Here is a 72,089-nt window from a genome sequence, read left to right on the forward strand (position 1 = left end):
TACTGCTCTCAGGTGCCTGCCCTTTCCTCTCTTCCTTCCTTCTTTCCTTCCTTCCTCTTGTGTCTTTCTGTCCTTCATTCATTCCTTTTCCTTCTGTCTACGGGTGTCCCCACACTGAGTGACAATCTAAATGGTTTTCTTAACACTGGGAGACAATTTACAACGCTGGGTGGTAACCATATAACCAAATTATGGCGCCTGGTGGTTTAGTGGGTAATTAAGTGCTCCAGTTGGATTGAGCCTTTGTAGGTTTATATCAAAGGGATAGTTGGAGTTTATTGCCCACATAATGCAACTCAGGGATGAGAGAGACTGGTCACTCTCATCTTACACGTCAGGACGAACTTGCTTAGCTCCGGGTTGCTACACTCCTCTTGGGGGAACGCCGGATTGGATGATGATGAATTTCCTTTTTCCAGGACATCATCCTATCCCTTATTTACATTTACAATTACTCTTCAGCCAATCATCAGGAGCAACACACTCATATATAGTAAAATTTATCAAATCAGTAACTAAACCCGCTAGCATACATCCTGAAGCCTTCCACATTTCAGCAGTCACAGACACATCTGCTGCCTTCCCCATCTGCATCCTGCCTATTGCCCAGGTCACAGTAGCAGCATCAATCAAAGGCCAAGGACCAAACACTGGACTTGCTGACTCCAAATCTTCTGTGTTCCAGTCAAACTCCTCATTTAGCACCCATTTATAATACTTTCTCCAAGACTCTCAAATATCCTCACTTCCACCCCTACCTTTCCTTCACCATTCTTCCCGCACTCTTCACCTATGATATCTTTTTCACTCTTCATCTGTTTTGCTGCCATAAATTCCACATTCTTCCTTTTGACTCTATTAAGGCTTTCAAGAAAAAAGTCTCTTAGACTCGGATTATGCCATGTGTACCTTCTTTCTGTCCTTCTGGCCCTGCACTTGACAGTCAAGTATTCTTCTTACCACCCCTATTCCATTCCCAGAAAAGCCTTTTCTCCCAAACTGCAGCTTCCACACTATTCCACCACCATGTTACCATTTGTTATGTAGGACCCCTTGTCCATCCACAAGTAACTGTCAAGAGATTGTTCTTAAGAGCTTTGAACTGTTGATGAACACTTTGGTCTACAACTCCTTGTTCAGCCACCACTCTTCTCTTCTTACTCTAAAATACATCACTTACTGCTTGGTTTTTCAACTTCCATATTTTCCTCCTGGGTGCATAGGTCCCTTTGTTCAGTACCTGCTCCTCTGGCACCATGCCACAGATCGGTAATTTGTGTTGCTGTACATACTCTTCACTCCCTATAACTTTGACATCCTTCACTAGCCTCCTGTCAGCCCACCTAACCAAGAAATTGTCAGTCTGGCTACTATTACTCCCAGACTCATGTGTAATCAGCCTACTCTTTCTTATCTTAAAATGCACATTGCACACAGTCATGTTCAGTGCCTCCCCAAATTCTAGCATCATTTCCTCGTCTACGTTCTTCATGGCATATTCGCATCCCTTGTGCACCCCTCCATTTCCTTGAGCTGCACACACACGACCATTTAAATCCTCACCCAAAACTACAATCTCATCATCCGTCATTCCCCGTACCACCAACCACACATATTTGATTCTTCATCCAAACTAAGATAAGGGTTGTTACTGAGCCAGGATAAGTATAGTACAGCACTTTATGAGTAGGTATTCTTCCCCCCTGCCCCCCCCCCTCTTTTTTAAATTTTTATTTATTTATTTATTTATTTTTTTTCATCATCTGTATCCCACACAGGAGCTGCAGAGGATGCCAGACAGTGGACAGAAGATGAAGAAAATGATGGTCAGAGATGGAACCAGCACTGAAGATCAAGAAAACGAGGGTCATGGATGGAACTAGTACAGATGAAGATGATGGTCTTAAATGACTAGTACAGATGATGAAATTTTTACTCAGGGATTTGGTTGAGGGATCAGGTGCCTGTAGTGGACTGTTTCTGTCATCATCCCTTCACCCACTAAGGCAGCTGGGGATTTGGATGAAAGTTTGATTGTTGTGGGTTGTGTTTAAGGGGAATGCCCGGGCTCCTACGCTCCTCATGGGGCAACGTAGGATTGGATGATGGATGGATGGATGGTTATGATGTAGAAAAAAATGGTGACCTGGACGTGAATTTGAATTGCAGGTTGTGTTGTAGGGGAAGATTGTGACTCAGGGAAGAACAATTCAGCTAAGATATAAATTTCATTGTTACTGGTAATTTTCTAAGGTAGTATTGTGGGTTGGGAAAAATTGAGTGTACAATGTATTTTAATGAGCTTCATGCAGTTCATAGGGATTACTGTATTGTAACCTTTCTTGTTATTAACCCTTTCACTAGGATGATATCTTTATAAAATTTATTCTGCTGCTTCCAAATCGTTTTATGCAGTTTAGGAAAGGTAGTGTAGAGATTTGGAAAGGCCAGATGTAACTGCTGCAGTTCAGAAAGTCTGTCGTAGACTGAATAATTTGTCAACAGATGTCAAGATTGGAATAGAAATTATGTTGTCTGTCTTAAGGAATCAGAATGAAGGAGGATGTCCTTTTTAGTCTTGCTACCACCAGGCTGTTTTATTGGTATCATGAGAAGATGTTTGAATGGTCAGCATTAACCGCTTCACAACTAGAAAGGTCTCGTGAGCTGAATATAATTGTCAGAGAGCAGCCTTTGGTTCCTTCTTCCTTGTATTTAAAAAAAAAAAAAAAAAAAATATGAATGTTGTCCCCTTGTTGAAGGTATGTAAGGGAGGTTTATATGGTGGGTAACACCTTCAGTACTCTGTCAGTCGGATATTCTTGCTTTCACCGGACCAATTAATTCAGCATAGAAGGGTCTCTAGTAGTGATGTGGTTAATGAAGGCTATATCTAACCTCCACCCCACTGCCCCCCCCTTTTTTTTTTACACATTTTTTTTTCTTCTTGCTGTCTTCATTTCTTTTTTCTTCTTACTGTGATGAAGTCCTACATTGAAACCTGTGGGCTAGGGGTCGATTAGAGTAATGGCTAAGGTTCTTGATGTGTGGAGGGCTGCCATCAAGTAACAAAAGCTGCAGTATATTTGTTAGCATGGTCAGTGGTCTATGGTGAATGAGTAGAAAATAATGAAACAAGCACCAGGTAGTTTGATTAAGGAGAGAGAAAGTTGTAGGTGATTAATTTGTCTTCATTAACCCCCTCATTGTCAGGAACACTCTAGTTTTGTATTCTGTTACAGCTGTTAATATCATGGTGTATATTCAGCTGAGAGTGTGTCATAGGAGTCTGAGTTTTCACACCTCATTTTGGTGACATCATTTAAATTATGTTCATGCCATCTTGAGGGGATTTTATCAAGTTTATTTTCAACTGGAGGGATTAGATACAGCCTCAGTTGATCCATGAATATTCTCTTCCAAGCTTAGTGAAATGTCTGGTAGTAGCAGGAGCTATAAAAACTACTACATGAAAGAGGTTTATAAAATTTGCAGGAATGTTATTGGGAAAAAAATTGCCCTAAAGGTTTTTAATATTTAGAATTACCTGTGTGTACAGTAAACCCTTGATATACTGAACCATGTTTAAACTAATTTAAGTTTTATCAACCACCTGGAGCTGGCCAAACGTTATGTTCATTTAATGAATTTTGTTCAGTAAAAGAATGGTTGCATGGGAAACACCGACTGATGTGGCGTCCCTACACGCACGCACGCACGCACGCACACTGAAGTGATGTACTGTGCAGTAGGTTACTGTAATGTAAAGGCAGTGTATAGTGCAGGATTGTGGTGATCCTTTTCTATGCTAGTGGTGGAATGCAATTTTTTGTATGTTTAACATACATGCAGCTGTTCTGTACTGTTTGCTTTGCTATTCTTTAATGTTTGTTCATTTGTTCAGTTTTGAAGGCTCCAACATGCTTGCATGTGTAGGCCTTGGTCACCTAATGACGGCTTTCCATGCTGCTCGCTCGATCTCTGGCAACTTACCAATTCAGTCTCTTATCCCTGAGGTCACACTCAGTGACCTCGTCCCAGGTCTTTTATGGTCTACCCTAACATTAACACTTCTCACTTTCTGCACCCAATTATCATCCCTCATCCTCTTCACATGCCCAACCCATCTCAGTCTACCCTTCCTCATCACAACACCAATTCACTTCAGTCCCATCCTGCTCCTCAACTCTTCCAATGTAAATCTAGCCCCCCCCCCCCCCAGGCCTTGCACTGTAGGATGCACTGCACATTGACCTAATCGTTGTCATTCCTGTACGTTTGAGCCTGTGAATATCCTCTTTCTTTACAGCCCAGGTCTCACTTCCATACAGCTTTACACTCCTAACACATGCTGCATGCAAAGATCCCTTAGCACGGAGGGAGAGACCTCTCGTTGTCAGGAGAGGCAACAGCTCCCTGAACTTCTTCCAACCACTCCTCACTCTAGCCACAGAGCTAGCCCCTGCCCCACCTCCAGCACATGTCTCTCAAATAACAAAACTCTTCCACACACTCTCTCTCTCCAGCAAGTTCAATCCTTTCATGCCTGGCAATATCCACATGCTCTCCCTGACACACCCCATACATGAAATCAGCATGATCTCGCACCCTACCTCAAATACCACTATATCTCTTATGCATCCACTTATCACAAACACTGCACTGTGTAGTACAGTAACTGTAATGCAACAGTTAAGGTACAGTGAGTTTTCTTTACCAACATTTTCCTTGTAAATACTGAACAACGAATGTACAGTAGTGTTTAGGCAGTGTACAGTATAGTGCAGAATTATGGTGGTTATTGACTATGTGTGCGAGTGGTGCAGTGCAGTTTTTTTTATGTGTAATTTACATGCAGCTATTCTGTACTGTTTGCTTTGCTATTCTCTAATATGTAGTAGGAATTCCTGTAATGTAACAGTTAATGTAGTGTGCTAGTTTTCTTTACCTACAATGAACAAACATAGTAGATTTATCCAAGACCTACTTGCAGTCTTTATTTGCAGTGCAAGTACTTCCTGAAAGTTAAGAGTAAACACGTAAGTTATTAAATAAGCATTTATTGAGAAAAAGAGCCATTTAGACCTAGCTATATGTTACTGTGCATTAGTGTACGGCTGACCTACGCTCTGTATTTAGTGATCTTTGTTCGGTATAGCCACAAAGCCTGAGAAACTGCTGAACAGCATGGTGTTCAGCTTTAACGTGGAGGGTCTGGTACCAATTTGTTCATTATATCGAGGGTTTACTGTATATTTATCTTGTTGTTTCTCAGTAGTTGTAGGAGGACTGGGTGTTGAATAACCATGTAGAAAAAACTCCCCAGTAAATCTAACTGCATCTTTCATAGGTTTATTCTGGCCACTTCCAGATGCATTTCCTCAGCTTATAAGAAATTCTGAACACCTTTGCCACTGGTGGTTCTTCCTAAGATGAATAAAACTGCCCAATTAAAATGAATAGGATGTCACTCGAGTGAAAGGGTTTATTACAGCGGAAATCTTTACCTCTCATATCAGGTGATACGTTTTTCTTAGTTTATTCTACTTCCAACAATTTTGATTCAGCTCAGGACAGACCTGTTGCACAGAAGAGATTAATGGAAGCTGTGATTTAAATTTTAGGTCAAAAAGTTTACCCCAGAATCATATGGTGGCAGCAAGACTTTGACAGAAAAGTAATCAAACTAGATAACCTGTGGAACTGATTGATATCCTTTATCGGTGTATTCTTGCCATTTCCAGGCAGTTTTATTTAGGTTGGGAAAGATGCCTTATACTGAAGAGGTAAATGAAGGCTGTATTTGACTTTTTCAGTTTAATAAGTTGCCAGAGAGGGACTTTGTATGTGATGGCATAGATTCAACCAGATAACTCAGCTGCCTGGTCATACAAACTTCTGTCACCTGCTTTACTATCTCTCAAAAGGAGGTTGGTGAGCTGCCAGAATAGGGTAATTTAAGCCAGCAGTCCACCACATTCATGATTCTAATGAACCTGGTGCCACAACTGCTACCAGTTCAAGAATTCTCACCTAAGCCTGGAAGTGAATGTCCCAATTAGTTTCCCCAAGAGATCACTTGAGTTTTTTTTATGTATCATGCAGTGCCATGCCACAAAGGGAAGTAGGCTGGTCATCTACCCTTAAATACACTGGATTGTGGTAGCCTAGCCTCAGGCCTACACCTCATATGGGGTAATATGGGAGTTTTTATACCAGTGAAGGCTGGGTCTAATCTATGCAGTTCAGAGGGTGATGGGCTGAGTAAAATTGTCGAGGTATCGAAGTAAAAACCACTTCCTGTCCAATGTTCTAGGTCAGTGAATTTGGTTGTGGATTGGTGTAGGTAGATATGAGAATATGTAGTGATTGTAGAGGGTCCAGGTAAGTGTGGAAGGGTGTAGGGTAGGATGGGTTTAGAGGAGCGTGGGTGGGTGTAAGTGGTCGTGGGAGGGCCCAGCACTTTGGAAAAGGAAGGGTGGGGGTGTAATTCTTTGCAGAATTGTCAGTTAATTTAAATAATTGAAATGTACTCGCTTCAGTCAAAGGAATATGATAAAATAGATGAGTGCCAGTGCAATAAGATTCAGTAATATATCTACTGCATATATTTTGGCAAATAACATTAGTTTATGCAATAATTGGTCTGCCAGAATTAAGGGGGCATATTATGACCCCTCTCCTCTAAATCTGTACCTGGAGAGTGTACTTGGGTATGGCTGAATGTTAGTGGGTGTAGGTGGGTAGGGTGGTTGTAGATGAGTTTGAGTATGGAAGAGTGTAGGTGGGTGTAAGTGAATATGGGTGACTGACAGTGGGTGTGGGTGGTTGGAAGTGAGTGTGGAAGGATGTGGGTGGGATTTGATGGGTGAGTAGGGTGTTGGTGGGTTTAAGTGGTCGTGGTAGGGTGTAGGTGGGTAGGAGTGGGTATGTAAGGGTATGGGTGGATGGGGAAGGGTGTGTGTGAAGGTGAATATGGATGGGTGTAGGTGGTTCAGTGGTTTTGAGTCGATGGATATAGGTGGGTGTGGAAAGGTGTGTGTAGATGAAGAAGGTGGGTGTGAAAGGTGAGCGGATGTACTCGTAGGTGGGTGTGGAAGGAGGTGATTGAGTTTTGGTTAAATACAGCTCATCCGTGGGCAATACAATAAGTATTGTTATCCCACACACACACCCCTGACGTTACGTAGCTTGTACATGAACTTATTAAAACCTTGAATTGTGCACAGGTGTAAGATAATTTTATACATTTATAACCCCCATGACCTATGCAAGAAGTGTAATAAAAATATTAAATAAAGATTAAAAGAAACTGCATTTGGTAACTCATGTTACGAGCTTTTATTAGCCTAACCATAATTTCAAGCTTTCTTAACCTAAGATGGCTGTAAGACAGCCGATTCTATTATAGCAGCTCATACTACTCAAAATTAGTTCACATATTTCCCACTAGATGGCAGCACCAGCTTTCAAGGGGACCTGAAGAATACCGGTGGCGCCATCTACCAGGATTTTTATCAGAGGGCTCCTCAAACAGCAAATCATAAGGCCCTTTCCCTGAGCAACGAACTGTAGTTCCTATGTTTCCCACTAGATGGCAGCACCAGTCTTCAAGGGTGTCTCAAAAGAACCGGTGCTGCCATCTAGTGGGAAATCTGTGAACTACAGTTTGTTGCTCAGGGTAGGGGTCTTATGTTCTGCTGTTTGAGGAGCCCCCTGATAAAAATCCTGGTAGATGGCGCCACCGGTATTCTTCAGGTCCCCTTGAAAACTGGTGCTGCCATCTGGTGGGAAATCTATGAACTACAGATCGTTGCTCGGGGAAGGGGTCTTATGTTTTGCTGTTTGAGGAGCCCTCTGATATAAAAAGCCTGGTAGATGGCGCCACCAGTACCCTTGTAGCTGATGCGCTCTGCTCAGGGAAGTAAAACCCTGCTTATTTTTTTCTTTTTTATTGTTTCTATGATAATTTACACTAGTTATTATAGGCAGGGGGAAGGGGGTGGTGTACTTGTGTACCGGTACTACCCACACCACAATCACCCTACACACACCTACCTACACCAACCCCACACACGTCATCTACACCCATCCACCCCACCCACATTCTTCCACAACTACCTACACAATCCACATCCACCTACATTCTTCCACAACTACCTACACAACCCACATCCACCTACATCCACCCACACCCTTTCACACCCATGTATATCCACCTACCTGCTCCCACTTACACCCTTTCACATTCATCTGCATCTATGTAACACCCACTTTCATCCATGACCACCCATACCTTTCCCACGCCCTTCTCCACCTACCAACAAACACTACCTTGCTTTCCACACCAACCCAGGCTCATCTACGCCCACCCATACCTACTTATATTCTCCCGCACCTACCCAGACTCCAGCACGAGCAATTATGCCCACACACCTACATCAACACCTACCCAAGAGTATGTACACCCTCCCACACCTATCTACACTCACCCACACCCTCCCACACCAACCTACACCCACCCATGACCACATGCACGCTCCCACACCTACCTACACCCACCCATAACCACATGCACGCTCCCACACCTACCTACACCCACCCATGACCACATGCACGCTCCCACACCTACCTACACCCACCCATGACCACCTACACCCTCCCATACCTACCTACACCTATCCATGACCACATACACCCTCCCACATCTACCTACACCCACCCATGACCACATACACCCTCTCATACCTACCAACACCCTCCCACACCTACCTACACCCTCCCACACCTACCTACACTCACCCACGACCACCTACACCCTCCCACACCCACCCATGACCACATGCACCCTCCCATACCTACCTACACCCACCTATGACCACATACACCCTCCCACACCTACCTACACCCACTCATGACCACCTACACTCTTCCATACCTACCTACACCCTCCCACACCCACCTACACCCATCCACGACCACCTACACCCTCCCATACCTACTTACACCCACCAATGACCACTACACCCACCCACGACCACCTACACCCTCCCATACCTACCTACACCCTCCCACACCTACCTACACCCACCCATGACCACCTACACCCTCCCACACCTACCTACACCCACCCACAACCACCTACACCCTCCCACACCTACTTACACCCTCCCACACCTACCTACACCCTCCCACACCTACCTACACCCACCCACAACCACCTACACCCTCCCATACCTACCTACACCCACCCACGACTACCTACACCCTTCCATGAACACCTACACTCTCCCATACCTACCTACCCCAACCCATGATCACTACACCCTCCCATACCTACCTACACCCACCCATGACCACCTACACCCTCCCATGTCTACCTACACCCTCCCATCCCTACCTACATCTTCTCACACTTATCTACACCCTTCCACAACCACTTACACCCTCCCACACATACCAGCAGCCTCCCAAACCTATCTACACCCTCCCACACCTACCTGCACCCTTCTACACCTACCTTCAGCCTCCCTGTTTGGTGGTGTAATCATACCAGAGAACATATGCATATTAAGGGCACACCAGAATACAGTACTAAAATAATTCCACCAAAAGCTGGGGTTATATTCATAAATATTCCTCATCTGATGCTGTTTAACCCTGCTGAGGTAAACCTACAGTTTCACTTACAACTTTGGTACACCTGGGTTTGTCAGACCCAGCTTTAAAAAAATGCTGTAGTGTCACACATGTTTTATATAATGAATTCCAGAATATCATACAAGTGTTAGGTCTTATCAGTTACAAAACCATGTGAATAAGTTTTAATTCATTGAACTCCACATATTTTTAAAAAAATTATGATAAAAATGTTTTTTTTTTTTCCAGTCACCATACACAAAAACAAAGAACACTATGAGCCTTGCACTTGTCACAACTTGAGGGATGGAGGACCTTCATTATGGGCATAGTGGATCCCACACAACATAAAATCAACTTGCAAACCCATTGTGAAAAATTCTCCCCCCTTCTCAGGTACACCTGGGTCTCACAGACCTGACATGCAATCCTGAGTGATATATTGCAAAAGCATGGAGTAATGAAAGTAACCCCCCTACACCCTGCATAGGCACAAAAAGTTAGGAAGCTATTGAGGACAGGGATCCCAGGCATCTATGTTACTGAACTATACCATCAAAAAAATTGCTTGGGTCTGTCAGACCCAAGTGTACCTGAGGAGGGTTAAGGTGGTTGGTTCATCATGTTCCCATTCAGAATTGACTGGGGTACAGCATCAACATCCTGCATATATCCACATTTGAATCTTCAAGCAACTGCACCGTCTCCCTCTCCTTTACCTCATGAGTCATGCCTTACACTCCAGGTCACCCTTTGTGGACACTCCTTAGTCTGGTCTGAAGTCATTAATTGTTGGTCTGTCCAGGTCCCCAAGGACAATTCTTTTTTTTCTCTTCTTGCTGGGTGGGTCAGTAGCTTGCCACATGCCCTTTTAGTTGCTTCTTACAACACACAGTGGGGTATGCAAGTAGTAATGCATTCTCTCTTCCCTGTCTTCTGGTGAACCAGAGTTCCCAAGGGAGATCCTCCTATCTGAGGGATTATAAGATAATATAACAGCCAAACCCATGTTATCCTGTTTGAGATGTAGGGACCCAAGGCTAGGATACTGTAGTTTACCACATTTAACGCTAGATAATCGGCCTACTTCCTTTAATAACATTACTGGTGCATGACCCAAAAACCTACAGACGCCTCCTGGGATGGATGGAACTACAATATGAAGTAAGAGCACCATGCCACAAAATGGCTATATGTCACTGGTCACCTCTTGGAGATCTAACAAGCACAAGGCTGTCATTTCAACTGAGGTTTTCTAACCACTACACAAGTGTAGGCAATTAGAATAAAATAAAACCTATATTCCTTGACTGAAGAGGTTAATTACCCCCCCCCCAACAATATGGCATCCATCCATATGATCCAAAATCAACTCAGGTTAAGAACACACATACAAAGGAAAAAAGATTTTACATAAGTAACCACAATAATCTGTCAAACAATCAAACAGTACATCAAAAGCACTTCATATATAAAAGCTTGAGGGTTCAGATAGTCTCAAGTCTTACATGATTACTCCGTCCTTTTCTGCACCATGAAAGAAAATCACATCCTTTGAGGTATCCCACAGTCAAGCAAAGAGACAATAGGAATTTCTCTGTCACTATAATTATCATCTTGTATAAAGTGAGGTTGTTAAGACGGTGAAAAATTAAAATATTTCAGGATACAATCTGCAACTGGCTGACATTATCACATCCTTTAGTCATTAAGAAACTTGAAAAAATCATAGCTAATCTTTTTCTTACAATTACTGTCGTACAATGATAATGTTAAAGGGCACTTCTCTTTTCCCTTGTACAGATTGTAACCTTCCTGATGTAGCCAGAATTTGAAATAAAGTGATTCATACGAAAGCTGACAATTCAACATTTAAAAAAAAAAAAATAATAAAAAAAAAAAAAAAAAAAAATGTACTGTACAGTCAGTACTGTAACTGTAGGTTGCAAAGAGGCAGGTCAACAGATATGTACAGCTCAAGGGCACTAAAATCCCTCTTAAAATTTTAAGAAGAACAATTAGATTAACTGTATACTGTATATACAGTAACAGCCTATACTGTATATTGAAAGATCTGAATTCAGAGGAATAGTGTGGAAATTTCACATCATTTGACATTCTATACAACAAAAGTCTTGGGATGGCTTTGATTGGAAGTCTCCCATATTTTTATATAACTTTTAAATAATTATACATATTTGTCTTCATGTAATGCAATATGAATGGCAGAACTGAATACAAGATAGGGCAGTTGAAGATAAAAAATGATGCAGTTATGGCAATTTTGAAAAATATCTTGTACAAGCTCTTTCAGAATGCATGAATGTTACTGATAAAAATGCTCAATAGTAATTCAATATAATCAACATTTTAAACAGCACTTTGAATAATTAATGAATATCAGTACCTGCTTCATCTAATTGCATCTTGAGGTATGAAGAGTAAACTAGCATGAAAGAACTTGGTCATGTTTTTAAAATTATCTACCATTATTCTATTTCCTGAAAATGCAACAACTTAACAGCCTCTGAGGTGCCTGAACAAAGTCAACATACTTAAGTTGATATATTAAGGCAATAGTGAAACCCCAGTCGATGATTTCGGAGAATCATAAAATTCTAATAAAACTCGTCAAAAATGCTTATTATAAGTACAGGATCCATGTGAGAAATATAAATATATATATATGTATACAGTAAATATCAACATGAAATACTGAACTTTTACACATTAATCACTTTCCTATAAAATCTACACTCTTACTGCTTACCTGTGCTACCACAATCATTCACTCTTAAATTTTACAACAAACACTGCAAAATGCCATACGACTGTCCCTGTGTAACCGTAATACTGAAAGAAAACTTTACAGCAACAAAGGTTTAACTGAATTTTCACTTCATCCCATATATGTAAGTTACAGGACGACAGGCAAAATATGACCCAAACAATAAGTGCAAAAAGATTCATAAAGTATCACACACACACACACACACACATTATTATCCTCTATGGCTTGACTATTAGTATGCAGATGAAATATTTAATTTAGAATTCAGTTTAAAAAAGGAATGCACCTTTCATCCATCCATCCATCATCCAATTCTACGTTGCTCCATGAGGAGCATAGAAGCCCGGGGCTAGGCAGTTGGTCCTGACATTTAAGATGAGAGTGACCAGCCTTACTCATCCCTGAGTGGCATTACATGAGCAATAACCCCAACCACCCCTTGGATATAAACCTTCACCGGCTCAATCACACTGGAGCGCTGTAATTACCCACTAAACCACCAGGTGCCATAAATTGGTTACTGTATATGGTTACCACCCAGCATAGTAAAATGGTTTCCTGGTGTACAGGAAACCATTAGGCTTGTCACTCAGTGTAGAGTCACCCATAGGCACAAGGAAGAGGAAAGAATGAAGGAAAGAAAGACAAAAGAGGGAGTGTAAAGTCACCCGTAGGCAGAAGGACGAAGAAAGAATGAAGTAAAGAAAGACAGAAGAGGACGGAAGGAATGGAGAGAGGAGAGGAAAGGGCAGACACCCGAGAGCAGCACTACATTTTCACTTTAGCAAATTCTATTTTAAGTGTCAAACAATTTTTTTTTATGACTGTAAAAAAAGTTTTAAGAAATAAGTACAGGCTTCTATAATGTAGACTGCTACCAGACAGATTTATTATATAAATGTTAGAAAAAAAGGGTACCTGGTAAATCTCAATTTTAAAATAACAGACTGAACAATGATGGACTATACTGCAAATACTGAAACATTTACTACCCTATATACTGTGATTCATATTAGAGCCAAATTAATGTGCTCCTTAGTTTTCATATAATCTGCAGTATCTTATTTATCATGCAAGAATTAAATACCTAAAAAGAAATCTGATGGTACATCAATAATGAATACTGTGCTCTCACATGAAGCAGTCATGTACCAGTAGTCAAACCCAACCAAAACTCATGAACATTTTCCATACATGTATACCTTCACCTCAAAGACACTATCTACAACTTTCAATTCAACTATTATGTATGATAAAAATGTAAGTACATCAGTTGCAAAGACTCATCAAAATTCAAAATGTAAAGTAGCAGTGTATACAAAGAGTGGTATGTTGGCTAAGCTCTGCACTAGCAAAGAGCAACTAGAGGAAGTTCCATCAGAGCAGAGGCTGTGTTTCTCTTCATCAACATGACCATTTACAATACCACCAAGTACATCTGTTATTTCCCTTCCTGCTATGTCCTTCTACACTATAGTCACTCTTCTATGCCCTCAGGCATCTCATAACAAACACTCCTGCTCTATCATGTGGCACCTTAAACATTCTGTACATGCCGTTGGAGCCACAAGGTTAAATCCTGTACACTCATTCAAAACGTTATCAGTGCACACTTGGCTCCTAATAACTGGGCACCACAGACAATGGCTATAACAAAATTCTGGCTGAGACCTGCTTTTATGAAGATGCCATATAATTACTTGATTGTGATATTTCCTAACACCGATGTTATCATATGGGCATAAAATGATAATTCAATAAATTTCTTGCAACACCAAGCCCTACACTAATCACTTACGACATTATTGAACTTGCGACACCAAGCCCTATACTAATCACTTACGACATTATTGAACTCCTCCTGCGTGATACTGGTACTTTTTTTTGTGTACAGTACATTATCCCTCTCCCTTTTTAACATACATATACCACTTCTTCCAGTTTCTAACCAATCTTTCCACCTTCACTGATACTTTGTACATCTACTTCAGTTTTCCTACAAACTCGGTTGCCCTCTAGCAGCAGAATATCTGGTGCTGGAGGGTGAAACCTTTACATGGTGTCATTGATACAACTAAAAAGCTTTACTTCCCAGTTACAGGGATTATGTCAATTTCTTTACTATCCCCTGAAAGGAGGATTTTACACTGTAGGAAATGGGCTGCTTCAGCTGCAGTCCATAGGGTTTACATCCACATTAACCCGGAGCCACATCAACTAAAATATCCCTACATACCCCAGTCCTCTCCTTGCTATACTCAACAGACCTCCAGCTCCTGTCTCTTTCTACTGCTCCTACCAACCAATATTATAATTAGAAGTTTTGTCCTGCCAGGATTGATTTAAAAGTGCACTTTGATCACAGGTGAATTATGTCAAAGAAATGAAAATATTTAAGAATTGTATTAAATGTGTAAAAAAATATTCTGATAATTTAATCAGGGTACAGAATTGTACAATAAAGTTGGAATCTGCTGTTATAAAGCTATACAAGAAGATAATCTCTATGCAGAATCTGTAAGTATATGACAAAAAGAAAAATTTCACAGCTGTAATACAATTATTTGCATCTTGGGTGATGAAAGCAAGGCAGATTTTAGTAGGCTACAACAGGGTTAGCAATATATCAATAAATAAATAGCTGAGGTGACTGTAGTGACGGGACACTTGTGCGCACAACCCAGAAACAACACAACTCCATGGCTTTGAGATGCTGGACACCTCCACTACCTCAGTTCTAGATCAACTTGATTACCAGAGGTTTGAACGTAACCCCTTCAATCCACTGACATCATTTACTGTATATTCCTTCTACCTTCAGATGAGCTTGTTAGGTAATGGACAGACTCTCTGTAGTGACAGGACTGGGTACAGTCTCCATCAACCCTTTCACAATGTGATTTCTTTTCTTCCAGATATATCAAGTTATTTCTAAGCAGGAAAAAAAAAAGTCACTGGATTGAAGAAGTTAACAATAATGTACAAACTTAAAACTTCAGTTGGAGTATGCTACTGAGGGAAACAATATTATCATACTATCAGTAACTTCCTGAAACTAGAGTACTCTGGATCTGCAGCAAGTCAAATGAATCTAGATAACAGTTGGCCGAGGTATCCAGTTTCTTCTACAAGAGGGTATCTATCTTAAGAAACACGTGTCATGAGGCAAACAGTGAGATGACCCACCCACAGCTGAATAAATGGAGATGTTTGATGTGATAAAAATGTACTTCATGAAAGGTGAATTGAAGAAACATTGGCATATTAGAGTAAAAGAGGCATATCGATGTAATTGTGACTGCATCACATCCATGTACATTAAAAGAGCTATATTTACATTAACAATATTAAAATGACCTGAAAATTGAAAGCCTGGGGTTCAGTAGACTACCACCAGTAGGTAAAAAATGTAAAATCTATCTAACACTTCCTAGAAAATTCTGCATATCTACCTACACTAAAACTGATGACTAATGGAAGATTTTTTCCAGATAGATCATTTAAATGCATTAATATTAATTTTGTGGTCCCCAAACCACCCAGGCATCATTTGAGGATTCTTTAACTACAGTACTATATTTTAATTTATAATCAGGCAGCAAAAAGTGGCATTATCCTCTATATTTATATATATTTATATATATATATTTATATTTATATTGTATACATAGCAAAAAATAAGCATGCCATTTGGATTATAGAGCATCAGGCTGTTTGAGGAATGAAGCTCATACAAATTAACCAGCAAGCTTTCATCTTTGTGCCAAATTATGAATTCTTCACATTCAGACTCATATATCTTTTACCAATGGTACACTCTAATAGCATTTCTAGACAATGAGCTTTCTTCAGAGGACAATACTGTAATTACTTGTATGAAATCAAGAGACAAGAGTATAAATCTGTACAAACAGCCCATACATACCTAAAACTCAAATAACATCCTTGAATGTAGAGTATAATAATGTAGGCATTTTCTAGAATATATACTGATAAGAATGGATGGATTTGAGAGACATGAGAGTATTTTCATACCACACAGACATGAGCTTTGACAGTAAAGTACCATTTTAAGGCAGATACCTACAGTACAGTATTTCAGAGTACGAAAGTATTACACCAACATAAAAAGCATGATAAAATATTGCCAAACTAAAGAAATTCTGAAAAAAAAAAACTCTTTAAAGTCAAGCAATAAATAAATTATATGAAAATTTCTTTACCACATCACACTGAACTGTCATAAACTACAGCAAAACCAAAATTTACAAATACATATAACTAATACATTATCAGTCCAGTAACATGCTACAATTACTGAGGAAACCACAGAAACTGATAACACGGGCATTTTAAAAATATTTTAAATTATAAGCATAAACTCGTAGCTCTGGACTGTTGACAAAGAGAGACCAATGAAAATGGGCTGTATTCTAGATGGCATAAAAGGCTTCACAGTACATATTCCTTACTTATTTATTTTGCACATTCCACCCTAGCCTTGTCTTGAATGCTATTTATAGCTTTTAAACTTAATATAACCTGCATCAATAGCTTAAAGGGTGATAATGTGGTGTAATGCCCAGAATAAACTGCTAAGCAGGAGGTGTTATGAAATCATAACCACTTAGAATACAGCCTAAACCAAGACTTGTCAGCCCTGACGGAGTGCGGTGGTGAGAAAATATCTCTTACTGTCTCGCTGCCCTTCAGAAAAGGGGCAAGTAGCACATGCATTAACTGACTTTACTGTACCTTACAAGTAGTGATCAACTCGTCATAAATATTGTTACAATACGAACGTGAACTTTTGACTCTGTTCCAACTACACTTGCAGATTGGCACACTGAAGCTCACGTCATATCACTGATACCAGTGGTTACACAAACTTCAAACAGGCTTAGGAATTTAATTAAAAAAAAAAAATAATAATAATACTAAATGTTAACCAAGTCAGTAAGACTGATAAGATTTAAAAAAAAAAATTCTGTTCTCCAATTTTCATTACTGGGTATTCTTGTTTTTCAGCATAAGTGTCAATGATGATACTATTTGCTGTACTAGTAACTTCCTTTCACTATGACACTGCAACTAGTTACTTACTATGGAAGATGATATGAATACATTACAGTCTGAATATCAATAAGACAACTTATAAGGACATCTGCAGGTTTGAAAAGGATAATGGTATACTACTGGATTTGTTGTTTAAGTCTATACACATATCAAACACAGTAACAAGGGATTTGTCATCCTGTACTATTTCCACAGATTTTGATACAATGCAACTTACCTTCCTTGTAAAAAGGACAGTACAACTCATTATTACAAAAATGTTCATATTATGAATGTCATTTTCATCTTATGCCCTTAATATACAGACAGAATACAAAAGACTACCACAATGACTGCATGATCAGAAAATGAATACTTTTGTTTTCAGGTTCCTACTACCTAAATTAATACTTGAATGTCTCTTTTACAGTAAAACTGTACAGACAGAACATGTGTGATTTGTGAAAGCCTCAAGAACACCAGGAATTTTTGTGAGCTATGCCAAGATTGAACAGAGAATGCTCTCAAAACAAAACAAGTACTGTATACACATTACACAAATATAACCATTAACACTCTCACAATACAGCCAAAGTTTCCACTAAATATCACGGATGAAAGAATGAAAAATGATGCTCAAGCTCAAATAAACTACCGATGAATGAGTCTGAGGGAACATGATCAGAGAGCCTGAGGGAAGAGAGGTGGTGACGCTATAACTCACTACATGTTCTTGTAGAATCTGCGTACAAAGTCTTGAAGGTTGTACACCGTGCCCACACCTCGTTTGGAGTCCATGCTGATGAAGTCATCCAAGTTGTGTATGCTGTCTGTAACATATGAAAGAAAAAAAAAGTTACAGCTAATCCCACATGATTCTTTTAAAGGTACACAGGCCCAAGACTAGGCTACTGAGGTTCAGTACTGTACATTAGAGGACTGATGACTAACTTATTCCCCTCGGTGGCATTACACGACTGAAAGGCCTCTAATCAACTCTTGGGGACCGTAACTATGCAAGGCTGTCACCCAAAATGAGGTACTGTATTTTAATCACTAGATCACCAGGTGCTTAGGCTGTCATGCAAACCAAAATTTAATGATATATTCCATATGTCATTATCATCATTGCTGATACCTTGCTCCCTTTTATTCCCCAAACAGGGGATGGTCTGAAAAAGAATCATCTCTAGGCCACTATCTTGTCGCATACTTCTCCCATCTCTCAAAAATTCCTCTTCCTCTTCCTGCTCTCTCATCAATATAATTCTCGTGTAAAATAATGCCAAGGTATAAATGCAATGGATGAATAAAAGGAGAGTTTTCATGATGGTAGTGAGGCATGTGTAAGGGTGAATGGGCACCTAAGTGAATGGTTCATGATCAATGTGGGCATGCAACAAGGTTGTGTAATGTCCCCATGGCTGTTCAACATATATATATATATATACAGTATATATATATATATACTGTATATATATATATATATATATATACTGTATATATATATATATATATATATATATATATATATACTGTATATATATATATATATATATATATATATATATATATATATATATATATATATATACAGTATATATAAATGGATCTGGCGATGAGAGAAGTAGAAACATGAGTAATGGAAAGAGGGATGGTGTTGGTACTGAATGGTGATGGATGGAATATCTCAAATTAGTTGTATGCTGATGATGCAGTGCTAGTTGCAAATACCGGACAAGAACTTGGTACGGTAGTGCAGAGTTTTGCTGCTGTCTGTGAGCATCGTGCCCTGAGAGTAAATGTAGAAGAGTGTAAAATGATGGTAATCGGGAGAGAAGGTGACTCCCAGTGTGATGATACGGTGAATAGAGAGACTAGAATTAGTGAGAGAGTTCAAATACCTGGGTACAGTGTGAGAAAAGAGGAAAATGTGCCAAAGAAGTGGAAAGTAGAGTGACACAAGGAAGGAAAGTAGCTGGTGCTATGAAGGACCTGATAAGAAATTGAGACTTGAGTGTTGCATCTGTGTCAGGCTTACATGAAGGAGTGTTAGTGCCAACTTTAACATATGGATGGTATAATGTGGCATGAAAATGAAAAGTCAAGAGTGACAGCAGTGGCGATGGGACTGCTGAGGAATGCATGTGAAGTACAGAGAATGGATAGGATGTGAAATAATGTGATTTGCGAAAGATGTGGAGTGAGGAAGTCTGTGGACACCAGAATCGAAGAGAGTGTACTGAGACGGTAAAGTCATGTGGAGAAAATGGATAACAACAGAGTGGTGAAAAAGGCATATATGAGCGAATTTGAAGGAGGGAGGAGGCAAGGTAGGCCAAGGAGAAAGTGGAGGGATATGGTGGATGAGTGTGCAAGGAACGGAGGTATGGAAGTCGGTGAGGCCAAGGAACTGACAAGAGATCGAGCTGGCTGGATGAATGCTGTGAGAAGAAGTGCATGATCAGGGATTTGGCACCCCTTTTAACGTGACAGCGTCTGGATTGACTCTATCAGATATGTTTACGTGAGGCTACAGAATGTGGTGAATGTTTCTGGCATATCGGATAGAGCCAGGAATCTGAGGGCTTGAATGATAAGTGAATGGAAGCGTGGCCCAATGGACTGGGCAAACTTGGGCTGTCTGGACGTTGCTACTCTTCACCCTGCCCTAGGATGTGAAAGGAGGTCCAGACGATGATGATGATGATGATGATAACAATGATAATAATAGTAATCCATTCATCCATCATCCAATCCTACATTACCCCATGAGGAGCGTAGAAGCCCGGGGCTAGGCAAGTTGGTCCTGACATTTAAGATGAGAGTTACCAGCATCACTCATCCCTGAGTGGCATTACATGAGCAAGAACCCCAACCACCCCTTGGATATAAACCTTCACCGGCTCAATCCGATTGAAGCGCCGCAATTACATGCATCCATCCATCCATCCATCCATCATCCAATCCTACATTGCCCCATGATGAGCGTAGGAGCCCGGGGCTAGGCAGTTGGTCCTGACATTTAAGATGAGAGTGACCAGCCTCACTTATCCCCGAATGGCACTACGTGAGGAATAAACCTCAACCACCCCTTGGATATAAACCTTCACCGGCTCAATCTGACTGGAGCACAATAATTATCCATTAAACCACCAGGCGTCAAAATTTGGTTATATGGTACAATGATTAATGATAATAATAATAATAATAATAATAATAATAATGAGAAAATGGTGGCACACCAATGGTGTTATTGCTACATGGTACCCAGTATCACTGTTAACTGTAATCAACAAATGAGAGGAGCTTACACATGCAAGCAGTGCCAAGACCTTTAAAAACATAACCATATGGAGAAGATTAGCCCCGAATAAATTCAGTATACATCACAGTTTCAATACCCTGACAATATACTGAGTGATAAGCCAAATGGTTTATTGTACTGCAAGAAATGACTGACTATGGAAAGTGGTACTGTAACTCTATACCCAACAAATGGATGTTTGGTGGTCTACTGGGTTTATGATGCTCTAACTGGATGTGGTCCCTCTGGGTTCAGTTCTCAGGGGAGGGTGGGAGTTTACTGCTCACATACCAGTGAAGGGCAAGCGACTGGTTACCCTCATCTTAAGTGTCTCTGCTAAATACAGTATTCTAGCCCTTAAGCTCCTGTTCTTGATGAGGCAATACAGGTTTGGACGATGGATATATGAATGGAAAAAACACATTATGTGTCTGAATGTTCTCATCATTTTCATTTTCTTGCTGACTGGATTTACAGTAAGACTGAGAAGTTATATACACAGTAAATATAGATCCTTTAACTATAGGGGCATAAACTTCAGCAGATTACACAGAACCATTAACTACTACCTCAATTTTATAAGCATTTTGTTTTGCTTTCAGGTGATGTAACAGCAAGCATAAGCTAAAATGAACAAATTTATTTTACTGAGTTCAGAAATGGCCTCCCATACTGAATGGGAGGCTGTTTCTAACCCCAAGTTTGAAAAGCTTAATTAATGCTCAATTGAAAAAAAAAAAAATCACGATATAGCAAGAATAAAATGAGAGACATCCCGGACTTAAAAGATTAGTATGTCACAGAAGGCAAATATCATAATATCAATCTCTACAAAAACACAGTGGCTAACCTGGTGTTGAAATGGGTGGTTGGGGTGGAGGTGGGTGCATCCAAGTGCCATTTTCACGCCTCATATGTCGTCTGTCGCTGGCAAACTTTTGCAGGAACAGGGAGGCTGGCACCACTCTAAAATATCTGTTAAGGACACACCACATTTACAATACTGATACAACTTCACACCTTCTAATCACACCCTCTACCTTATTACTGTACAAGTCTACCCCACTATACGATCCACTGCTATACGATACCCCGCCTTAGCACTGTGATATAATTAACACCCTTCCCCGCCCATTGATGGCCAGTCCTCGGTTATCTGATGGGTGTTGTTTTTTTTAACTGATCTGATCATATTCTAGGGTTAAATTTTGTGTTTAGGTTGATTTAGAAACTGTTTTTAGACTTAGATTAATGTGTTTTAGTCATAGGTGGGGTGAACACTGTCATTTTTGGGTACAGTTTACTAACTTTGATTTTTTACAAATATAGTTTTGATGATTTTGATTTTATTTTAGGGTTTAGGGGAGTTATAAACTGTTTTTAGGCTTAGTTTAGCTTGTTTTAAAGCTATTTGGGAGTTTAGGTGAGCCTGAAGCTTGTTTTTGGAATCATTCGGGTGGGTTTTGGACTTGGTTGGGGAGGGAATCCCAAGGCTCCCAAACGCATCCCTATACTTTCTGTTATAACGTCCCTGTTTAAGGATATCCCAACTCAGTGATGGGTTTTCCCAAACACATCTCATCGTTATAACGGGGACGGCCTGTACTTATATTATGATATATGGTAGACCCTCACTAATTCTGACATCTTATATTGTTTACTTTATCTTAATTTGGCTTTTTTTTTTTTTTTTAATGAATATCAGCAATGCTTAGCTTGTCTTTTAGCCAACAATATGTTTTGGAAGGTGATTAGCATTCAGTCCCCAGATGTTTCTGTTTCATTTTCTTATGTGTCAGTCCACTGAATTGTATCTCCTAAATGAAACCCATCTTGAAAGCAGTTTTTATGTCAGACTGGGCATCAAATGAATAATTTAGGCAAATTGAAACTGATGCCAAACATTTTTTCAATACAATAAAACCTCACTATAACAGACTAATTGGGGCCCAGGCCATTAAAAAAAAAAAAAAAAAAAAAAAAAAAAAAAAAAAAAAGCTAAATTACGATAAAAGTGACATCCGGACTTCCCCCTCCTATTCCGGACTTTTTCTGATATGTCAGACATTAGTCTGGATCGCACCAATGGTTTTTAAACTGTTTCCACTACCATTGCAGTACTGTACTGTAATATACATTCACTACACTAATCAAATGGTATAATACATATAATAATACTGTACTGTACACTGATAAACATGTCTTTTATTTATATTATTGTGGTGAACATAGCTGAAGTGGTCAGGCAGTCCACACTGCTTCCGGCTTTATCGGAATTTTTCCGATATATAAGAATTTAGTACGGTAGCTCCTTGATTCCCATAAAAGTGAATTCCAGTCCATTGAAGTCCATTATATAAAGGTTTTACTGAATACTGTATGCTTATTAAGCATACAGTATACAGTATATATATATATATGTCTTTCTCGGTCTACCCCTCATAACCCCACCCCCAATATTAACACTTCTCACCTTCCTCACCCAATTATCATCCCCCATCCTCTCCACATGTCCAAACCACCTCAATCTACCTCTCCTCATCACAACACCAATACACTCCAGTCCCATCCTACCTCTCAACTCTTCCATTGTAAACCCAGCCCCTCCAGGCCTTGGACGCAGGGACGCACTGCACATCCACCTAATCATTGTCATTTCTGTACGTCTGAGCCGGCGAATGTCTTCTTCCTTCACTGCCCAGGTCTCACTGCCATACAGCATTACACTCCTAACACATGCTGCATACAAAGACCCCTTAGCACGTAGGGAGAGCCCTCTCAATGTCTGGAGAGGCAAGAGCTCCCTGAACTTCTTCCAACCATTTCTCACCCTAGCAACAGAGCTAGCTCCAGCCCCACCTCCAGCACACAACATGTCTCCCAAATAACAAAACTCTTCCACACACTCAAGAGATTCACCAGAAAGTTCAATCCTTTCACGTCTGACGATCTCCACCTGCTCACCCCGGCACGCCGTACACATAAAATCAGCATTATCTTGCAGTCTACCTCTGATACCACTACATCTCTTATGCACCCATTTATCACACACACTGCACAAGATGGAATTACTTCCCACGCCCTCGTGGCAAACTGCACATGGCCACTCTCCCTCGTCTTTGACAGTACCGCCACCAACCCTAGATATCATCACTTTTGTTTTATCTGCATTTACCCTTAAACCCTTTTGCCCCATACCATCTCTCCACTTCCTAAACCTTTCCTCCGCCTCCCTTTCATTCTCTGCAATCAACACCAAATCATCAGCATACAACAACCCCCACGGGAGTCCGTTTCTAAAGTCACGTGACAGGGCTTCAAGTACCATGATAAACAACATGGGACTCAAGACTGACCCCTGATGCACACCAACATTCACGGAAAACTCATCACTCAAATCTCCATTCACTCTCACCTGGGTATGAGCACCCACATACATGGCCATAACCACCCTAACCAGCCACTCCTCCAAGCCAAGCTTTCTCATTGCCCACTTCACCACCTCTCTAGGGACTCTGTCAAAGGCCTTTTCCAAATCAACAAAAACAAAATAAAGATCCCTTCTCCTACCAATATATTTTTCCTGAAGCTGTCGAACAATGAATATGGCATCAGTGGTCCCCCTACCTGGCATAAACCCAAACTGCATCGCATCAATATTCACTCTTTCTCTAATCATACCTTCTAAAACTCTCTCCATTACCTTCATTATCTGATCTAAAAGCTTTATACCTCTATAATTTCCTCTTTCCAGGGCATCACCCTTCCCTTTATACACATTTACAATTACACTCTTCAGCCAATCATCTGGGACAACACACTCATAAATAATCCTATTTATCAGGTCAGTGACTAAACTCACCCCTATATCGCCTGAGGCCTTCAACATTTCGGCAGTCAACCCAGACACACCTGCTGCCTTCCCCACCCTCATCCTGCCTATTGCCTCACTCACAGTAGCAGTATCAATCAAAGGCCAAGTGCCAGACACTGGATCTGCTGGCTCCAAACCTTCCCTGTCCCAGTCAAACTCCTCATTCAACAACCAGTTATAATGCTCTCTCCATGCATCTTTAATATCCTCACTGTTCACCACTACCCTTCCTTCATCATTCTTCACACATTGCTCACCTATGATATCCCGATTATCCCTCTTCACCTGACCTGCCACCCTAAATATATTTTTCCTTTCCCCATGATTTAGGTTATCAAGTAATTGTCTCTGTGACTCAGACTCTGCCCTGTAAACCTCTCTCCTAGCCCTATGCTTGGCAGCCAAATATTCCTCTTTGCTACCACCCTTCTTCCATTCCCGGAAAAGCCTTCTTTTCTCCTTAATTGCAGCTTCTACACCCTCATCCCACCACCAAGTTACTTTATGTCTTGGTGGTCCTCTTGTCCAGCCGCATGTTACATCAGTAACTCTCAAGAAATTGTTCTTGAGGGCTCTGTACTGTTCATTAACACCTCTGTCTACAGCTCCCTGTTCAGCCACCACTCTCCTCAACTCGCTATAGAAGGCATCCCTACTACTTGGTTTTTCAGCTTCCATATTTTCCTCCTAGGTACATAAGTCCTCTTTTTCATCACTTGTTCTTTAAGCACCATATCACAAATCAATAGTTTGTGCTGCTGCACACACTCCTCACTTCCTATAACTTTAACATCCCTCACTATATATATAGCAAAATGGTTTCCTGTACACCAGGAAACCATTTACTATGCTGGGTGGTAACCATATAACCAAATTTTGGTGCCTGGTGGTTTAGTGGGTAATTATTGCGCTCCAATCGGATTGAGCCAGTGAAGGTTTATATCCAAGGGGTGGTTGGGGTTGATTGCTCGTGTAATGCCACTCAGGGATGAGTGAGGCTGGTCACTCTCATCTTAAATGTCGGGACCAACTGCCTAGCCCTGGGCTCCTACGCTCCTCATGGGGCAATGCAGGATTGGATGATATATATATATACTGTACATATATATATATATATATATATATATATATATATATATATATATATATATATATATATATATATAGTGTACACAATACTGTATATATTGTGATCAATCCACTCACACCCATGTTCATAATCTGTAAAGTAAATGCTTACTGGATGTTGTGGGACATCTAGGAACTATTAAAAAAACTGCAGATATCAAATACTGTATATATTCATATGTGTTTGCCATGACAAGAGAGACAATAGGATAGCATAGGGTTGTCTGGTCATGTGATTACTGCATGTAAGATGAACCTAAGAGGGGCATGGAAAAATAAAAAAAAAGTTTGAGAGAAGTTGTTATTTAACCCTAGTCTGTCTGACACATCAGACCCACTAACCACAGGCAAGCATGAGCTTTTGTGGGGCCAACCAACAAGTACAGTGCAGTGCATACACTGTGTAGGAAACCGGCACCCTCTTGTGGTACATGCAACTTGCCAAGGTCAGATCAGGGTTCTTCACCAAGATAATGGTGTGGGGAAATGTGAGTAGGTTTGGCTCCCGGGCAGATGCTGCCGCTGCTTTGCTCAACCTACATTGCACAGCACCATGTATAGGCTCCTCATCAGAGAGGTATTTAGAGTGAACAAATAAAGTGAATCAACTGCAAAAATGTAATAGGCAGACAACCTGGGAAAACAGCTGGTCTCTAATAAAGTGTATGCAGAAATGACTGAAATGCAATGTAAACAATGCAATGAACTTATTATGGAAAATAATATACAGAGTCATGCCTCAGTTTGTGATGGGGTTATGGCAAGTGAAAACTCATCATATAACAATTCATCGTATACCATGGTTGATAGAACATGGGTTCACTGAAGATAAAGAGATACAGCAGGGGTCACGGGCCACTTAACCAAAAATCTAAAAAAAAAATTCCCTTTTAGGTATGCCCTTGGCGCCCTCTGTTGCATCACACTTTCCACTAGGGGTAGCATCCCTGCCAGACATGATTTCCAAGTCAGAAGTTTCAGTATTTCACACAAAAAGTTATCACTCCAGTTAATATCGCACAATGCACTATTCGTTGCACACTTGCAGTGTTATCTGGAAACAGCAACAGTTATTCAACAGCCTTGCATGAACAAAATCAAACAAAAGGGAGACATCACTGCAAAAGAAAACACTGAGTGGCCACCTTGGTTCAAAAACTGACTGTCGGCTTGCAAGGCAGGCACCATGTATGCATTCGATTGTCATATGTGGCCACCACAATTATCATATCAGCGAATTCACCATCATTATTGCAAAACTGTGTAAAGCTTTAGTTCATAATTTTACTGATTCATTCTATCTATCTATCTATTGCCAGACGCCTCAATCCCGTTTGGGGTGGCCCCAAACAAATCGCCTCCAAGTCGCCCTGTCCCCCGCCATTTCACTGCCCTGCTCCCAACTCACACCCCCCTCTCTCACATACCTCTCCACCCCATCCCTCCATCTCATCCTCGGCCTCCCCCTCCCTCTTCCCCCCTCCACCTCACTCACATACACTCTCTTTGTCAGTCTTTCACCCTCCATCCTCTCCACATGGCCAAACCACCTCAGTGTGTTCCTCATAACGCTTCCTATCACATCCACATCCACACCACAACGCTCCTTTATATCCTCATTTGTCAGCCTGTCTCTCCACGTGACTCCACAGGCTCCTCTTAAATAACTCATTTCCACTGCCCTCACTCTTGACTTGTGTCCTTCCAACAATGTCCAAGCTTCACTTCCGTACGTTAGAGTTGGTATCACAATACTGTCATGTAGTAACTTTTTCACTTCCATGCTCACTTCCCTGTTTCTTATCACTGCTTTCAAAGAACCAGCAACCTTTCTTCCCTGCTGTACCCTTTCAAGCACTTCACCCTCCAAACCTCCATCCTTACTCATCACACTACCCAAGTACTTAAGCGTACTCACATTTTCCAATTCCTCACCATCCAACCTCGCTGTACATTCACTAACTTCACCTCTCTCAAAGACCATTACTTTACTCTTCCCTACATTCACCTTTAGATTCCGTTTCTTACACACTCTCTCAAACTCATCCACCAAGCCCTGCAGCTCCCCTTCGTCTTCACTCAACAACACAGTATCATCTGCAAACAACAGTATGGGGAGTTTCCAAACACTATCCTCTCTCACCAGGGCCACTCCAACATCCACAACCCTACCTTGTACCTCTTTTATTACCCCATCCATGTACAGATTGAACAACCATGGAGACATGACACATCCCTGTTTCAAACCAACTTTCAAAGAGAAAAATTCACTTAGTTCACCATCCTCACGCACTGCAGCCTTCGCACCATCGTACATACTCTTCACAGCATTCAACAACTTCCCATCTACTCCATATATTCTTACCACTTTCCACAATCCTTGTCTATCCACCCTGTCATATGCTTTCTCCAAATCCATGAAAGCCGCATACAACTTCTTTCCCTTCTCTAGAAACTTTTCCACTGATTTATTGCATACCAATATGACATATACCAAGGCCTGACTGAATGAGAAGGAAGTGATTATACTCTTGTAAGACACTGTTTAGGGAAAAATTATAATACAGAAGAAAAGTATCTGAATGCCTGGTGAGTGCTTTCCGGAGCACCTAGACATATGGATTAAATACAGGAACTGCAGAAGGGTTGAGAGTGAATAAAGCATGTGAGCAGGGGAGCACAATAGTTATGGCACCAATGGATAGGAAAAAGTATATGACAAGATGAACATGGAGGTATTATGGAAGGTGCAACTTATGTATGGTACGTGGAACAAAAACTACTATATGCTATAAAACAGTTGTTCCCAAATTGGAGGCCACGGGGTAATCCTAAGCATCTAAAGTTACTAGTGACAGACTTTTATAAACATTTTCCTGAGGTTACATTTGTGAGGAATGTTTTATTCTGCCAAACACCACATGCAGGACATTCTTAGAGATCCCGTAACATGGGATGACCATAAAAACTGCCTCCAGGCTACTTTGTCCTCACATAATGTATTCTTTCATTTTTTGCCACCCTTCTGCTTTTTCTCACTAATACAGTACACTACTCCACCTTATTCTTCAATACAATGTAACTGGCCCTCCAAATATATTATCCTCAATCTCATTTTATGTGCAGTCCTCAGCATATTTCTATCCATTAAATAATTCCACATACAACTACTATTGTCCATTGTTCCACCTAAAAATACTCATAAATTTCAACTCCCAACAGGATTTTAGATGGGTGAGGAGTTGGCGAAGGCAAACTATACGATGATTTAACCCCTGCCACACCCATCACCTCATATGAGGCCACCCCTGGCCACGCTGATTGCCTCATATGAGGCAATGGGTCTCCATGTCATAATTTCATGCACGAGGAAACGTCAGTGGTTTCCATGGGAATGCTGCGTCTCCCTCGAAATCATCAGCGCTGTTGCCAAACTCTGCCACACCACAGCTGCAATACCGCATATTTAGTAATTCAGTTCTTGTTTGTAGCTCAGCAATGGCAGATTCACACCTGTCTACCTCCCATGGCGCTGGCGACTTATCGCCGCCCTCACACACACCCAAGAGGCGTAAATTACAAAAAGACGAGGGTGGTGAAGAGATTGAGCTCAGAAACACTTGATTCAATGACAAAAAATCAATATTAAAATAAAATGTCCAAAAAAAAATGACTTAGGGAAGGTAATCGGGTTGATAAGAATTAACACGGTGGGGGTTAAAAAACTGTTTGAAAAGCTGGTTGACGAAATATGAACAGGATGACATCTACAACAGTTTATATCACAGTTCTAGCAAAACTTTATGCACCTTATTTAAAAGATAACTCCTGTAATTTTACAGGGGATGAGAACAAAATGTGATAAATTATGGGATTCTTATTGCATAAATTTCTACGAGTATTAATGCAGGACAGAGTCACATACCTGTAGTGTTCAGGCCGGAGGATGTGGTCAGTGCGTAGAGTCTCAGTGACGTACTTGTGGAAATAAGTGGGGAAGGGTAGGTCCGAGTCCAGGTCAAACACCAAGCATCGATCATCTGGCTCGTACATGAAGATCACATGGTAGTCCTGTAAGGATGGTGAGAATTTAACTAGAGAGGGCCAGGGGGTAAGGAGGATGGGGAGGGGAAGTATACTCAGCCTCAGCAGGAAACATCACCCAGGGTACCAGAATCCTCAAACAACAATAAATGTGATACACAGACATATGGTCCAAGAAAAGTTTATCTAACAGCTTGAATGTTACACTCTGTGGTTGTGACTGTCCACATGGAAGAGTAATCCTTTCTGAAAAATTAGGAATAGCCCATTGCAATTCAAAAGTAGAAGAAAATATTTACTTTAATGTTAAATATCCAAAGTTACACAATCATTTCATTGCATTAGTGATTCTTAGTACTAAGTCTAGCTTCTACTTGATGCAGTATGAACCTTGACCACTATTTAGTGTTGTCAAGTGAGAGCATGAGCCAGAAACACAACTCATGCGGGGCCAGGCAGGCAGGCACTGGCGCTATAGTCGGTTTGTTTTCACCTGACGGAACTGGGTCACTCCCACAACTTGAAACTAAGTCATGGTTGCATGAATTTGATGAACATTAGTTATGAAGTAAGAAAGAGTTTCCTTGGTTAACAGTCAAATCAACTCTCCAGTATCACTACACTTGGCCATCAACTGAGCTGCAAGGGGTTAGGAATCTTTGTCAGGTTAGAACAAACGCACTAAAGGCAGCCCACCACACCACACCACAATACCACCACACTTACCCACCATACGCACAACACCCTTGCACAAAAGGCTTCTTAAAGTAATGTATATCAAGTCACATGTACAATATAAAAATATGACGAATGCACAATACTTTGTACAAATCAAGTTGAAAGTTTATTACAATGAAAAATTCCATTATCAAAAATGTTCACTGTAACAGACAGTTAGGGGAAAAGAGTGAAATTGAAAACCCACATTCTGCCAGTGAGGCCCCAGAGGGTAAGAAGGGATTGCCCATAATCATTTTTTTTCTTTCTTTTTGTCATGAGCCCTGTGAAGCAGCTAAGGAATACTTTTAGCCGATCCCTGGTTGCAAGTGTTGCAATAGGAAAATAATGACTGCATACTGTATTGTCAACCATGCTAGAGTTGGCACAATACTGACACCAAAGCTCAGCATGACAGATACTGTATCTAGCTGGAATGGAAGATGAGGGCTTGAATAGAATATAATTCTAATTCATCACAAGAATATGAAAATGATGAAATACACACACACACGCACATACACACAAACCAAACGAGATTCAACCAACTCAACCCTCAGGAGTGGCTAACCCTTAGCTGTGGCTGACAGTTCAGTAACCATAATATTTCCTAGTGCTTTGCTGTGACATGTTCTGAATGACCAGGGATGTACTGTTACTCCTTGAGTGGGAGCAAGGCTCTGAAGTAATGACAAATTGACAGTGGAATACAGTATGGTAACTAATATAAAAGTCTCTCTCTACTAAACAAATTAATGTTCATTGACAGTTCACATCACTAGAGTATCATATATGTCCATTAGCCTATACGGCAGTTACACCATAAAATCAAAAGAACAACATTCAGTGTGTGGCTTATTGCAACTGTGTTATATTAAATAATTTAAATCATGCACGGTGCTCGCTCGTGTTTCAGAAATGAGTTCATGCAATTTTCATAAAATGTGAGAAATCTCTTGGAAGTCACAAAACTACAAACTACATAATTCTTTCAAGTCATGAACACTGTTTCAACCCCACGATAAAATATGTAAAATATTTATCAAAAGGGCTCGGGTAACAAAACACATGTATGGTCCTGAACATTACAGTACCCTGTACTATGCAACACCTGCCATTACAACTAGTGTTGATTATTGTATGAACTAAGTTATCCTACTTTACATGTAGTACACTCTTTTCATATGTATAATCTCAATGCTCCACAATGGATTTATGTACTGTAATTTGAATTTGTTTAAAAAAAACACAAAGCACTGAGAAAAAAATTATCTGCTTCCCATGATGAACTTGATGAAATTGGTAAAAGCCCAGGCTGCTTTGTGAATTAACATAGAAGCTTCCCAACCCGACATGCAAGTTGAGCGCTGCATGCATAACTTGCTCTGGCGTGACACTACATTTAGCTAGGCTGTGATCATCATTGAACATTACCAAGAAATGTAACAGAACTAAATATATTAATATATATTGTAATAATAAGAACACTGTGTAGCAGTAACATAATTTTGATTTCAAAACTCATTACCCTTAACCCTCTAAGTGCTACTGGGAATTCTGGTACTGCAATTATATTCTTCTTAATGAGGCAATTTTCTTCAGCTTACAGAAATGTGTAACACTTAAAGGGTAAACTTATTTTGATAAACCCTCTCAGTACTGCTGGGAACTTTTTCTTCTGGTGAATGCTTGATGATTATGTTCAGCAAAAGGAGGCCCCTAGCACCTAGAAGGTTAATAATAGAACAGCAAAGCAGTTTCCAGTATTCCAATAAATCTGTCAGTGCTGCAGGATATGTTATATAAATTAGGTTCTGTATCTATATTTTCCAAGGTTTAGGTTTTGCATAATACCAATTATCTACTTAATCTAATACTCTATCACTATTCTTACTCCCACTTACTGCCTACCCACTCACTCTGACATATTACTGCTTATTGTCTTGTTACTTAATCTGTCTCACAACTGCTCAATGGTCACAACTTTCTTCTTTAACTTATTATAACTCCCTGACTACATAGCTACAACATACTACCAAATTACCAATTTCTAACAACCTAAGTCACTGCCAATCAAAGTTTCTCCATCACTATCACACACATATCACAATTTCCTTTGTACTTGATTTACTGATTAGAAATAGGATATACAGTGCCACTGGTTCTGCTCTTGCTACCAAACTTATCAAAACAGACCAGCAGACTGATGCTGCGGCAACAGAAGAAAGGGAAGCATTAGTTGGGGAAGGAGAAGCTACCAATTATAGGTTAAAGGGAGAGGTAAGTATGTAAAAGAAATATCTATAAGAATGAAATAAAGTAAGGCAAGATTTTATTAAAAATATGAAAAAGCAAAACAGGAAACATTGGAAAAGAAATAAAAGTGAAGGCAGACAATGGAAAATATATATGAATGAGGAAAATTAATTAGTCAATTAAGGCTAAATGTTAGATCAAGTAAAGAAAATGAGACCAGAGTATTCAAACATGAATACATACCTGCTGATAACCATGGCATTACATAAAGCATACACAGTATCATTTCATTCTGAAAGGCAATGTACATGCCTGCATGTGTCAGCCTTGTTCACCTGATGGACACTGTCCATGATACATGAACTATGGCTGCATCTTTGTTCAATCCCGTAACCCTGAGATCATTCAGTAAGATCTCATCCTAAGTTTTAAGTATACCATCTGGTGCTCTACCCTCCACACTCACACCCATAGATCTGTTCACCCCTAGTTCAACCACCATATTCTCCACATTTCTTAATCATATAATTCTCCCCCTCTGCATCACATCACTAATGACTGCACTGCCCAGCCAATCTCTCAAACACTTATTAACAGTTGTGTAATTTGTACTACTGTCATTCATGGACAAAATATGCACCCACTTGCCCATCCTCATCTGTGTGCACACAAACCTACAAATATCCTTCCCTCTTTACTACCCAAGTTAGCTTCTATAAACATTATATTTCTCACATACGCAGCATGCAGTTTTCCCCTACTGTAAAGGGAAAGACACCTCAACAGTTCTTTGAACTTCTTCCATCCAATCTTAACTCTGGCAACATGAGCCAGTTTCAGCTCCCCTTTAGCAGTGATCATATGACTCACATAACAGTTTTCCTCTACACACAATAAAGACATATTTGCAAAGTCTATCCTGACATGTCCAGCCCTCTCTCTTTGTTCTACACTACACAAAGTGCACTCAAAGTCTACCACATCCTACAACATACCTCTAGCACCATTACACTCTCTGTGCACCCATTTGTTGCATACATCACATAAAACTGAAGTGCTCCTAACACCATTCCTAACACAAAACATGATCACATGCCCTCTACCACTAAACTGCCACCATCCATCTATGTGATATTCCATTTCGTATTATCCATATTCACTCAAAGCTCCTATGACACCATTCCACCTCACCACTTCCTAAACCTCTCTATGGTTTCTCTCTCATTCTCCACAGTCAACACTAGGCCATCAGCATACAACAACTCCAAAGAGAGGCGAGCTCTGAAGTTACTCAACAGTGGCTCCAGCACAACAGTAACCACCGTAAGGCTCAGAAATGATCACTTGTGCACTCCAACACTTACTGGAAATTCATCTCTCAGGCCTCCACTCACTCTCCCTTGGGTGTCTACATGCTTATACACAGCTGTCATCACTCTGAGATTCCACTCCTCAATACCTTACTTCCTCAGTGCCCTAGTGCCACCTCTCTAGGTAACCTGTTGAAGATCTTTCCACGTCAACAAATACAAAGCACAACTTTCCTTTCTCACCCCAGAACTTTTCCTGCAGCTGGCTGACAGATACTGCATCAGTGGTTCCTCTACTAGGCATGCAACTTAATTACATATGATTAAGATTCACGTCCTCTTAATCGTACATTCCACAACTCTCCAAGACTTTCATCATCTGATCTAACGATTTCAGGCCAGTGCATCACCTGTTCCCTTATAAACGTTAACAATCACACTTCAATCAACCGCTTTGTGCAGAGCACACTTACCCATAATACATGAGTATCTATCCCACTCTTATATCCCAAAATACTTTAAGCATTTCAACAACCACATCAGACACACCCACAGCTTTACTCACTGCTACAGTCCTAAGATCAGTGGCCAGGGATCTATCATAGTTCAGTTATCCCCAGATTATCCCTACTTCACACTCCACATTCAGCTGGTAAATGTCATGTTCTCACCAAGTATCTTTGATACCTTCACCACTAACTACTGTACTACCTTACCCTCTTTATTTTTTACACACTGTTTACCAACAAATTCCTTATGTTCTCCCTTCATTTGCTTAGCTATTCTAAACACTTCATTCCTGCCACTGACACTTCACATATTTAACTTTTTAGTATGGGTTTGTGAGACAGTATCTTAGCTCTATGAATCTCTCTTCTAACTCTGTGTATAGCTGGAAGGTGCTCCTCCCTGTCCCCACCTCTTTTCCATTACTCCATATGTCTTCTTCTTTCTCTTATCACTGCATCAATCTCCTCACTCCTCCAAGACATTTTAATCCTAGGTGAGCCCCTTGCCCTGACATGTGCCAGATCAGTGGTTTTCAGATTCTCTTTTACTGCATCACATTGCTCAGTTACACCTACAATCATGGTACCTTGTCTTGCCACACCATTATACATCTCTGTAAACAAATGATTCTCACTACCTGGTTCTTCACCTTCCAAACTTTTCTTCTAAGTACATAAGAAATTTTCTTCATTTTCTCCATTTCCTCAGCAAAGAAACTAATATAATGCATAGGTACTGTAGCTACAATATAAATTAACAGCATCACCAGTTCTATAATTCTGGTACAATCTGAAAGTTTAATTTCTCTAACTATAAAGTCCTTGTAATATGTCACCTTTTTCTGACATTGTTCTACATAATAATGTCCATAGTTATATTACAGAAACACTGTCTATCAAAGTTTAAATGTTACCAATAAAGACTATGTTAGTTTCTCCTAATTTACAGTACCTGTTGTATAGAAATAGTGACAATAAACTGGGACACATCACCGACACATTACAAGGACTTAATGTAGCATCACAAGCAAATAAACCTAATTACGTACTGTACTAACTAAAGCAGCTGTGCCTGCACTATCATACACTGGTACAGGTAGAATACTGCTGCTATTTATTTAAAAAAAAAAAAAAAAAAAAAAAAAAAAAAAAAAAAAACATCCTGTATCAAGGAAAAATCAGCACTGTAATGCTCTTGCTACTCTGCAAGATAGTGTGTTCTTTGGTCAGTATGAACACAAGACTATGAACAATATTTTAGTAATTAATGTAGGCATACTCAAATCAATATTGTAATAGAAAAGAAACCAAACCTAAGAAACAGTGACCCAAGTAAAACAAACATCATTCCATGCAAAAACACGGTAAGTATCAAAACGAAGATGAAGACAAGCACTCACACAAACGAACACACACACAGCACACGAGTGTACCTTTTCACTCGGCGCGACACAAGTGAAGATGTTAGAATAATCCTGGAACAATGCAGTAGAAAATAGGTTTATTCAGAGAAACCTAGAAGGAAAAAAAATTATACAGTATGAAACTGTGGCAGGGAATGAACATTCAATTTAGTGTGAATACTTGGTCAAAACTCTGACTAAAGAGGGTGCTTAGGGATAAAGAGCATCAAACACTAATGAGCATAAATGCTATTACACTAACTACTGTGCTCTTCTGCCCTCCCCCAACTCACGGGTGATGTTACCTTGCTTCAAGATCAGACAATTTAAACTTTAGAATGTTGAAGAAACTTGAAGGTGGAAAGAATTTCATGCAAATTTCCCAGTAAAGCCACAAGGTCAATAATATACAATAATCTTAATGTTTTGTTGATAAGGTTTTTAACAACTTTACAGCTGTATCACTGATGTACTACCTTATAAATAATGCAATACTGAAAAACAAAACTGTAGTTTTGATTGAATGATACAAGTTTGTGGTGCATTTGTTTTTTGCAGAAGTATTCATATTCTTATACTAAAGAAGAAAAAATTACCACTAACGTCGTGACTTATTTTTTTAATATACATTACTGTATAATGATAATACTGTACAATAAAATTAATGTACTCAAGGCAGCAGACCTACAATCCTGGAACTCTGTGTAACAATTATCTTACTAAGTTAAAGATGTACACTTAACCATACATTCATGACCAGAGAGAACTATACTTTATCCATTTCAACTTCATCTCAAACTGTCACATCTCCATCTTGAATACTGAGCTGTAACAGGACAGTAACACTTGAAAATGGTGCTAGTTTTGAAGAAGTGCAATAGAAAGGATGAAGTGCTGCAGTGTAATCTTGTTTTGCCATTGAGTTACAGGATATGTGCTACAAAGGACGAAAAACTCCACCAAGAGAAAGGAAGCCAAACTATAGGTTAGGAACACAGCCACAATCTACAACGCTGCAGTGGCTGGCCAAACTATGGAAACAGCAAGTAACTTAATGCTAATTCCTGGTGATGTACTTTCAAGTTTATTGTTGCTGCTACTAGATGATTCTACTGTATTCAACTTAGGAAGGCCTCTCATACTGAAGGGATTTACTAAGGTTGTATATAACACTTCCACTTCAAAAACCCTATCCTATGCTGAATAACATACAGTAATCAGGAAAGGCAAGAACTAAATGAAAAAGACATCCCTGTTCTCAAAATGTTAATTGGTAGGACATGATGTAGATTTCCTTTTCTTTTTTTTTTCTTTTTAATGCACGAAAGAAGCAACCAAACGCCAGAAGCCCGCAAGATTGTTCCCTCCAAGAAAAAACAAAAACAAGATAACTGAGAGCCAAATTCAAGATCCGTTTATTTCAAGACGCCTGGACACACTGCATTTTAAGACTGGAGATCATAGGATGTAGGAAATACATAGGGAAACAGCTCCAGAGTTGACCTGTTGCATACATGAAGGACTGGGAGTAACAGTTAACATCTGCATTAGAAAACTTGACAGAAAAGGGATGAGAGTTTGTTGCCAGATGGGTGATACCCACCTGCCATAATGGTGGAGGGATGCAAGCAGATAGTTCAGAGGAGCAGTGACCACTGAAGCAGCAATAGAAAAGAGGTAAGGATGCAACAGTGCGGCGAAGAGACAGAGGTTGAAGGGAACCAGTAGGAGGAGGACAGTTAATGAGATGAAGGGCCTTTGACTCCGCCTTGATGAAAAGAGCTCTAGGTGGGGAGCCTGCCCACACATGAGAGTTGTACCGGAACTCCATATAGAGGCGAATAAAACGTGTATAAAGTCTACAACTAAGCAAGGGTTAAAAAAAAGGTACAGAATTGGCTTAGCACACCTAATCTCTTGGGAGCAGATTTTGTAAGATAGGTAACATGATAGGTGGGGGCGCTCACCATCCACTTACTCGATGTAGTACTGCTCTCAGGTGTCTGCCCTTTCCTCTCCCCCTTCCTTCTTTCCTTCCTTCGTCTTCTGTCTTTCTCTACTTCATTCTTTCCTCTTCCTTCTGCCTGCGGGTGACTTTACATTCCCTCTTCTGTCTTTCTGTCCTTCATCCTTTCCTCTTCCTTCTGCCTATGGGTGACTCTACATTGAGTGACAAGCTAAGTGGTTTCCTGTACACCAGGAAACCATTTACTATGCTGGGTGGTAACCATATAACCAGATTATGGCGCCTGGTGGTTTAGTGGGTAATCAGGGCGCTCCAATCGGATTGAGTCTGTCTAGGTTTATATCCAAGGGGTGGTTGGGGTTTATTGCTCACGTAATGCCATTCAGGGATGAGTGAGGCTGGTCACCCTCACCTTAAATGTCATGGCCAATTTGCTTAGCCCTGGGCTCCTGTTCTCCTCATGGGGCAATACAGGATTGGATGATGGATGGATGGATGGTAACATGATCATTCCAAGATAAATCCCAAGAGCATGCAACCCCAGGTTGAAAGATGATGCTCACTCCCCTTCCGATCTTCAACTGTAAGAGGTCATTATGTTTTCCTGTAGCTATGTTTAATTCCTGAATACAATGACATTTTCTGAACTTACTGTCCTGTCATACAATTTCATTTAACCTAGAAAAGACTTTTTGTACTAAGTTAATGCAGGCTACATCTGAATCTCCCAGTCTGAAAGGCTTTCAGTTGTGTAATATTCAGTTATCTTAGCATTTTTTCAAACAGCAATACTGGCTTCGTAATGTTCTACAATTAATCTATTACTGAAAGTCCAATCAAAAGTTGAAGAAGGGCAGCTATGGCAAAAATACCTTGTTGCTGCTACTGCAGCAACCCCACTCATTTGAACATAAACCTGGTGGACTGCAGGCTGAAGCTGCTTTTCTCCTGCCTTCCAACACCCTTCTTTGGGGGATATGGAGCAAGCTAAGTGATGTTTGTATAACTGAATTTGGAGCTGCCCAGTCATACCGGTGCCAGGGTAGAAAAAAACCCTCTCTAGCACAAAAATGCCTTCAAGACTCACAATACATCTCATCACTTTAATCTCCTTGTTTTAAAATATTCTTCTGTTTCATTTTCCAATGACATCTAGTCGTGCTGAATGTGACTTGAAAACGATGGGATTCACATCATAAGCATGTCCAGGCACTCTGAATACACTATCAATATACAGTATACAACTATTACTGTATTATATCACTGTCATTAATGCTGCAAATGATTTTAAGTGTACATTATGAAAACAGTTCCTTGAAACAATTCTTTGTTAATGCCAAGACTGTAGTTCTGCTATCCTAGAGACCACTTTGATCATGAACTTTTCTTTATTATCCATGATACAGTATCATGAATGCTTTAATGTAATTTTTAATTTAATTAATGAACATTCAATATCCACGTATTTTAAAGCAGAAGTGTACAGTACTGCACTGTACTTCCTACCTGAAAAATAGTTCCTCCTTAGCCACACATGATGAAGAGAAACTTCAGATTATGAAGCTAACACTGACACTAGGTATTCTACAGCAGATTAGACAGATGAAGCAGGAACCTACCCAAGTGATGAGTTTGTCTTCAGACTTGCTGACTCGTTGTCTCCAAAGTGGTACACAGCGGGAGTCGTTGCTAATGAATGCCACAAAGCACTTGCCCAATTCTCCTGCCTCATGTGTTGCCACATGTTCACACAGCCGCCACACATTCTCTTCACTAATCAAAGAAACAGGAAATAGTTGCAAGTGATTAACAGTATTCCCTAGGCAAATACAGTACAAATATCATCTACCTGCATACAGTGTGATTAACATAATTTTGCTTTTGCACTACAAGTTAAATAAAATATTATCAGTGCCTGTACAGTACCCTGGTGTATCACCATTTGACAAGCTCAACAATTTGTACTTCTTCAGTGGTCACTGAGATGGTTGTAACTAAAGGAGTACTTTACCTCACACAAAATGCTACCTTGTAAAGGTGTATTTATCCTTGAAACTAGTACAAGTGTTCCTCCCCTAACGCGGGTGTTTGCTTCTCCACCGACCTCACGTTAGGCAAATATCGCGTTAGAGGGACTTGAAAACCCCTATTTCTTTCCGCACCCCTGCCCAAAGTCCACCTTTCCCCCCCTTGTGCAAAATTTTATTTCCATCTATCTATCTATTGCCAGACGCCTCAATCCCGTTCAGGGTGGCCACAAACAATTCGTCTCCACGTCGCCCTGTTCCCCGCCATTTCACTGCCCTGCTCCCAACTCACACCCCCCTCTCTCATATACCTCTCCACCCCATCCCTCCATCTCATCCTTGGCCTCCCCCTCCCTCTCCCCCTTTCCACATCACTCACATACACTCTCTTTGTCAGTCTTTCACCCTCCATCCTCTCCACATGGCCAAACCACCTCAGTGTGCTCCTCATAATGCTTCCTATCACATCCACATCCACACCACAATGCTCCTTTATATCCTCATTTGTCAGCCTGTCTCTCCATGTGACTCCACAGGCTCCTCTTAAATAACTCATTTCCACTGCTCTCACTCTTGACTTGTGTCCTTCCAACAACGTCCAAGCTTCACTTCCATACGTTAGAGTTGGTATCACAATACTGTCATGTAGTAACTTTTTCACTTCCATGCTCACTTCCCTGTTTCTTATCACTGCTTTCAAGGAACCAGCAACCTTTCTTCCCTGCTGTACCCTTTCAAGCACTTCACCCTCCAAACCTCCATTCTTACTCATCACACTACCCAAGTACTTAAAAACGTACCCACATTTTCCAATTCCTCACCATCCAACCTCGCTGTACATTCACTGACGTCACCTCTCTCAAAGACCATCACTTTACTCTTCCCTACATTCACCTTTAGATTCCATTTCTTACACACTCTCCCAAACTCATCCACCAAGCCTTGCAGCTCCCCTTCATCTTCACTCAACAACACAGTATCATCTGCAAACAACAGTACAGGGAGTATCCAAACACTACCCTCTCTCACCAGGGCCACTCCAACATCCACTACCCTACCTTGTACAGTACAGCTTTTATTGCCCCATCCATGAACAGACTGAACAACCATGGAGACATGACACATCCCTGTTTCAACACAACCTTCATAGAGAAAAATTCACTCAGTTCACCATCCACACGCACTGCAGCCTTAGTACCATCATACATACTCTTCACAGCATTCAACAACCTCCCATCTACTCCATATATTCTTAATACTTTCTACAATCCTTGTCTATCCACCCTGTCATATGCTTTCTCCAAATCCATGAAAGCAGCATACAACTTCTTTCCCTTCTCTAGAAACTTTTCCACTAAAGATCTAAGAATGAATATCTGATCAATACAACCTCTTCCCTTCCTATAGCCTCTCTGTTCTTCTCCAACTAATTCCTCTGTTCTTTCTCTAACTCTGTCAATAAGTATCCTACCATACACTTTTCCTATTACACTAAGAAGACAAATGCCCCTATGATTACCACACACTTCTTTTTCCCCTTTTCCTTTGTACAAGGGAATAATTATACCTGACTTCCAATCCTCCGGGACTCTACCTTCCTCCCAGGCCAATCTACATATCTTCCACCTCCATTTTACTACTATCTCTCCCCCATGCTTCAGCACTTCACCACACACTTAACTTTCTTCATTGCTTTCACAACTTCTATCCTACTGATTTCTTCCTGTCTTCTCACCTCCCTCCTTTTCCCAGACATTCCCCAGCCACTTATACTCGCATTACTTCCATTCTCTATGTTCAACAATTCCTTAAAGTGTTCTCTCCATCTGCTCACTTTTTCTCCCTTCTCCACTAGTAATCTACCATTTTTATCTTTCACTCCCCTGCTAACTTCACTTCCACCCTGTCTTACTCTCTTCATCTCTTTCCAGAACATTTTCTTACAGTCCCTCCAATTTACACTCAAATTCCTTCCAAATTCCTCATCCACTCTCTTCTTACTCTCTCTTACTAATCTTTTCACCTCTCTCTTCCTTTCTACACATTTATTTATTTATACTCACCAATTTATACCCTCTAAAAGCATTAAAATGGTTATAAAAAATACACTAGGTCAATATAGGACTTTTTTATTTATTTTACTGTACCTTATGTGAGAACACACATACGTCGCTGAAGATGAGGTTGAGGGGAGAACACACACTAAAATCCATCAAAGTCTATTTCACTAGCAACACTCCAAACATCATTTTCTGGGTCCTCCACAGCCCGCCCGGTTCAAATTACCGTACTGTGTTACACTAAGTGTCCGCGTTAGAATGTTTATTTTCTTCCGCAAAATTGTGCCACGTCAGAGCAATATCGCACTGCAGCAAACTGCGTTAAAGGAGGAACACCCGTAATTTTACTGAACTTGATCCAATTTCATCATCATCTCTGACAAATTGCTCCTTCCCAGGAACCCCCCAACAGGGGATGAATGTGAAAGAACTAACTCTAAGCCACTTTGTCCTCACATACCTCTCTCACACTCTCAAACAATTACCTTCTCCTTCCTTCTCTCCTATCATTATACTGTTTCACTTGCTTACATTAGCTCTGGCTCTTTCAACAGTATCCTCAGTCTCACTTTCAAAAACTTGTTTTGGCATTCTATTAATAGGTACTCTTTGTATATGTCCTTAACAACTTTACCTATGACATATAAACTGTAATACCAAAGTTATATCACATAAAGTTAAGATGAAATAAAAGCAGTAATGTTCGAAAAAAGTGTATCATAAAAAGATGTGGTTTTTGTTGCTGTTGTAGGAGAATTTCATAATCTGGTTTGACTACTGGTAAGCAGATCTGGCATGAAAAGAACACCTGTTTTCACATGGGCAGACCATAGGTCCAAGGCACAAGATGTTGTTGGTGTTTAATTATGTGAATGCTTGACAATGTGACTAACGAGTACAGTATACAGTACCGTATGTAATATATGGTGTAATGTACTGTATACCATAAAGTATCATCAAGGTTGTGTGTAAATACTAGTGTATGGTGTTTGCTGCATAGTTCAGCCATATTTATCCTGCATCACCTTTCATGCTGTACTTCCAAGCTGTCTATGGGTAAGAATTCTGCTCATATTAGGAGGCTAAGGTCTACACTGCTTAGTGGAAAATAGAGATGCAATATGGATATGTTGGTTACATCTGTCTGTGTCCTGTATTTGCTGTTAGAGGAAAGTTGATATGGCAGGTGGCAGCACCCACCATCCACTCACTCGATGAAGTGCTGCTTTGGGTGTCTGCCCTTTCCTCTCTTCCTTCCTTCCTCTTCTGTCTTTCTTTCCTTCATTCTTTCCTCTTCCTTCTGCCTACGGGTGACTTTACACTCCCTCTTCTGTCTTTCTTTCCTTCATTCTTTCTTCTTTCTTCCGCCTATGGGTGACCCTACACCGAGTGACAAGCCAAATGGTTTCCTGTACACCAAGAAACCAGTTACTAAGCTGGGTAGTAACTATTTAACCAAATTATGGCATCTGGTGGTTTAGTGAGTAGTTAAGGCGCTCCAATCAGAATGAGTTGGTGCAGGTTTATATCCAAGGGGAGGTTGGAGTGTACCGCTCACATAATGCCACTCAGGGATGCGTGAGGCTGGTCACTCTAATCTTAAATGTCAGGACCAACTTGCCTAGCCCCAGGCTCCTTCGCTCCTCATGGGGCAACATAGGATTGGATGATGGATGGATGGAAAGTTGTTGTCTGATGTTGTTGTAATAACTTTTCAGGGGAAAATATATATATATATATTATGTCTGGGTGTGCCTGAATGTCTGTGAACATAATGACTCTGAAGATGGGGTTTGTCATGTACCGGTACTGACTTAGTGAACTGTGTTCCCCTCAATGTTGGTGACCTTTGACTTTCATATAATTCTTTAAATATTTCAGTGTTATTATTTTTTTACATACATTGATGATAAGAGTACTTAACTCTGGATTGCTGGTTGATATTCTGTGTGTCTAACACGTAAGCAGCCCATGCTGTATGCAACAGATGTCATTTTTTTTTTTTTTTTTGTGACAGGTTACTCAAAATCAATGCCAATAAGTGCTTTAAGGACGTCAGGTCTTAATGTGAATTTGTTGTAAAGATTTTATTGTGTTCACTGAATTATGTTAATGTGAACTGGTTCATATCAAATGGTTAGAACACCCCAGTCGAAGTAACAGCCCTTCAGAAGTTTGATCCCCATGAGGTGACTGGAGGCCTTCTGATTATGTAATGCCTCCAAGGGAAGAGGGCTGGTTGTCTCTCCACTACTGTACTGTGCTGGACTATCATAACCTAGCCTCAAGCCCCTATACATTACCTCAATGGGGGTAAAATAGAACTGGTTGTTAACAACTTAATATTTTATGCATTTTAATAGAATGAATGTATGGAACTAGAGTGTTGCTTGGTGTTACGTATGGTTTGCTGTGATGCTGTGCTTTCTGCTGTAGCTACTATTGCTGTTATTTTTGCTGCTGCTCAACCTCAGTCATGCCTGGCCCAGCAGACCTGTCGACTGCAGGTAAGCAAATGTTTCTATGGGGTCATCCCATAGGTTCCCTATGGCATTTATGTTGTTTCTGTCTCTTAGTGTTGTATATGTTATGCACTTCTTCATACTGTGGGTAATGTTGTGTGGGCCTATTCTACAAGAGGGGCACATGTCATCTGTGATTCCACCCAACCCAAATCTAAGCTGGCAACTGAGATGGGCTGGGTAATGTCCTTATCTAAGCCAAGCTAAGGGAACTCAATCAGCTCTATTTAAGGATACCTCTGATGGAGAGATGTTAGGAGGGAAGACTTGTACATAAAGTACAGTATGGTATTCTAACTGATGTGCTGTACTGTCCTGCAGCTGAAATGGGTATATAAGTGTTTCTTCATTGCTTGTGTTGCAGTGTTTGGAGGCTGATGCTGAAGAGGATCTGGTAATGTTTGTGGTGACTGTTTTATATGACTAATTGTGTCGTGTGGACCTGCCATATAATGACAGGGATGGTGTGTGTTAGCACAGGCTGCTGCACTGAATTATGTGTCTCTCATGTCAAGATATTCCCTAACCGGGAGGACTTTGGAGTGTGCAAGTGAACTGTGGAAGTGGTACTGATGCAGCCAGTGATGATGCAGTGTTGTTCTGTATGGTCTGCAAGGAGTTGTAGTATGGTGCATTCACAACATTCACCGACACATTCACTGCCTTAAACCTGACACAGCTACGACTACAATAACCTCAAGCTGACGCATTTACAGTTTTTCATTCCCCTCTTCCATTCATTACTCATCAACAGCACAACTACTTTACATCAACGTGCATTCATACCTGACTTTATACACTTCACACTCTCCCACTTCTCCACTTTCCATTTTTTTCATCAATGTTTCACACATCATCATCAAAGTGTACCTCGTACTCATGAATATGTTCACCACTTCCATCGTTTTATATCATAGTACTCATTCACATTTCTCACATTCCATCTGACCATAAAAACCTGCCAATCTTACTCAAGCTCTGGGCAGATACACTACAGGACCCAGGTTAGTTTCATATTCAATGTAAATATCTACAGTAACCTATGCCCCCACCACCACCAAAAAAAAAGAAAAGAAAAAAAAATCTACCGTTACTTTTAGTCTGTTCCAGTTCCTGTAATATACAGTATTGGACATACAATGTAAATAGAGGGAATGGTCTTTCTCCCACAGTGCTTCAGCCATTTGTTTTTCTATCTATATATCTATTGCCAGAGGCTTTAATCCCACAAGGGGTGGCCACAAACAAATCACCTCCATGTCACCCTGTCCCCCACCATTTCACTGCCCTCCCTCCAGCTCACATCTCCCTTTCTCATACCTCTCCACTCCATACCTTCATCTCATCCTCAGCCTGCCCCCCCCCCCACCTCATTCATACAGTATACACTCTCTGCGTCAGCCTCTCGCTCTCCACATGACCAAACCATCAAACACTTTCTATCACATCCACATCCACACCACAATGCTCCTTCATTTCCTCATTTGTCAGTCTCTCTCCAGGCAATTCCACATGCTCCTCTCAAATAACTCATTTTCACTGCTCACACTCTGGGCCTGTGTCCTTCCTATGAAGTCCAAGCTTGGCTTTCATACATTAGTGTTGGTATCACAATACTATCATGTACAGTACCAACTTTTTTACTTCCATGCTCATTTCCCTACTTCTTACTACTGTTTAAAAAAAAAAAAAAAAAAAAAAAAAAAAAAAAGCACAATGAATCTTTGTGTTGATCATATGACCTTTGAGGTAAAGCTGAGAATTCTATATGCTTGAATGATGAGTGAAAAGATGTATGGCCTAAGTCACTGGGCACTCTGTTCATAGATGTCCTACTTTTGTGCTTTCCTGTTCCTTTTGCTGAATCTTGTCCACCTGTTGTATCAGGCTAGTGTGAAATTGGATTACAAGTACACACACACACACACACACACACGCACGCTCGCATGCACACATACAAACACACACACACACACATATACACACACACACACACACACACACACACACACACACACACACACACACACACGCACGCTCGCATGCACACACACACACACACACACACACACACGCTCGCATGCACACACACACACACACACACACACACACACACACACACACACATATACACACACACACACCAGTACAGTAAGTCAGATGAGCTAAAGGTGAGAAACTGCAATGGAACACTTAAAAACTGCTGCTCCAGTACATACAATATTTTGACAGTATTTTAACAAACTTACCAATAAAACTGCGTGTAGGTGCACTCCTCAAAGGCAGGGACAACAGTTTTGGTGGTGGTCTTGGCTGCAACACGTCTTGATGGACTGTCATTTGCCGCAGCAGTCTGTGTCTGAGCTGCCATGTCTGCTGCACTCTGCCTCCACAATCACACTTCCAAAATAAGCACTGTAATCCTTTAGTGCCTCTTGAGTACTAATTACACTAGTGCCTTTGGTCCTCCAGTAAGCTGCTCACATCACACTAACTCTTCAGTTCCTGGGCCATGATACTAGACAGAGGCCACCAGTGTCACCCACAGCTCACTACTCTCTCAGGAACCACTTCTGTACAGGCACTGAAGGAAACACATCACATTAACTGATCAACAACGTTATCGGCAATACAGGGTACTGTAATTAGGCCATATGGCTACGCTCCTCATGGGGCAATGTAGGATTGGATGATGGATGGATGGATGGATGGATGGCAAAATGAAATCACATTCTGATTTTTGACATACAGGACAAGGCTTTTCGAATGGCAAATCAACTGTTATTTTCAAAACAATACATCTGCTTCACAAACACAAACTTGTGCCAAAAATATCATCTAGAAGACAATAAATATAAATGGTTTAATATCACTTGGCCATGATTTACATCCTTTTGCAGCTTATTTCATGTAACTCAGTGCCAGAAAAAAATACAATACTCTGGCTCTACATCCTTCCCACAGCACTCTTCTATGACTAGAGTGTTATTCTATTGTTATAACTTGGCATTCAAGATGGAAAGATGGTAATTTTAGGAAGTTAGAGTAAAAGCTGTACAGTACTGTATAGTGCAGTGTATTCATGTGTATCATTTTGTAATAAGTATAACCTGTCTAGGTGGGGCTGCTCACCATCCACTCACTCAATGCAGTGCTGCTCTTGGGTGACTGCCCTTTCCTCTCTTCCTTCCTGTCCTGTCTTTCTTTCCTTCCTTCCTCTTTTGCCTTTGGTACAGTACAAGGTCTGTTCATTAAGTATCTGACCTTAAGCTCTAAAAAATAAATAGCTAACCTGTTGAGCTAGGACACTAATCCCCCTCAAAGTAGGCCCCTTCTGACTTGACACATAGAGCCCAGCATTCTTTCCACTGCCTGAAGCATTTTTCAAAGTCAGTTTCCTGTATCTCCTGGAGGTGCTTCATTACATCTGCCATGATCTCTTCACTCGTCACAAATCAGGAACCCTTCAACTGAGTTCTGAGTTTGGGAAATAACCAAAAGCTGTGCACAGCCATGTCTGGTGAGTAGGGAGTCTGCCGGACCTGCAGGATGTTGTGCTTGGCCAAAAATTCCTGAATCAGTTAAGAATGGGCAGAGGCATAGTCATGGTGCAACTTCTAAACTGCCACTTTCCTAAGGTTTTCCACCGAACTGCATCACAAGATGACAGAAATGTCGAGGCAGTACCGTAGCGTTTGTCGACAAGCTGACCTTCTGGTGCATATTCACGATGCATAACACCACAGTGGTGGAAAATAACTGTCAACATGCGCAACACCACAGTGGTGGAAAATAACTGTCAACATGCGAGTGCATTTCATCTTCCTGCAGACCTGTCACCCCCACCTCCCGAGACAATCCTGCATGCTTCCACTGGGACAATTGTGCTTTGGTTTCCGGATCATGCCCATACACCCAAGTCTCATCTCCTGTGATTGCGATATGTACACTCCAGCATGCCTTGAGCAACATTCATCTGAGAGAAGAGATCATGAAGAATGCAACAAAGCACCTGCAGGAGATACTGAAAACAGACTTTGAAAGCTGTTTCCAGCAGAGGAAAGAAGCTTGGCTACATATGTCACGTCAAAAGGGGCCTACTTTGAGGGGGATTAGTTGGTCCTAGCTCAATAGCATAGCTACTTATTTTTTTGGAGCCTAAGGTCGGACAGCCCACTTTCTGAACAGACCTCGTATGTGAATCTCCCACACTAGCTGGATATGTCTGCCTTCCTGTTTAAAAAATCTGTTAATATGCAATGTTTGCAGTATCTACACAGGCCTAATAATCTGACTACCATATAGCCCCCTCTTTTCCCAAAGACAGGAAATAATCATCATAACCCTACAAGACGATGTCACTGACTGCCAAATTAACACCGGGCTGCATGTTTTTAATTTCTTTCCTTTGCCAGTACTCTTGCTTCCCCAACTTCCATACAGGTATCTCACTTTCTCATACTTTCACTTCTTTCCATCTTGGCATTCCACATCACCTCTTACCAATTAAACTTTCCCACCAACCATTTTTTCAATATGACCATACCAACTAAGCACACTCTTCTACCCTATGAATTACCAGACTTCCTTACTCCACATCTTTCATGAATCTCTGTTAGCTACTTGTATACCCCATCCATCCAATGCGACTGACATATGTTATACTGTCCCTTAGCAATTCCATTCCACTAGACTTACACTTACACCATGTCAGGCTAACAGCTACTTGTATGTTAATGCTGAAACTAACACAATGTCATGCAGTCCTCTTGCAGCCTCTCCATGGTACAGTACAGTGCTCAGTCCTCTTTTCTGAACAGTATAATTTCTTTCTACTGTCTCTTCCAGTATTTATGATGGTAAGATAATGAAATATTAAAACTGCTAAAAAAAAATTGGAACAATACTGTCTTAAAAGATGTGACAATCTTTTGCTGTCAACAGAGTGCTTGTTACCTTTTCAAGTTCACTTTTCTCTCCTGTGGCAAACAGATGTACCAGGTAATTTCAGGTTACGTGAACACCATCATCATCATCATTCTGACCATATCTCCCACTAAATCATGAGGAGGATATACAGAAACAGAAACAGTAATGCACAAATACAATATAGGACAGCTACACCACAAAATCCAATGAAATGGACCATACACCCTTGCATTCATCATTCAAGCCTTTCAAGTTTTTGACTCCACCTCTGAGCCCTAATGATCCCCACAAAAGAATGCACTCTAGAAATGGCCACTGAATGTACTCCTAAGTTCAAATATGCACAGTCCAGCCCTTGTTAGGTGCATTTCCACACATGTTTCATTTAGTTACCCATCTCTATCACTGGCTTCCCCCCCCCCCCTCAGCTTCATATCTTACTTATTCACACATACCCTTACTATCAAATCTTTTTGCCACAATATTCATATTCATTCTCTCTCAATGAGCACACAATCCACTACCCTTCAATTAACAGACTTCCTTACTCAATATGTTTCACAAATCCCTACAGTTCTTGGCTATACAACCTACAGTATGCAAACTACAGATATTTTTAGCTGCTCTCTCTCTTAATTGCCGATGCTCACACTATAACACACTCGTGCAGTCCCGTTGCAACTTCTGTACTCACAGCTACCTCTTTTCTGAATTTAGTTCTTCAAGTTCACAGTATGGTACCCACCACTTTACTTCCTTGGGCCAATCTGCTCTCCACTGCCCATATACATTTCCTTTTCTCTTCTATCGGCTATTGCACCAAAGTATAGTTGAGCTTTTCACTCTTTCATCTCACTTCATTCAACAACACATCATAAAAGTAATGAATCCCATTCTCTCTCAACAACTGATGTTTTACTTATAACAACATTTTCTTTCAGACTCTGTTACTCAAAAACATTAACAAAACTCAGAACCAACTTGCAAAGGTTCCATTCAATATCAGCAAGCAATACACCACCATCTACATTGGTAACATCAGAAATGGAATCTACCTATCAGCAGCATCAGTACCATCTCTGTTGCCCTTTCTTTTATCTCCAGATATGTTTAGCTTAATTCGGTAGCTATCATTTAACCTCAATTTATAAGCATAGCTACCCAGTAGGCTACATTGCAGTGTATGAGACCACTAAAAAGACTGCTGTATTTGTAAGCTTGCTGAAGTCTGGGGTCACCACTCTACAAAGACTGCTGAGATTTACTTTTAAGGACAACTACCTAAAGTTCTAAATTCTGTTCATGGTGGACAACACACCTGGTCACCCATGCCACCTCCATGATGTCCAGCTGAACTAACATCCATCTTGTGGTCCCTTTACAGGAGTCCATGACTCATGAGTACACCTTAAAATCATTATAACTTATCAAGAATTGGCTATATTGGAACAAGTTTTACACAATACCATACCAATGACTTAAAGAACCAGGAACCATGCACGCTGCATTATCACAGAGATGGACATACAGCAAATAAGAAGCACTACCGGTAGCTATTAAATACTGTACCGTACTACACAAGCTTGAGGGAAGGTCAGGTTAACAAAGCAACACTCAACATGGCATGGGAGGAGCTGTAACTTGATTTTTTAATGCAGTGTCAGGCACATGGAAGAGCTGGGGAATGTGGAGGATGGAAAGTGTGTAAGGGGAACAATATGCTAACCTCAGTGGTAATAATACAAGAAGTCCTCACTGAAAGTCAGAGATGGTGTCTAAAATATCACCATATTTTTTTATACAACTGGTACAGTAATGGAATCTTCTGTAAACTGGGGGAAACTGGCAATCTGCTGTAGCTACAGGCAAGAACTGAACTTTAAAAAGGCAATATTTCTACAATTTACATGGACTTAACTCCAAAAAATGGATGCGCAGAAAGGTGAAATAGCCTAGCTACAACAAGGACTTAGTGAAAATGGCAATTGAGAGAAGCACTGGAAAGAGATCAAACTATTTCTTGTTTTTTTATGAAAAAAAAAAGAAAAAAAAAAAAAGAAAGAATGAAATGTTGAAAGCCTGCATTTTTTTTTTTTCTGGGAAAACTGAACATTTAAAAACACTCAGATGACTTAATACATCTGATAGTGGAAGAGAGAGAAGCTTGTAACACTGCATGACAAAAAAAAACAAAAAAAAAAACATAATAGGACTAATAATAGTAATCTATCTATCTATCTACCTATTGCCAGACGCCTTCATCCCGTACAGGGTGGCCACAAACAAATCGCCTCCACATCACCCTGTCCCCCGCCATATCACTGCCCTGCTCCCAACTCAAACCCCCCTCTCTCATATACCTCTCCATTCCATCCCTCCATCTCATCCTTGGCCTCCCCCTCCCTCTTCCCCCCTCCACCTCACTCACATACACTCTCTTTGTCAGTCTTTCACCCTCCATCCTCTCCACATGGCCAAACCACCTCAGTGTGTTCCTCCTAACGCTTCCTATCACATCCACATCCACACCACAACGCTCCTTTATATCCTCATTTGTCAGCCTGTCTCTCCATGTGACTCCACAGGCTCCTCTTAAATAACTCATTTCCACTGCTCTCACTCTTGACTTGTGTCCTTCCAACAACGTCCAAGCTTCACTTCCATTCATTAGAGTTGGTATCACAATACTGTCATGAAGTAACTTTTTCATCCATGCTCACTTCCCTATTTCTTATCACTGCTTTCAAGGAACCAGCAACCTTTCTTCCTTGTTGTACCCTTTCAAGCACTTCACTCTCCAAACTTCCATCCTTACTCATCACACTCCCCAAGAACCTACTTAACATACTCACATAATAGTACAGTAATAATAATAATAATAATAATACAGTAGCAATAATAATTAGCCTATATAATACAGTATAGGCAAAATATGAATACAAAACATTTCATATTTACAGAATGAACAAAGGAACTCAACAACAGTTAGTGGTCTTATGAGAAGATCCTTAGCAATCTCTGGCATTATGCAAAAACAATAGATTAGCCTTGAAACTTTCTCTTCTCACTGCATGCAGGCAGCCAGCCAATCAATCCCCATAACCTCCACTGCTTCCAAGGCTTACACAACATCTTCATGGCCCCCTACCCCTCCACTGCTTTCAAGACTCACCCAACACTTCCAAGACTCTCATCAACACCAACAGAGCCCCCTATCCCTCTATACAGCACCTCTGATGTTTCCATGACTCTCCCCAACACCACTGGGGCCCTCTATCACTCTATACAGTACAGTACCTCCACTGTTTCCAACTATCCCCAACACCAGTGGGGTCCCCTATTTCTCTACACAGTACCAGTACCTCTGTTGCTTCCATGTCTCCCCAACACCACCAGGGTGCCCTATCCCTCCATACAGTACTCCCAGTGCTTTCAATATTATTCCTCAACAACAATGGGGCCTCCTATTCCTCTATACTTCCACTGTTTCAAAAAATCTCTTAAAACCTTCTGGGCTCCCTACCCTTCTATACCTCCACTGCTTCAAAATTCTTCCCTCAATGCCTATAGGGCTCCCTATTCCTCCATACCTCCACTATTTTCAAAACTCTCCCAAGAGCTTCTGAGCCCTTTATCCCTTTATTTCACAACTTCTTCGAGGCCTCTTCCACCTCAAGGGCCTCCGATGCATCTAAACTTCTACTGCTTCTTCTACTCTCTCAATGCCTTCAGCGTCCCCATCCATCCCTTTGAAAAGCCATGTGAGAGTAGCCTAAGGACCTGCGAACTCCAATCCCTTAAATAAATTTGGCTTACCGGTACATTCTACCAGACATGAAAATTTTCTGAGTTCCAGAAATGAAATGAAAGCGAAGGCCAGTTTGCACCATACCCATCCTGTACTGTACCATATAGTACCGTATTTCATAACCTGCTGCTTCAAATAAAATACCATTACAGTACTTTTTAATATACCGCACACTAGTTATTATTCAAAGTGCTCACTTTAACAATTATTTCTACCCCCAGGTTTGTTCAGTCTTTTATTTTATTTAGTATTTATTTTTTTAATGTGTCCAACTCTGGGCAAAGGCTTCAGGGCCTATCCCAAGGCCAAGAAGTCCACCTACACATGTCACCACTTCAGTGCTAACACCCACTGTCCATACTGAATACATGCTAGGACTGTCTCATACAGAACTGGTGCAGGCTACTGGTATTAGCAGGGGTATTTCTACAACATGTCAGCAGGTTTTCTGGTAGATCAGTAAAGTCTGCTTTTTATGAAACTCAAATCCTTAAACTGTTTCCTGCCCCTGCCAGGATTCAATCCTGGGCCCACTAGGACTGCAGGCTGCCTCTCTACCGATTCAGCCATGGCCTCTGCATTGTACAGTACTGTGCACAAGATTCAGTATTTCATATGCCAGTAAGGTACCACAGACAGTAGCTGACATAAAATAATGCAGCTACCTGCATGAAGTGAGATCATACATTGCACGCACAGTGTGAAATGTCTTTTAATTAAGGAGAGGTGTTTTTATAATAATGTCTGCACTCTCTCCCTAACAGACACATCATGCACACTGTTAACACTGCTGTTAACTGTCTAGGTCATGACTGCAAGAGATTCTTTCTACAGAACTAGCTGACACACACATAGGTAACTTGTGATATCTCTGGGAGGGTTTGGTTCATTAACAACAAATCTAGCCTCATTAGGAAGTTATATCTCTAAAGTGTCACCATAACTTGTGACAAGACTTGGCCTCAAGGCAAACTGGACACCAACCTTACTGCAGGTTCCAAGTCTGCTTTTGAGTTGAGTACTGTACTGTATTACACTACTGGTACTATAAGACAGTATACTGTACAGAACTGCATTACCTGTATAAGGTACTAAAAGGGCTAAATACAGTACTGGTACTGCACAAGTACCACATTTAACAGTACAGTAATAAAGTATTGGTATTCTTGGTCAATATGAACGCGTGTGTGTGTGTGTGTGTGTGTAAACTGCATTTTATATCCCCAAACCAGGTAACCACAACTTTACACTCTGAAATGGTGGCAGTAGGGCTTTAGCCTGTTCACCCATGTTCATACTTAAGAGCCTGAATACAATCTGTGATGCTCTCACTTCTCTACAGTATAGGCCTTTTTCTTCACCTTTCAAATGCTACCGGTACTACTGTACCACAACAAACCGTTATTATAGTTTTATATGTGCTCCGAGTCAGCCTCACTATGGTAACGGCTATACGGTATCATCAAACATTTGCACGCGAAATGACAATTATTACTGGTATCAGGTGCATACAGAAACAAGCATTAAAAAAAAATAACAATGACCTTATTGCTTGCTCGAGAATTTACTGTTACTGAATGTTCAATGCAGTAATTTATTTATTTATTTTTTTACTTTATGCAGCAGTTGGAGCAGATCCAGCACTAACTTAAGAACATGGTTTCAGTGTAAGTTTACACTCCATAACGTATATATGCCGTGCATCTATGCAAGTACAGTACTCTATCCATTTAACTTTGCAAACAACTCTCCATCTTGAATGTTGAGAAATAATGAAAGATTAGCAAAAGAATATGGTGCTAGCTTTACATTAAGTGGTATGGAAAGGCTCCAGAGCCACAGTATTGTCTTTGTCAATGACTTACAGGTAATAGGCTGTAAAATTATGACAACCTTTAGATATGACAACCTTTAGAAAGTTAGGGCGAACAAACTACTGTATAGATAAGGCAATGCATTTTTAAAAACTGGCTAATATACAGTACCATCCTGTACACAGCACAGTATAATACAGTAAAAGACTGGTACATACTGGCACTGTAGGGTAATACCCTTTTATATTAACTGCCCAGTTATTTAGCATTCCATTATAACTACTGTCCACAGCTTCTACAAACTGGTATAGGCCTAACTACTGTATATCTGGATATATTGCAAATGTGCTTGAGAAACAGAGAAGCATTATAGTAACCCCAAATGACACCTGAGGGAATGGGAGAAGTGAATTTCAAGACACTATACTGGCAGTTTGATCGAATATATCCTATCTATCTATCTATTGCCAGACAATATTCAACCTCGCATAATACAATACCGGTACTGTTACTGTACAATATTTAGCCCATTTAGTTCATGCTGGCATATTACTTCTATTAGAGATGAATGAAAAAGCTACCTTCCTCTGCTGACATCATACTCTCCAATCCAGTACTGTATACTTACAGCACTTCTGATGCCCATTGTTTTTGCTTTGTATAGTATTTCAAACAATGTTGATAACTATTTCTATTGCAAATAACTCACTTTTACAATAATCCCCATCAGATTGCAAGGATCTATTGCCTCTCCATAGCAATTTCCATCAAAACCATTAAAAACTCATTGAAAAATACTGTTAATATCATAATTTCTTTACCTTACCTAACAATTCAACCTGGTATTCTTTCAATTCACCCACAAGTATTATGCTGATGTGAATGGATGAAACCTTTCACATTCTTCATCTAAATGAAAAGCTCCGCAATGAAGTATGAAAATGAAAAGTTTCTCATAATCATTAGCTCTATTCACTGCAAATCATGCATTCCCATGATTCTGTGGTTGTATGGGACAAAAGAAAAACAATACTGTCTATACCACAACTGAACACTAATATCCAATACATGGCTGCACACAAATTAGAAGTATCAATTAGGTAGTGGTGTTACTTGACTCAGATCTCCATCCACCCTTTAAGGGTTGACAGGTAAAATTAGTACCCAGCATAACATCTATGATCCAGGAGGTTGCAGTGGTGCATATACCTGGCTAGTGGATGAACAGCCTGCCATGGGCTCAAAGACTTCAGTTATGCTTATGCACCTCATGCACTTGTCCTTTTACCTCTATCTCTGTTAGGCAATGACATTTACACACTCTTTTAAGTCCCTCTTAATATGAAGCACTATTATCAAACAGGGTCAGCCCTAATATAAGGGATGGAAAATTTAACTGAATGATACATAAATCCAAAGGTTAGACTAACATATTAACTGAAAATCTTTATTATTGTGCCAAAAAGAGGCATACTATAAAAAAAAAAAAAAAAATCAGCAAGTGGGGTTCTACCATGATCCTTTTTTGGTAGTTTCTATAAGCAGTCAACTACGTAACACATAGCATTGACAAGTCTTGTTTCAGTACGGTAACACAATACTAGAAACGAACATGTTTAAGCACTTCCACCAAAACACACACAGCTCTACAGCAGTGTCATGACATTATACTACTGTAACTACACAACCACAAAGCTGCAGAACATCTATGTCACTTGGCCGTTTCATTAAGCCAGAATATTTCACAGCACCGTTCAAAGAGGGAATAACTCAGTACGTTGTGGTGGTGGTGGTGGTGGCAGGCGAGGCGGGAAGTGCTTGCAACTTGAGACACAACGTAAGAGTGAATGGCACTAAGGGTAGTTTCCGCAAGACACAATACACTACTGGTGAGGTGAGGGTGGTGGTGGTGGTGGTGCGGTCACAGGAATTCGGATATTATCATCTACAAAAGCTCTGGATTATTTTGAAACAGGCGAGATTTGAATAAGAGGAAGAAGGCATGTTTACACTACGGTAACTATAATATGATTTCTATGCATAAGCCAGATTATCCATATGATTAAACATCAAGAGGACACCTTGTGCTACACACACACATACACAACAACTACTACACAGTTCTACACAAGCGTCACTGCTCTACGGTCATGAGCCAGAGTACATCCTCATAGCATCCGCCTACTCGTTCTGGCTGTTTGTTATTGACTGGCAGACGATACCCAGGCACCCGGGTTCCAGCACTCGCAAGCCTCTTACTCCCTTCACTATTTTGTCATATATTTCCTAACGATGCACATCACTCAAGTAAAGGCTCTTTCCGCTGAAATGCTAAATTTTTAAAATCACAAATATCTTCGCATGAGAGGAGTTATACATGAATATAAATATTTCGGAGACTGCGCACATACTGGTGCCACCAATGCGCCACTGGGCCAATCGATACGAGTGGAGGAGAAATGTTGTGCTTCCCCCCCCCCTCCAACACTATTGCTCTACTTATCCACTGATATTCGTTCAGTTTCACAACATTTCATATCACTGTCATTACTCGCCTATGCATTCACGTCCAGGAGCTTTCAGAGGACTAGGGAACAATGGACATATCCCAAAAGTCCGCATGGATACGTTTCCATGGTTGTCAGGAGGAAATGTGAAGGGCGGCACGTCATCTGAATATTTCACTACCTTACGGGTGTGGGTGAGTCGTGGCGGTGGAGCGGGGGTGGGTGAGGGTCGACTTGGCAGAGGGCCTGGGTGAGTCTGTCCACGGGCAAGGTGACACCTGCACATTATTCAGCTGCCAGTTTGCTGTCTAATCACTTCCGTGTCATGAAAAAAGGCCGCTGAGGGTTTAGCCGCCCTTTAAAATGGCTCTGAATATGGATAAAGAGATTAGGAAGCTTAAGTCAATGCTGCGATTACATAAAACTGCTCGTTTATTGTAGGTCTACTACAGTACTTGCGTGACCTACTTTCGGCTATCCTGGCATAGTTTGGGCATCACAGCTCCAAAGGAACGGCGGCGTTGAGCAAATATAATGGATAAGACTAATTAACCAGACATTAATATCGTTTACACAGTGCAATTACAAGTTTAACTACAAGCACACTTATACTGACCATTATGTGTTATACAACTAGGCTACCCCTTACTTTTCTCACTTCTGACGTGATGAGCACACAGCTAGCGATACGTACAAAGGGAACAGTAGCATAGCAAACTGTTTCAGAGGACGGATCCAATTCCGGTCCCTAAAGCAAATATGCTTACTGAATTTCCAATGTGAGATGGATAGTGTAGTTAGGTAAGTTAACTCGTACACCTCCTACAAAATACATATGTGCTCCTCATTCTGAGCTCATCATGATGCTTTTCGAGGGAGGTCGAGATGTGCTTATGAACCTTGAATATAATTATAATATACCGTATAGACAGATAGATAGACAGATACACAGTTGGCATGGGGAAGGGGGATGCTTACTGGCATTCTTGAAACAAAACTCTTTGGATACATCAACCCAAGTTTCTCTCTCTCTCTCTCATTGTTTTTAAAATAGTACTGCTTTGGGGAATGGGTCACTGTATTTCTTTCTTAACTCCTTTATCACGGTTACGAATGGTTTTGCAGACCTGCGACATTCACACAAACGACAGGGTTATGTCACGCAGGAAGCTCAAAACCTTAAGTGGGGAAAGTTTTGTTTAAATAACATGTGACCTAACAACCCAAACGTTGACCTTTCTGCTCATGTGATGGCCAAGTGCAGACTGGAAGGATGATTTGACTAGTAGGCGACCAAAGGAGACTCATTCCTACTCATAACTAAAGGCCGAGGAATTCACATAGCCGCAACATCTTAATATTGTGGGAATGGCCCAGTTGCGTTAGGTGAAGGCAGACCGACTATAGTAGTATTTCGGTGTTTCCGTTACTATAGTCGGTAAGTTTTCATATGACAACTTGTGGCCTCTCCCTCTTGTTGAATACCGAGTCGTGGTTGCCTGAAATTTGATGAGTCCTAGTTCTGGGGCGGGAATGTCTCCTTGGTTACTAGTCAAATTCATCCTTCAATCTGACTCCACCTGGCCATTGTCTAAGCCGACAGGAAATACGGGCTGTTAGATGAAAACAAGCCGACTACAATACATAACTCGTGTGCGAGAAATATAACAGTAAATACACTTTTCATTTATAGGTCTTGTGGCGAAGACAATGGAACCTAATTACAGTAAGCTACGAGATAATAAAGACACGAGGACCATGCCTGTGGGTGAACCATACCACCAACCATACCACACCCCACAGCCACCAAACACAACCACGCCTCACCCCACAACACAACAACGCCTCACCCCACAACACAACCACGCCTCGTCCCACAACCACAGTCACAACCACAACCACGCCTCGTCCCACAACCACAGTCACAACCACAACCACGCCTCACCCCAGCACACTCCTACCCACTAATCCCACACTCCACCAAAGCGAGAGACAGCAGGCTCCACACCCGCTCCATAGGGACTGCGAAACCTGGCTACACACACACACACACACACACACACACACACACACACACACACACACACACAGCGCCGTCTCCACCAATGATCACGCACGCACACTACCGCATACGTTCTCATGGTTACAGACACTGGCACATACGCACACACACCACACCACCTCAACTAGCTGCACCCAGACACACGCGAGGGCACACGCACACATACACACACACACGTACCGCACCACCTTGACTAGCGCGCGCGCACCCCCACCACACACACACTTCTTATTTAAATACTTATTATTTACTTTACACGTCTCACTCTGACCTGCTCCCAAATCCCTGCCACCACCCCTGCCCCTGTCCTTGCCACCACGATGTACCTGCCATTACCCCTGCCCCTGCCACCACCCCTGCCCCTGTCCTTGCCACCACAATGTACCTGCCATTACCCCTGCCCCTGCCACCACCCCTGCCCCTGTTCTTGCCTCCACAATGCCCCTGCCACGACCCGTCCAGTGTGGTGTGCTGTGGTGACGGCCATCACAGGGTGGCTCCTTTCATCTTTGCAGTGGCCGTGTGCTTACATGTGTTAGTGTGTGTGCGTGCATGTGCGAATGTATGTTTACCTCCCTGCCTAAGATGGTGTGTGTGTGTGTGTGTGTGTGTGTGTGTGTGTGTGTGTGTGTGTGTGTGTGTGTGTCATGGCAACACCACTGTAATTTCTGTACGATGTCTGGCGATATTAAAAAACAAATATTGTACATGACCACGTTGAAATGTAAAGAGCAAAATAAACCACTAAAGAGAGGTGCCTGACAGCCTCCTGAGGTCGTATTCTAAGTGACCTTGGAGATTTCGCAACACACCTTCCTTAGCGATTTATTTTGCACATTACACCTTGATATTTTTTGTATGTTACTGGTGCAAACTATCTCGATTTTATGTGGTGGGTGGAGGCGCTTACCATCCACTCACTCGATGTATTGCTGCTCTCGGGTGTCTGCCCTTTCCTCTCTTCCATCCCTCTTTCCTTCCATCCTCTTCTGTCTTTCTTTCCTTCATTCTTTCCTTGTCCTTCTGCCTACGGGTGACTTTACACTCCCTCTTCTGTCTTTCTTTCCTTCATTCTTTCCTTTTCCTTCTGCCTGTGGGTGACTCTACACTGAGTGACAAGTCAAATGGTTTCCTGTACACCAGGAAACCATTTACTACGCTGGGTGGTAACCATATAACCAAATTTTGGCACCTGGTGGTTTAGTGGGTAATTATTGCGCTCCAGTCGGATTGAGCCGGTGAAGGTTTATATCCAAGGGGAGGTTGGGGTTGATTGCTCATGTAATGCCACTCAGGGATGAGTGAGGCTGGTCACTCTCATCTTAAATGTCGAGACCAACTGCCTAGCCCCGGGCTTCTACGCTCCTCTTGGGGCAATGTAGGATTGGATGATGGATGGAACGGATGGATAAATTACATAAATGAAAATGCTAAATAGGAGCGTATAAAATAAATCGCTAAGAAAGAGATGCTAAGAAGCTTCCTGTGTTAGCCGAAATATGGCCCATAATATGCAAAATACATCTCTATGGAAGGGTTGCTGCGGAGTCTCCTAGGTCCACGGGAACACAACCCAAAAATAATGCAAAAGGAGTAGACGTAATAATAATAAGAAGAAGAAGAAGAAGACGAAGGAGAAGAATATAATAATAATAATAATAATAATAATAATAATAATAATAACAGTAATAATAATAATAATAATAATAATAATAATAATAATAATAATAATAACTCAAACTGCAACACCCGTGCCCACCATCTGGTCTAAGAACAAACATACAGTAAACCTTCCCCTGTGACACTGACCTTTGACTTATTGTTCTCCCTTTGTTCTTGCCTGATCTTCAACCCTTCCACAGAATATGGTGTAAATCGGATCAAAATTGTTTAAGATGTCCTTGCTCTGTTACCCTGACGTTTGACGTATTGTTCTAAAAAATAACAGATTTACTCCCCAGCTGACCCTCAACCCTTCCACCACACTTACCTTAAAGCAGATCGAAGCTCTGTGTGTGTGTGTGTGTTTTTTTTTTTAACAAACACACAAACAGGTCGTGCTTTGATTCTGCCCTGTAACCTTAGCCTTTGACACAACATCCAGTCACTTCTTTCTTGCCTTGTTCTCAACGTTTCCTCCAAGTCTGGTCTTAATCGGACAAAAACTGTTTCAGTTTAATTTGCTAGGTCAACGCTTCACCTAACGCTGTGACCTTGACATTTGACCTATTGTTCTCTAAACATCAGGTCTCCTCGCTGACTGACCCTCAACCCTTCCTCTAAGTCTGATTAAAATCGAATGAAAAATTTGAGTTATTTTGTTGGTACAGGCACAGACCTCACACACGGCGAGCACAGCACAATATCCGCTTTCGCTTTGGAGGCGCGGGTACACCGAGGACACTGGGTGACGAAAAGAAAAAGCGTGTTCGGGGGGGTGGGGTGATATTGGGTGAGGCAAACCGGGGGGGAGGGAGAAGGAAGTAACGGTGAGGGAGAAGGAACCAGGGAGGAGGGGGAGGATGTCGGAGAGAGAGGCAGGGGAGTCAGGAAGAGAGGGAGGGAAACCAGGGGGAGGGAAAGGGCGGTCGGGGAGGGGAGGGGAGTCGGTGAGATAGGAGGGATGTCAGGGGGAGAGGATGGGAAGCAGAAGGAAGGAGAGGGATGTCGAGGGGGGGGGGGACTGGGGAGAGGAGGAGGAGGGAAGTCGGGGTGGAGGGAGGGAAATACGAGGAGGAGGAAGGTTCGGAAGAGGGAGGAGGGAGAGGAGAGGGAGGAATGCTCACAACGTCCATCACTTTTCCTCATCACCGGAAAAAGAAAGAAAGAAAGAAAAAAGCTTCCCTGGGTAAAAATACCTTGTGGACAGGTACCAGGACACGCCCAGCGCTGCAGACACACAAAATGCGCTTCAGAAAGTCGTCTGGAATTAAACTAGAGGTGGAGGTGGTAGAGGCACCGAGGCGCTTGGCCGGTGTGCTGGTGTCAGTAACTTGGCTTTGGTGTTTGTGGCGGTATTCACCCACTGTGTCACTGCCTCATCCACGGTTATACACAGGTACTGTACATCCAGGTGTTGCCCCACCCACTCATTTTGCCTGCCAACCCACAAAGGGTGGATGGAAACCTGTGCCTGGCAGCACCAGCTGCCCTCACCAGGACCAACCCTGGCGCTATAGCAACGGCAACCTCGTTACTGACTACACTAACCACTCGGCCATACCAGTGAAGAAAATATTTGGGATGGTTATATACAGTATACAGACAGTATATATATATATATATATATATATATATATATATATATATATATATATATATATATACTTATATATATATATATATATATATATATATATACTTATATATATATATATATATATATATATATATATATATATATATATATATATATATATATATATATATATATATATATATATATATATATATATATATATACAATCAACTTTCTTTTTCTGCTTCGTTAGGTGTGTTGGTGCCTTGGCCTAGGCTGCTCAGAGCCGACATTTAAGGCACGACAACCCTCGCTCGCCGCTGAGTGGCATTATAGACGAAATAAACCCCAACCATCCTTCAGAAGTAAACCCTTACGGGCGCCATCTGGTTTGATCGCCTAAACTCACCTGACCACCAGGCCTCATGTGGTTTATGGTTATGAACTAACACAGTACATGGTTTCCCGAATTACAGGAACCATATGCTTGTCACCTGGTCTAGTTACCTGAGGGCAGCACTACACTGAGTGAGTGGATGATGGCTGCCGACCTACCAAATTGGCTGTCAACAGGAAAATCGTATCTTTCCCTCCATCATCACCATTTCAAACCAGTTTTCCCGGGGCCATATTCATAAATATTCTTGGGTCAAGTTTGTTTAGCACACGTGCCAACCACTGTCCCTCCCAGCACCATCCCGCCTTGCAGGGCCTCTGTACGGCCACCCAGCTTACCACTGCATCCTGACACTAACCCCTCAATACCATGGCGTCTAGTTCATCTGATTCTTGATGTCTGCAGTATATTCTTGCTGGAGTGGAGTCTAGATGATGATGATGATGATGTGGGAAAGGAGATCTGGATGATGATGATGATGATGATGATGATGATGATGATATCCACACACTATTTCACTTTGCAGCAACTTTTGGGACTGGAGAGGTTTGACACGACCTTCACATGCTCATTCCATAAAAGACGCCTCGCTAAAACAGAATAATGTTAACAAAAATACAGGGCGATCCATATATAGCGCTCCTGTTCAACTCTGGCGGAGATTTCTTGTGTGTTGCGTGCACGGCTCAGTTTTCAAAAAGACTAACCTGCTATATTTATTCATTTCCTACTCGCACTGCCACACTCCTCTACTAACGAGCTGAGGTTAGATACAGCACTCATGCAGCTCCTTTACTAATAAGAGTAACATCGTCAGGCAGGGTCTTAATTAAAACGGAAATAAAAATGAACGCTAGGTGATGTGAGTGAACTGGATTTGAGACGAAAGGGGTGTTTGGCGGGGCGTTTGTTTAGTGTTGGTGGTGTTAGCAAGGGCCTGCCACGGAACACTTCATTACACACACACACACACACACACACACACACACACACACACACACACACACACACACACACACACACCGGCTCTAGAGGGGTGTATCGTGATGTATTTTCTCGACAAACAGAGTCTTCAGAAATAGGTAAACTTTCACGTCTGCTCAAACCTGCCTTCAAAGTAGTATATTAAAACGAAAATATAGCAGAGGCATACGAAAAGGCCTACGTCGTTCGTGAAAGGGTTTAACTTCAAGATTTCTAACTCAAAAACAACTTAGAACCAGTAAAGCGTATTGTGAAAAAATGATTGCGAATACTGTGAAGAGAGCTGGGCAAAATAGGCTTCACTGTATTACTATTTACTACCACTGTGTTCTCCCTCTCGTCCTGTGCCTTCTTGTCGACTCTCTAGCACCATACTACTGTTTCACCGTCTCTGTTTTGCGTCTATCCTTCCCTCTTACACCATACCATTGTCTGCTATCCCCATCGCTTCTTTCACCGTCTGCAGCTTGTATCCTCCTCCCTTCCAAATTGATCTCTACTCGTACTGTCACCATCTTCTGTTCCACCGTCTATGTCTTGTATCTATCCTACCCTCCTCCGCTCTACCACTGTCTATTTCCATCGTCCTCTGTGTCACTGTCTTTGCCTTGTGTCCGTCTTACCCTCCTCGTAGTCCTGTCACTGTATTTTATTTCACTGTACCTTCTATCTCTCCCAATTTCCTCTTTAACCTACGTCATTCCACCTTCTACTCCCCATGTCTTCTGTTTCACCGTCTGTTCAGTGTACCTACCTTACCCTCCTATACCGTATCACTGTCTCTATCACTGTCTTCTGTTCCACCATCTGTGCCTACTATCTGTCCTCCCATCCTCCTAATCTCCAATAACCTAACCTACGACTGTACCCATCCCTAGCACACCTGGCCATCACCTTTATGAGTTTGCACCTTTTTACTAAATTCCCATATTTATTATTCTGAAGCAACTTTTAAAACTGCATCTCACGAGGAATGAATATCAGAAAATAGTTCCACCAAAGCTCGTAATCCATAATGAATTTTTTTTTCTCCTGAAGAAAGTGAGATAACTTTTTTCCCTCTCTCTCTGGACCCGAAAGTTGCGAGGCGGGAAGTTTGGACGGACATGTAAAGTTATGTGTATGATGTATAGCGCCCCACCAGCATACACGCTCCCTTGACTTATATTCCTCTCTACTTATACAATATTTCTCTCTATTTATACAGGCTCTTTCTACTTATACACTATTTCTCTTTACTTATACAGTATTTCTCTTTACTTATACAATATTTCTCTTTACTTATACAGTATTTCTCTCTACTTATACACGCCCTTTCTACTAGTACTGTATTTCTCTCTCCTTATACACGCTCTCGCTACTTACACACGCTCTCTCTACTGTTTCTCTCTACTTATACACCGATTCTTTCCACTTAATTCAGACTTTGCCGATTTTCTACGAGACTCACCAATACGCCATAACACCCCTCCAGTAACACCACCACCCCAGTCCTAAACGAGACAGCCCTGGCATATCTCCTGTACTGGTATTGGTGCCCAAGTGGTGATATGTGAGAAGCACGTGAGAGGATGGCTGGACCTTGAGGAACGGGATGTAAAGTCGATGCCCAGAACGGGGGGGGGGGTCCTTATTTCCCTTGCCCTTTTCTTACCTGGGATGCTTGATTAGTTTTGGAGGAGGAGGAGGAGGAGGAGGAAGAAGAAGAAGAAGAAGAAGAAGAAGACGATGAGGAAGAAGAAGAGGGAGCAGGAGGAGGAGGAGGAGGAGGAGGAGAAGTAAGTACTCAGATGCTATTCAGTCCAGCACCAAAAAAAAAAAAAAAAAAAAAACTTCCCGTGTATCCAGGTCGTGTGAGGTCAATCCTATAATGACCTATGACCTTGACTTGTCCTACTAGCTGCTGATCTACGTGGTACAGCAACATTATCGTGCTCCATCTCTGACTCCGTGCACTCTGGCGATTAGCGCTTATCTCCAAATACACTCAAGCAGCGGCGGTCTTGAGATATCGCTTATCACTCTTATCGACGCCTGTGTACCGGGAACAATAAAATACCTGACGAGGGTGTAGGTGCACTCTTTAACTCGTATTCCCTCCCTATCGCCTCTTCCTTAGCGATTTGTTTTTGGATATGGCTGGTTAATATACCCTTTTATGCTGTTGATGGAGAGAATGGCGATATTAGAAGGATTTAAGTAGGTGGACAGTAAGATGTACGAAGCAATATAAATCGCTTAGGAAACGGTGTCAGGGAGCTTCCTTACCTTACAAGAATATGACCCTTCAACCTACGTGCTGGTGGAGGTCAAGAGATGGAAAATGACCTTGGAAAATGCGTTGTTTCTTGACCCTGTTACTTGCGATTTCACTACAATGGCGTTCTTTGGTTTTGTTTTTTTCGCTGCCTCTCAATGATTATATCCACACCTTAATTTGATGCACATTTTTTCCCCTTTTCAAGCTTATTTTACACACCACAATGGCAGAATGAGACGGTATACAACGGGTCTAAATCCTTCCCACGGCTCAGAGACGCTAGCGGAGGAAGAGACCAAGGCGAGGTTTGTCTCTTGTTTACCTAAGTTTTCTCTGCTGTCAAAGTGTTCCTGGCCACAATTATTATTCGTTCAGGTACAATCGTGCACAAAAGTTCCCTCCCCCAACCAACCATAGGGAGAATCTACTCGTAAAAGTCGACTGCAGTACCCTATTTTCTGATGGTAAAATGCTGGAGAGATATGGTGTGTGTGTGTGTGTGTGTGTGTGTGTGTGTGTGTGTGTGTGTGTGTGTGTGTGTGTGTGTGTGTGTGTGTGTGTGTGTGTGTGTGTTCCTTAGTTATGTACGTATATTTTCGACTCGCTATGTTGCAAATGTTATAAAGATGTAATGTGTGTGTGTGTGTGTGTGTGTGTGTGTGTGTGTGTGTGTGTGTGTGTGTGTGTGTGTGTGTGTGTGTGTGTAAGAATCCCTACCCATACAATGTCTCTTAGATCTTGAATTTATGTGATTTTGTTTTTGTTTTTTCTTTTGGAGGGAACAATATATTTTTTCTGGCCTTAGGTTCCTTCTTCCTTGCATAAAGGAAAAGAATAATTAATGGCAGCATGGACAATACTATCTGCCATCTTCTCTGGGCAGTAAAGAAAGAAAGAAAGAAAGAATGAAAGAAAGAAAGAAAGAATGAAAGAAAGAAAGAAAGAAAGAATGAAAGAAAGAAAGAAAGAATAAAAGAAAGAATGAAAGAAAGAAAGGATGAAAGAATAAAAGAATGAAAAAAAGAATGAAAGAAAGAAAGAAAGAGAAAGAAAGAATGAAAGAAAAAAAGAATGAAAGAAAGAATGAAAGAAAGAATGAAAGAAAGAATGAAAGAAAGAAAGAATGAAAGAAAGAATGAAAGAAAGAATGAAAGAAAGAATGAAAGAAAGAAAGAATGAAAGAAAGAATGAAAGAAAGAAAGAATGAAAGAAAGAATGAAAGAAAGAAAGAATGAAAGAAAGAATGAATGAAAGAAAGAAAGAATGAAAGAAAGAATGAAAGAATGAATGAAAGAAAGAAAGAATGAAAGAAAGAATGAAAGAATGAATGAAAGAAAGAAAGCATGAAAGAAAGAATGAAAGAAAGAATGAAAGACAGAAAGACAGACAGAAAGAAAGAAATGGTACCCAGCGCGGTGTGACATGGGGGCGTGGTCTGCATACGGGGAGTGAGGTGGTCGCGTCAGGAGGGCGGGAGTAGAGAAAATAAAGAAAAAAGTGGGCGGGAGTAGAGAAAATAAAGAAAAAGTGGGCGGGAGTAAAGAAAATAAAGAAAAAAATGGGCGGGAGTAGAGTAAATGAAGAAAAAGTGGGCGGGAGTAAACAAAGAAAAAATGGGCGGATTTAGAAAATAAAGAAAAAAATGGGCGGTGAGAAAATAAAGAAAAAATGGGCGGAGTGCGAAAATAAAGAAAAAAGTGGGTGGAGTGAGAAAATAAAGAAAAAAGTGGGCGGGAGTAAATAAAGAAAAAAATGGGCGAGTGAGAAAATAAAGAAAAAAGTGGGCGGGAGTGAGAAAATAAAAAGTGGGCGGTGAGAAAATAAAGAAAAATGGGCGGGAGTGAGGTGTGTGGGTGGGGGTATGGGTGTGGCCGTCACAATACTGGTAATAAAGAGGCTCCAGACTCCTTAATTCTCTCTCTCTCTCTCTCTCTCCTTAATTCTCTCTCTCTCTCTCTCCTTAATTCTCTCTCTCTCTCTCTCTCTCTCTCTCTCTCTCTCTCATTACATCTCCCCTCAACCAAGAAAAACCGTCTGCAGGTAGGAAAAGACCCCAGTACCAAGGAAAAGACCCCAATACCAAGGAAAAGACCCCAATACCAAGGAAAAGACCCCAGTACCAAGGAAAAGACCCCAGTACCAAGGAAAAGACCCTCCAGTACCAAGGAAAAGACCCCAATACCAAGGAAAAGACCCCCCAGTACCAAGGAAAAGACCCATGATGAGGATGAGGATGATGATGATGGTAATGATGATGATGGCGATGACGATGATGATGATACTGATGATGATGGTGATGATGATGATGATGACGGGGTACTTTCACGAGCTATATCCGCGCTTAACTCACTACAACACCGGGCAATTCTTTTTCGGCTACATGGTTACCACCCAGCGTATTCTGCCACTCATTTTAGATCCACCCAGCACATACACCAAGTAAAATAAGGAAGTGAAATAAGAATATAACGTGAAATAAGTAAGAATATAATGTTAAATAAGACACAGAAATCCCAAACCAAGACAGTGTAAAGGAAGCCGTGAAATGGAGCGCCTAGGTCGTTAAGTCAGGAGCCAAGGTTATCGTAAAAGATTAATTAAATATGTTTGCGGTGAGTGTTATCGCCATGGCAACGCTTATCGGTGGGGGAGGCGGTGTGTCAGATGGTGGAATGAGTAGTGGGGGGGGGGAAATGGGGGGGGAGGGAAGGGGGAAAATGTGGAGTGGAATGGAGAGGGGAGTGAGTGTCTGTGGAGAAGATGAGTGAGTGGTAGGGAGGAAATGTGGGGTGGAAGGGGGAGGGAAGTGAGTGGTAGAGGGAAAATGTGGGGTGGAAGGGGGAGGGGAATGAGTGATTGGGGAGAAAGTGGGGTGGAAGGGGGAGGGGAGTGAATGAGGGGAGGAAAAAGTGGGGAGGGGTGAACACTAAAGCTCCCGTCTCACTTTCAGGTCAATAAAACTGATTCAGTGTTAGCTAGAATGAAATACAAGAGTTATCCCTATGAGGAGAGGGTTAGGGGTTATCGTACTGTCGCTCTCACGCTCCTATGACCCACTATTGCACAGGATCGGCTGTCGTTATATGCAGTTGAATACCAGAAATGTCCCGACCGTGAAAGGGTTGATTTGATGGGTGGGAGAGAGAGAGAGAGAGAGAGACTAGTGTTCTTAAAGGGTGTGTCTCCAGTCCCTGCATCACTACTGCAACATCCCACCATCACTACTGCAACATCCCACCATCACTACTGCAACATCCCACCATCACTACTGCAACATCCCACCATCACTACTGCAACATCCCTCCATCACTACTGCAACATCATCACTACTGCAACATCCCACCATCACTACTGCAACATCCCACCATCACTACTGCAACATCCCACCATCACTACTGCAACATCCCTCCATCACTACTGCAACATCCCACCATCACTACTGCAACATCATCACTACTGCAACATCCCACCATCACTACTGCAACATCATCACTACTGCAACATCATCACTACTGCAACATCATCACTACTGCAACATCCCACCATCACTACTGCAACATCATCACTACTGCAACATCCCACCATCACTACTGCAACATCATCACTACTGCAACATCATCACTACTGCAACATCCCACCATCACTACTGCAACATCATCACTACTGCAACATCCCTCCATCATTGCAATTTCAGCTTCACCCAAACCATCCTCAAACCCCACCCACCCACCCCACACATTCCCACCCACCCTCCCACTCTCAACCTCTTAAGCCAGCCACCCACTCACCCTAAACCCCCCCTTCCCACCCAGCTTCAGACTCACCCACCCACAACCACCCCCTACCTAGCCACCCACTTCAGTCCCTCCCCTCCATCCCTACTCAATCAACCTCACCCAACCACAACCTCCACCCCCACCCACCCACCCATCCACCCATACTCAACCATCCGACCACCCAGCTTCAACCTCCCTCTACCCCCACCCCCTGACCCCACTCCCCACCCCCACACCCCCGGCTTACACTGCACGGGGTCTTATTGCATTCACAAGGTCCTCGTGTGTCCGCCTTATATATTTTAACTATTTTACTACGAGACGTGAGTAATGTAGCCGACTTGTACACACACACACACACACACACACACACACACACACACACACACACACACACACACACACACACACAACCGAATAAGAAGAAGAAGAAGAAGAAGATGATGATGATGATGATGATGATGATGATGGTTTCTTCCGCCCGCAGACAAGAGCACAAACCGCCTAGGATGATGGAGTGAAGTGGAGAGGGTATTCAACTACATCCACTTTCCAGGAACTCTTTGCCAGCCTTACGATGCTCCTGAGGCTGTCTCTCTCTCTCTCTCTCTCTCTCTCACACACACACACACACACACACACACCCACACACCCAAACACACCTTACGTTTTTATTTTTCACCCTTCCCTTCTGATGACTTATTTCTATAGCACTTTCACCGTAAGTTGGCAAAAATTATTGTCCTTTTACGTTGATACATATGTCACGCGGGGGAAGAAGATAATGCTACTGTTCTATATCCTTTCCATAGCACTTCTTCGTGATTAGCATTGTGGCTTGGTGTCATTCTATTGTTAAAACTCGGCACTAAGAATGGAAAGATAGCAGTTTTTGGCTAAGTCTGGGAAAAAGGAGTATAGCTACTATTATTATTATTATTATTATTATTATTATTATTATTATTGTTACCACAGATGATTCATAGCACTTCTTCGTGACTTGCATCGTAATTTAGTGTCCCAACTGCTAAAACTCGGAATTCAGATTAAAGAGATATCAGTTTTAGGCCAAGTTAGGGTAAAAATAGTGTCAATATTATCCTCATTGCTAACATAGAGATTTCTTCCAGCTTTCAGAGGATCCTAGAAACTGAAAGCGTTACTGAAGGCTGTGTTAACCCCTCCAGTCTGAACACGCCCTCCTGAAGCTTAAGCACATCGTCTGGGGATAGCAAGGGAAGGCTAAAAATAAGTCGCTGGATGGAAGGGGTTAATAAAAAAGAAGGACATTTATTAGGCAATCAGGGATCTTTTTAATTAGCTTCGGGGTTATATAAAAATCACAGTTTAAAGACTAATGATGTGATTAAATCTGACTTTTTCACATTTTTCTGTCACTGTCTGGCTGGTTCTCTCTCTCTCTCTCTCTCTCTCTCTTCCCTACCTATCTGCCACGCTATCCACAGATGTTTATCTACGTATCTGCTTTCAAACATACCTACCTATCTAACCATCCATCTACGAGTATCTATCTATCTAGCTGTTTTATGTATCTATCTCCTATCTATCTGTTTATTCATCTATCTATATACATATCTATCAACCTACCTATTCATCCATCTATCTATATACCTATCTTTATCAGTCTATCTATCTACCCATCTATCTATCAATAAACCTAACTCCATCAGTCTGTCTACCTATCA

At 41.3% G+C, this 72,089-nt stretch overlaps 1 protein-coding gene across 3 annotated transcripts; it reads right to left on the minus strand.

Moving 5' to 3' along the window:
* Positions 1-11,033: 11,033 nt before the first annotated feature.
* On the minus strand, positions 11,034-57,371 carry tun (N-terminal glutamine amidase tungus). Of its 3 annotated transcripts, none has more exons than XM_080284020.1 (7): positions 57,345-57,371; positions 46,858-47,192; positions 39,619-39,772; positions 36,064-36,105; positions 29,720-29,865; positions 21,643-21,767; positions 11,034-18,315 (listed from the first exon to the last, which is right to left on the minus strand). In XM_080284020.1, exons 2-7 carry the CDS (start codon positions 46,977-46,979, stop codon positions 18,209-18,211), a joined length of 696 nt encoding a protein of 231 aa, XP_080140146.1. In that variant the 5' UTR covers positions 46,980-47,192; positions 57,345-57,371; the 3' UTR covers positions 11,034-18,208. The 3 variants fall into 3 exon arrangements, with proteins under 3 accessions (XP_080140146.1, XP_080140147.1, XP_080140148.1); XM_080284021.1 differs by lacking the exon at positions 57,345-57,371 and adding an exon at positions 57,263-57,331; XM_080284022.1 differs by lacking the exon at positions 36,064-36,105.
* Positions 57,372-72,089: the final 14,718 nt, after the last annotated feature.

The sequence above is a fragment of the Coenobita brevimanus genome, chromosome 99 (assembly GCF_032717465.1).
Source record: "Coenobita brevimanus isolate Jiangsu-jjx chromosome 99, ASM3271746v2, whole genome shotgun sequence".
Taxonomy (NCBI): domain Eukaryota; kingdom Metazoa; phylum Arthropoda; class Malacostraca; order Decapoda; family Coenobitidae; genus Coenobita; species Coenobita brevimanus.

Coding starts and splice junctions, on each gene's coding strand:
- tun (XM_080284020.1), bottom strand. CDS start 46,979: ATGGCAGCTCAGACACAGACTGCTGCGGCAAATGACAGTCCATCAAGA. Junction 36,106..39,618: donor AAGACAAACTCATCACTTGG/GTAGGTTCCTGC, acceptor GCATTGTTCCAG/GATTATTCTAACATCTTCAC. Junction 18,316..21,642: donor ACCACCCATTTCAACACCAG/GTTAGCCACTGT, acceptor CATATGTTACAG/ACAGCATACACAACTTGGAT.